Source organism: Lactuca virosa, chromosome 4, assembly GCF_052849685.1.
Source record: "Lactuca virosa cultivar CGN04683 chromosome 4, Lactuca_virosa_CGN04683_v6, whole genome shotgun sequence".
Taxonomy (NCBI): Eukaryota; Viridiplantae; Streptophyta; class Magnoliopsida; order Asterales; family Asteraceae; genus Lactuca; species Lactuca virosa.
In genome coordinates this window covers 45,243,602-45,315,690 of record NC_136429.1, presented here as the reverse complement: position 1 = coordinate 45,315,690, position 72,089 = coordinate 45,243,602, and the positions used below count along the sequence as shown (strand labels likewise).

The 72,089-nt window shown below is 33.1% G+C and overlaps 2 protein-coding genes and 1 long non-coding RNA gene across 4 annotated transcripts; 1 reads left to right on the top strand and 2 right to left on the bottom strand.

The window, feature by feature from the left end:
• Positions 1–8,013: 8,013 nt before the first annotated feature.
• Positions 8,014–9,579, bottom strand: LOC145109762 (ascorbate-specific transmembrane electron transporter 1-like). Its single transcript, XM_079046928.1, has 4 exons — positions 9,314–9,579; positions 8,939–8,987; positions 8,666–8,865; positions 8,014–8,298 (listed from the first exon to the last, which is right to left on the bottom strand). Exons 1-4 carry the CDS (start codon positions 9,458–9,460, stop codon positions 8,035–8,037), a joined length of 660 nt encoding a protein of 219 aa, XP_078903054.1. The 5' UTR covers positions 9,461–9,579; the 3' UTR covers positions 8,014–8,034.
• A 25,612-nt stretch (positions 9,580–35,191) lies between these two features.
• LOC145103964 (mediator of RNA polymerase II transcription subunit) lies at positions 35,192–37,817 on the bottom strand. Its single transcript, XM_079041245.1, has 7 exons — positions 37,480–37,817; positions 36,731–36,896; positions 36,148–36,601; positions 35,969–36,028; positions 35,830–35,898; positions 35,566–35,609; positions 35,192–35,456 (listed from the first exon to the last, which is right to left on the bottom strand). Exons 1-7 carry the CDS (start codon positions 37,775–37,777, stop codon positions 35,288–35,290), a joined length of 1,260 nt encoding a protein of 419 aa, XP_078897371.1. The 5' UTR covers positions 37,778–37,817; the 3' UTR covers positions 35,192–35,287.
• Positions 37,818–51,245: 13,428 nt separating this feature from the next.
• LOC145109719 (uncharacterized) lies at positions 51,246–65,483 on the top strand. 2 transcript variants are annotated; one of them, XR_013709170.1, is made up of 6 exons: positions 51,246–51,623; positions 51,761–51,949; positions 52,044–52,125; positions 52,252–52,303; positions 52,448–52,497; positions 65,305–65,483. It is a non-coding gene; the product is annotated as an uncharacterized LOC145109719 (long non-coding RNA). The 2 variants fall into 2 exon arrangements; XR_013709171.1 differs by having other exon boundaries at positions 52,027–52,125.
• Positions 65,484–72,089: the final 6,606 nt, after the last annotated feature.

Below are 72,089 nucleotides of genomic sequence, written 5' to 3'. Positions count from 1 at the left end.
CTTACCACATTTTCTCAATATATTCACTCCCTTTAAGGGCATCCACAATCAGACATTGGATTTACTATCCCTCTCTATAATTGTGGATGAAAAATTGAAAATCATCAAATTTTAGAAGTTTATCCAGTAACCCCAAATTATAAATTCATAAATCAGAAATTGACAATGAAATCGATTTCAAACTTTAGTCTTAGAGACCAAGACCTTTAAAATTAGAACTTCAAAATCAGAAATTAGAGGTTTCAAAACTGGAACTTGTTTTTTTTAAACGATTCAAATACTAGTTTCTATAGATTACCTTTTTTGAAGGTGTTTACTGAGAATTCTCTTCGTGAAAGGCAATTCAGTTATGGAGAAGTCGATTTGGTTTGGGAGAATCGAGAGACTAAGTTTTCCCTCTTCCATCACGAAACAAACATAATTTCTCGCCACTTCCATCACGAGACACAAAATCCATTACCAAGGAAAAGAAAATGTTATAAATGTTAAATAATGCACCCACCGGTATTCGAACACAGGTCTCGTTTGCATCAAAACATACTGCGACTCCACCAACCCATCTACAAGCGATATTTGATACACTTGCTGCATTTTATATTTTATATTCTAAAAATATCTATATATATAGTGATCATAACTTTTAGGGGCCCCGAGTTTTGGCGAGGCCCGGTGCGGTCGCCCAGCTTGCCCTCCCTCTAGGGCTGGCCTTGATGTCACTATATAAAGAATATTATGCCCTAGATATCAGCCTCCCTCTCATCTTTAGACAGCCACCACGAAACCCTATAAATACCTAATACCTATAAATACCTGTTTTCATTCATCTGTGAGGGGTTACAGAAATCTAAAATGCAGTTATTTTCGGTTTTGACAGTTTCCAACTGTCATAACTAATACCTATAAATACCTGTTTTCAATCATCTGTGAGGGGTTACATAAATCTTTTCTACACCACAAATTCTCTTGCAAATTCGTTCTTCCAGAAGATAAAGGGAACATAGAAATTTCGACAGATTCAAGATCACTTCTTGAATTGATTGTTGTATCCTCTTGACAGATCCCTGCCAAGGAAATTTCTGTCTTAGGACACTGCAAAGCAGGCCTCAATCTCTACAATTTTGTGATTGTATTTTCTGTGTAATCATCATACAAGTATGTTTTCTATAAATTGATTCTTGTATATTATATATATTTGAATTTCGTTTGTTTTATTTCAATTAGTTTTGTTGATTGTATACTTCTGTCATAACAATATGTGGCATAGTAGATTATACTTGTTGTATTTGTGATACATGTATGGGCCTGGTAGGGAGGTGAGTGTGGGCGAGGTCTCGTATCTCATAACTAGCCGAGTGTGGACGGGGTTCCATATCTCATCATTTAGCAGAGTAGGAACGAAGCCCATGATAGGAGGGAAGTGAGTGTGGGTTGGGTCCCGTATCTCACTATCAGCAGGAGTGTGGACGGGGTTCCACGACTCATCAGTAGCAGAACAGGGGCGAGGCCCAAGTTAGGCGAGGCCTTAGAACAAGAATACAGTAGAGTATGTTTGTTTTATGTGTTAGTATGCTTATGTGATTCTATATGTATAGCGGGCGGGGCCCGGAGACATGAGAGGCCTAAGAGAAATAGATCTGTATACTGAGTGGGGCTCAATGCCAGGCGAGGCCTGATGTCGGGTGGGGCCCGATGCCGGAGCGAGTCTGATGTCGGGCAAGTCCTGACGCAGCGGGCGGGGGCCCAATAGTAAAGGCCTATACTACTGAAAGCACAAGACTCACACTTGGATCAGGGAAAGTCACAAGGTTACCAAGAAGCTAGTAATTGACTTCGTTTTATTCAAGTGTGTCGTTACCATTGTTTCGGTAATGACTAAGAAGATGGTTGATATTCCGACCCTAGAGTTCATATCGAATCAAGTCCGACTAAGGTGAGTGTGTTATGTGGTTCGGGGAAAGTTGAGTCCAAGGTTTATTGGACCGTTTAAAGTTCTTCAGAGGATTGGGAACCAAGCTTACAAGCTAGAACTACCAGAAGAACTAGATGGTATTCATAACATTTTCCATGTGTATTATTTGAGAAAGTTCACGGGAGAAGTTCCCAACATAATTCCAATTTTTGAGTTAAGGATGGATGAAAGCAAGAGGTTAATTGAAGAACCGGAGGCAATTGTTGACCGTAAGACTAAGAAGTTGCGATGCAAGATGGTCGATTTAGTGCTTGTGCGATGGAAACATACGAATGGGCCAAATCTCACCTGAGAAAACGGAGAGTGACATGATGAGTCGCTATCCGCATTTGTTTGCTGATGTATGATTCCGAGGACGGAATCATTCTAAGGGGGAGAGAATTGTAACGCTCGTATTTTAGGCCTAAGCATTAAAGACGATGCAATAGTCTAGGTGAACTATTGTAACGTGTTTTTAAGTAATAAGGATGAATTATGTGAATTTATGTGCCTTATATTTAATTATGATGATATAATAAATTAAGGATAAAAATAAGCGTCGAAAGTAAAATGTTAGATATAGCCGATATCTATGAAGAAAGTTTAGTGGTTGAAACAAGGATTCCGGAGATATAAAGAATACCGAAATCCGAGTTATAACGAAGAAGTTATGACCTGTCGAAGTTTCGCGACAGACTCTGCACGACGTTGTGTGACGTAAAACGTGAATTTATGATAAAGTGTTTTTTAGCCTTAGCGATCTAAACGAAAGTCGTAGTGTTCGTTAAACCGAGAGTGTGCATAAAAAGAACGCCCAAATCTGACTTCGTATGAGGGAGTTATGATTTTTCTAAGTTTCGGCTTAGCAGTATGCAGCCCGAAACTCGAATTTTAGATCGAGTGATTTTTAGGCGAAACAACCTAAACGAGAATCGAAGATCTTGTTGATAGTAGTTCAACGGTAAAAAGACAGACGAAAACGGACGTTGGATGAAGAAGTTATGATTTTTTAACAGACTTTTCCTGTCCCGACCTGTTAAAAATATAACTTTAAAATAAAGTCAAAATTAGCCGACAGAGTCCAAACGAAAGTTGTAGAGTATAATCTCACCTACGCGTAGATATAAAGAACGTAAAAAATGGAGCTCATATGCGAAATATACGAATTTTTGAAGTTCTGGGCACAAACTTCGAGGCTGGTCCGAAGGAGTACGCCCAGCGTACATAAAGATTACACACAGCGTACTTCGTACGTATTCGATCTGGAGTCATCCACGTCGCATTTCCTTCGCATGTGACACGTAGCTCGCACAGTTGACATGTCCGGAGCCACGTATCATGGTACGCCCAGCGTACCGAAGTACGCCCAGCGTAGTGGCTCGCAAGGCAGTACGCCCCGTGTACCGAAGAATACGCCCAACGTAATGCCAGGCTTCGGTTACTATAAATAGAAAGCTAGGCTTCCCGATTTTTTTTACAAAATTTTACTCTCTAAACTCTCTCAAACTATCCTAACACCCCCCGAAGCCTCGTGAACACCCCTAACACCCGAAACATGCCCGGAGTCCCGAAGTCTCCAAGAAAAAGAGTTTTTCGAGTCGAGACTCTGCCCGCATAAAGCCCGGTTTTTTAGAAAACATCTCGGTTTCATCGGAAAAGATTATTTTAAGGGATGAAGTGTTGTCCAACCGTCGTCTTATCAAGTGAGTGTATAGTCATTTTCATCTTACACATAGATATGAAGTATTTTATATAAAATACGTGCTATGTGTATATATATTGTTTGTTTATTTGAGATGGATGTTGAATGAATGTTTTATATATGTTTAGAATGATTTAAACTGTATATGTATTTTTATCTACAAATATGTTGGGTATAACATTGGTAGATGAACTAGTTGATATGTGATGAAACAAAATGATGAGAGGTCTCGATGTTGACGATGTTCCAGTCATCTAGCGGAATATAGATGACGACTACAGACTTTTCTAGACAATCCAGTGGAACGTTAACAGGCTAGTAAATTGTAGATGTTTTTCGAAAGTACGGATTAGACTTAGTCAATTGTCCTTAGTCCGAGAGTATGGATAACATGGTTGTTTGTTATTAATCCGGAAGTATGGATAAGACATGGTTATTTGTTATTAATCTGGGTGTATGGATTAAGACATGGTTATTTGTTATTAATCCGGGTGTATAGATTAAGACATAGTTATTTGTTATTAATCCGGGAGTATGGATTAAGACATAGTTATTTGTTATTAATCCGGGAGTATGGATTAAGACAATAGTTATTTATTATTAATATGGGAGTATGGATTAAGACATAGTTAATTGTCCCTAGTCCGAGAGTATGGAATGGGCACAATTATTGATCTGGGAGTATGGATTAGGTAAAGAGGTAAATTTTAGATCCGGGAGTATGGATTAGGTAAAGAGGTTGATTTTAGATCTGAGAGTATAGATTGTGTCGTTGTGGGGATTCTTAGGGTGGAACCTTAAGAAACTGCATAAATATCCCTTAAGCAGTGTTGTTACCCTGATGATGATCCTTAGGCTATGTCCCTTATGATAGGTGTTTAGGGACATAAAGTGAGGATAATGGGAACGGGTAATCAGGGTTATTGTTGGTTGATGAAATTAATAAAGTTATTGTTGATTGATGAAAATTAATAAATTTATTTATTGTGGGTTGAAAACCCTATATGCTCACCAGGCTTCCAAGCCTGACCCACTCAGCTTTTTATATTACAGGTCGTGGAACAAGAGCATAGTTGGACGATGACGAGGGATTTTGGATTATAGGCCAGTATATATAAATAACTGTTGTAAGGCCTATATGGTATTGTTTATGCTTTTGGTCTATATCGGAACATGACATCCCGAGGTTTTATAATATAATGAAAATTCATTTCTTTAAGAAATGCTTGGATAAATTTTTATCATATTTTGTTTTGGGGACAAATTCTGCAACACCTTTTGAAAGATTACTCTGATTTTATTTTAAAAAGCATAAACGAAATCGGTCTTTTCTGGCCGATAAAATTAGGGATGTCACAATAATCCATTGCACTTTCCATAAAATCAACCATAGGAGCAAGTGAATCGCATCTAAAAGAAAGTCTCTTTAATATCTTGAATTAAAATATGTTTTCTTGTTTCTTCTTTAGTCTAAAGTATTTCTTTGCTAGTTGTTTTTAAGTTTCTAGACTTGCAAAACTAGAAAAAAAAACTCATTTATTTGCTTATTTTACTTAGATAACTTTAGTAGATAACTTTTAGTTGTTATTTCCGTTCCCTGTGTTCGATACCTAACTTACCTGAATTATCCTATTAATCGATTAGGTACACTGCCTATTTGTGTTGGTTAGTCTAGATTAGTTGGTTTAAAACTAGTACTTATATTACACATCACTTATTAAAATGCCTGTTTTTGTGTACAGTTTATGACTGTTGGAGACCGTTTTGGGACAAAAATTTGTTTTGTAACAGTTTTCAGACAAAAATAGTTTATAACCAATTTTGGTCATAATTTTGGTACTCAAGAAAATCCATACTTCTTATTCACTCAACTGTTTTCTCATTCTAAGTCTTATCATATTGAAGATCGGGAGTACCACCCAAAACTTCAATTTGAAAGTGAAAACATAATTCTCAAAATTCCAAGTGCTATTTCACCCCAAATTTCTAACATTAAATCTGGTGCACGACAATGGAGTCAAGATACATTAACAAAAGAACTCGATTGTGTAAAGAAAATCCTTAAAGGGAGTTTAGATTTCAAAGGGAAAGAGCTTCACTTAAAGGCTTGTGAGATGATATCAAAAGTTGATAACAAAATAATGTCTACTAAAGATTTGTGCACCTTCATCATTTAGTTTTTCGACTGTAAGTTTCTTTTTCACTTTGTTTTAAATTTTAGACAAATTATATATAGAAAATTGCAGAAAACAGCAACACAATTTACTCTTGCTATCAATATGGGTAGTTTACTTTATTTCTTACCCATAAATCCATAACTGCAAATTTGTGCTATTTCAAAATTCTCAAAAATTCCAAGTGCTATTTCACCCCAAATTTCTAACATTAAATCTGGTGCACGACAATGGAGTCAAGATACATTAACAAAAGAACTCGATTGTGTAAAGAAAATCCTTAAAGGGAGTTTAGATTTCAAAGGGAAAGAGCTTCACTTAAAGGCTTGTGAGATGATATCAAAAGTTGATAACAAAATAATGTCTACTAAAGATTTGTGCACCTTCATCATTTAGTTTTTCGACTGTAAGTTTCTTTTTCACTTTGTTTTAAATTTTAGACAAATTATATATAGAAAATTGCAGAAAACAGCAACACAATTTACTCTTGCTATCAATATGGGTAGTTTACTTTATTTCTTACCCATAAATCCATAACTGCAAATTTGTGCTATTTCAAAATTCTCAAAAATTCCAAGTGCTATTTCACCCCAAATTTCTAACATTAAATCTGGTGCACGACAATGGAGTCAAGATACATTAACAAAAGAACTCGATTGTGTAAAGAAAATCCTTAAAGGGAGTTTAGATTTCAAAGGGAAAGAGCTTCACTTAAAGGCTTGTGAGATGATATCAAAAGTTGATAACAAAATAATGTCTACTAAAGATTTGTGCACCTTCATCATTTAGTTTTTCGACTGTAAGTTTCTTTTTCACTTTGTTTTAAATTTTAGACAAATTATATATAGAAAATTGCAGAAAACAGCAACACAATTTACTCTTGCTATCAATATGGGTAGTTTACTTTATTTCTTACCCATAAATCCATAACTGCAAATTTGCAATGTATTTTTTTTATCGATAATATCAATGTACTTCATCATTTACCAATACGAGTGTTGTACATTAGAATGTAAATATATTTCTTTTATAGGTTAAAAGTCAAGTATATTGTCTACATTAGAAAGAGTAAAGTATGTTACAGTTATGAGTTACATATTGTTATTATCAACAAAAAATGTAAATACATTTCTATTAAGGATATAGAAATGTAAATATATTGTTGTTATGGGTAAAAACCAGGGGCGGAGCTAAGTGGTTCCCGAGGATCCCGGGTCACTACTCCGTTACAGCCCGCCAATATAAAAAAGTTGTTTTTCTATTAAGATTCAATGACTATACATATAAGTGCAACTACTATTTCATTATGATTATGTGTTACATATTACTATTATCACTAAAAACAGTGAGTTCGTTGCTAATATGGGTAAAAAGCTAAGTAATACATTGTATATGTTTACAATAGTAAAACAATTTATAATTATATGTTAAATATAGCTAATACAAGTACATTGATATTATGGGTAAATAAATGTAAATATATTGCTATCATGGGTAAAAAAACAAAGTATTTGTATTTGTAATAGCAATAACGTACATTGCTATTTCCTGCAATTTGCTAAATTATATATATATATATATATATATATATATATATATATATATATATATAACAAACTTTGAATTTTTGTTATGATGTATATATACAGATGATATATCCAAATTTCCCACATCAAATTTGCCTCAAAACATCAGTAAACCTTTGTTTCACATCAAGGATGAATGGGCTGTAAAATCAATGAAAAAAATCTGATTTTGATAGTGTGGAGAGTCTTATGAGGATAAAAGAAGTGGACGCAAGAATGTTCCAAAATAAGGTGGACGAAGCAAGAAAAGAAGTAGAAGGGTATAAACGGATGATTAGGGTAAAGATTGAGAAGTTGGATTAAGAGTATCGAGAGAAATTCGGGGAGTTATGTTTGAGTGAATTTGAGGAACTAAGGAAGAAGAAAGTTAAAGAGTTTAAGGTTTTGAAAAACATGCATTGTGAGTATTATAAAATGAAGATGAGAATGCAAACGGTATTTTGAGTATTATAAAATGAAAATGAGAATGCAAACGGAAATCACTGGTTTATTGCAGAGAATATAAAATACAAAGAAACTATGTTTGATGTGAAATGTGTTTATATTATTTTAAAGATACTAAAATTAGTTTTGCACTATTTTAAGTCTTTTTATTATGTGAAAACAGTATTACAACATCGATCGTTATTTCCTTCTTATTGGAAGGATAGCGGTTACAATTACAGAAATCCCAAAAAGTAATATCAGCAATCCAATGAAATTGACCAAAAGCGCTTCTTGACCACGTTTCAATTGTTGGAAAATAAACTTCTCTATTAATCCCGTCTCAGTAGTCACTATCGCCATGAAAAATATCACCACACCTGCAGAAACATGCCATGGAGAGAATCTTGCGCGTGTTGCTGACTCAGCGCCCGGGAATAAAAAAGTTACAAATCCCAATATCAACTAATAAAAGAAGTGTTTATGTTAGTAATATGAAAATTTCACTTAAATTTGAAGGTTTTTTCAGAGCATCCACAATATATTGGCCCTTGAACTATTCAATGAAAAAAAATAACTTTTTAATTTAATATATATATTTCAATAAAACATATATATATATATATATATATATATATATATATATATATATATATATATATATATATATATATATATATGTGTGTGTTTTATTGAAATTTGTTGAGTTGAATGCATTGTAGGAACTAAAAGGTAAAATTATAGGAAAAGTGGAATTCAGATGTGACAATCTACTAAACCTTTTAGAGTTGAGTGCATTGTGAATGCCCTTATGAAAGTAATTAAAGATCACCTGAAGACCAAATAAAGCGATGGCTGACATGCCGATCCATGAATGTAATGTGTACATATGTGGCGCTTTGACTTCATCATGAAATTTGAAGACCGCATAAACGCCAAATATTCCGGAGACAAGTGCGATAAAGTGCAATGTTAGGTGAATAATTTTAACTACCATTCTCGGTGCTGGGATCGCCTTGTATGCAATCATTGCTGATTCAAAACAACAGTATAGATTTTAGTTTATCATATAGATAATTCGTATATATTTTGTTACTTTTCTTACCTTCTCCTGAAAAAATAAGGAATCCGAGTACCATCAGAAGCGGGTGCAACTACAAAATAAGACAATGAAAACAACTTAAAATTATCAAAATCTACATTAAATGTATATTTGGCAACAACTTTGAGAGTTTTTAGTTTTTATGGAAAAAATATCAAATTAAAGAAAAATTTTAACTTAAAATATTTGTTTTAAACAAAATACTTTTGATCCAAAAGCCATTACAAGTAGTTTTTTTAGTGTTTTTAGTCTTTAGATTTTATATTATTTATACCTTTCAAAAACTTACATTTATTTTTGCCAAACACTTATATATAAACAAAAACTTTAAATTCCAGATAATTTTGTCAAAACATAAATAAAATTTTAGAAACTTACATTGAAAATCTTCATTTTTGTGGATGATGATAGAGCAAAGCCTTCCCTGAAGCCTATGAGCCAAAATAGAACAAGGGCAACGATTGATATTACCAACAAATGTACAGGAAATGCTAACATCGAATAACTCGAACGTTTATTTGCCATGACTGAAACAGAATTAAACAAAATGAAAGATTTGTTTAAGTGTAAATGGCCTAAGAAATTGCAACGAAATTCTTGCTTTCATCGATCTAAAGAGGACATTGGAAGAAGAGGTGAGCGGCATAAAGCATAAATGGGGTTTTTTAAGAAGTCCCATGAAAACAGCTAAGCTTTACAACACTCGGTGCAATCAATGACGTTGGAAATTTTGTTTTGAGAATTTTGTTATTTTTAGTAAAAGGTGACGATAGTTGGAAACAATATTCAAACATAAAGTTTTGATAAATTTGGAATAAAAGGTGTTCAAACTTTTTACTTAGTTCAGGAAATAGTGACATATCAAAGAGTTTGTTGCTACATTTTAAAATTTATCATAAAAAAACGTATTAAAATATAAGAAATTCATTAAATTGACTCTTCTAAATGACTTATTTGAGAAAATAACTATTGTTTTTTTCACTTTTTAAAATGACCAATTATTCAAGAATGTATCATTCTGGAGTGTTCTTCAAATCATAGAGACATTTTTTTTTTCTTTTTTGCAATTTTTTTTCAAAGACATCTTTGTGTTTATGTTCGGAATGTTCATTTCGTAGTGTGTAATATCATCATTTTCAAACAAATGTCTGATTTTATGCCATAATATCGTATATAAATTTCATGTTTGTTAGTTTTTTTTTTTAAGATTTTAGTAAAGATCAAATTTTTTTTCATGAAGTTCCAGATTATTCATCTAATTTAGGAACTGTTCTTAAAATTGTAGAGTTTTTTTTTCGAACTCTGAAAATTTTGTCTGAAATCCGGAAAGTCTATCCGTTTTTTTTTTTTTTGTCAAAAACAATGTTTTTATTCGGTCCGCAATGCCTATTCCATAATTAATGGTTATTTTTTCTATTTTTTTTATTATTTCCATTAAATAAATGTTACATTGTGGTTAGTTCAATGAATTTCCGTTAAATATTGTCTAATACATGAGCACTCAAACTATTTAAATTTTGTCATAGTGAAATCAACCACTGTTTTAATTTTTTTTTTCTTTGAAAACAATAGTAACATCTTAAAATATTATGACATAAAGCCACCCCTATTTTAATTATTTCGTTATCATAGAAGTAAAAGTAATCACATTCAAATAAATTACGTCACGAAATAAGTAATGTTATTAAAAGTTTTTTTGTCATTAAAGAACTCTTTAAATTATGAAGTTCCTTGCCGGGAGAAACAATCATTTTGTTAAAATTGTCACCTTTAAATACTTCCATTTTTTAAAAAGTCAATCATCATAATTTCAGTCATATGTAAGGTTTACCGGGGGGTAAAAAAGTAAAATTTGAACAAAATAAAAAAGTTAGTTTCGTTTATGAATGAATCCAGAAGGGGAGAACTAAGACATCCCTCTTGCCGATAAACAAGGCAATGTGGCCCCATGCTTTTATCCTTATCTCATCAATAGATTCGAGAATCATATCCTTCTCTCGAATACACGTGTTTTTACTCTGCAACGAGACATAGCGTGTGTTGTTTTTTTGGAACCGACCAATAGATTAATATTAGAGAAAAAGAAGTAACAGGGAAAGTAACAATACAAGCCACATAGAGCTAATGGCAAAACACAAAAGCACGAACAACACTAGAGAAAAAGAAGTAACAGGGAAAGTAACAATACAAGCCACATAGAGCTAGTGGCAAAACACAAAAGCACGAACAACACGAAATACAACAACAAACAACTGAAATTACAGGTTAAGAAAAGGGCATTGAGACCAATTTGCCCAGGCTAACTCCTTTCTTTTACCTCTGTTTTTCACCCAAAGAAAGCTCATAGATTTGACAATATCTATGACTTTGTCGGGTGGCAGCCGGTTTTTGTTGAAGACTCTATCGTTTCTTGTTTTCCATATAACTTCAAAAATAAAGAAAATGTTTCATCAAATCAACTTAAAAGTATATAGTTGTTATTTAAATAAATGTCTATCTATAATACTCTCAATAATTAGCAAATAAAATAAACATTATTAATCCTTCATATAGGTAACTTTAGCTTATTTTGCCACAAAGGTTGCCAATACGGATACGGAAGATCTTAACCATTCATTACAAACTATTAATTAAGGTAATATTGGTCCATTAGATGCCCTTGTTTTGTCATTATTAAAGAACATCATAAGTTAATAAACTAATATTCTAACCATGTGTGAATTCAAAACGTTTCAATTATTTGCAAACACGACATGGAAGAATATGTTTGAAAACATGAAAAATGGATTTTGATATTGCTAAACAAGATTCCCGGATGATACTTTCGATCAACGATTTAAAAGCAAGAAATATCAATGCACTTTCATTGGCTTGCTAGCTTATCACAGCATTCTACTTTTATTTTATCTTATTATAACATTATACTATGAAAAAAAGACCCGATAGATTATAACAATATCATCTAAATAGTAAATACTAAGCAATTTTCACCCGTATACAAATAAAGAAAGTTTAGATTTTCCAAAATACAATGTCTTAATAAGAAAAAATTGAAAATACAGTGTTGTAAGAAAGAAACGAAAATAGAATGACACTTAAATAAATCAAAGTACATTTTGCTAATTCGCTACTTCTTGCATATAACTCGTGATAAAATATTATTATGTGACACAATTTTATACTAATTGAAATGTTTGAGTAAGAATATGTACCATCGGTTCTACATTGAATCTTCTCAATGTCATCAATCAACATTTCGTGATTCATCACTCACAATATCCTACAAAAAAAATTATTTTAATAACAAAAAAAACTTTCAATGTTGTTTATAAAAACACTTAGATTCTAATGCTCACCTGACTAGAAAACAACAAGGAATTTAGAAACCTCTTGTCATGTTGATCAATAACGATACGAATAAGGACAAACATCCCAAGAGCCACAATCGAGTACCTAATTGGTTTCGCAACAACCCCATAGGCATCACATATAGCCCCATCACCAATGGCAAACAAATGAACATATAATATTTTGTCCACACTTAACAAATCATCCTGCATATCATCGTCAATAAACCTTAAAGAAGCAATACGTGTGATCACACTTGTTTTCCAATGATTCAAAAACAACACAAAAGAAAATACAAGAGCACTACTCCGAACAAGTAGAATCTCCTCTGGATATGATACAATCATTGATGGTGCTATCACCAAGCACCTATATTGTCACACCCCAAAACCGAAATGGCAGAACGTTCGGGGGTGGAGGACGTCATGTACAGTATCACAACAATGCATAATAGTAAACAAGCAACAATATCATCCATTGCATTAATAGTAATAGTTTATATACAAGCGTGTTCTGTAGTTTATAAGACACCAAAAATGAATAATCAAAATGAAAGATGAGTCTTGAATGTGCTCCATCTTCTCAAAAACCTGATCACCGGTACCTGTCTACTGGCGACCTGAGAATACAAGTTATTTTGAAAGCGTAGATCAGAATTAAAGCTGGTGAGTTCATAAGTATTTTAGTGTCGTTGTTGGTATAAGTTGAAGAAAGTAGTTGTAAATGTTTGATGTAAAAGTTTGTAAGTGTTTGTTGAAAATGTTTGTAAACTTCCTAGAAAATCCTATATTTTCTACTAAAGTGGTCTTCTACCAAGACCCAACTGTTTGTTTGTTTGCTCTTTTGTAAAAGTGTGAGTTTTCCCAAGTATGACTATCATTACCAAGAATATAGTTTTCCATTACCATTTATGTGAGAAGATCACAATATGAATGAAAATGGGAAATAAAGGTGTATTAGTAGTTTTATCTAGGTAACTACTAATTATACTAACTACCCTTAAACTGGTTAGTTTAATTAAGGTAAAATGTGATCTGATTGTATCCATGCTTGATCGGACTTAGTATGACACGACGTTCGAGACGTCGAAGCGATATGACATTTGTCACCCGTAGACCTGCAGGTCCCACTGTAGCTAGCAGCAAGGTGTGGGATGGTCAATCCCGTATAGATCTATACACAAACTCACGCTCTCCCTCCAGGAGACTCTGGGTACAAAACGTGTCACAACAGTATATGCCGCACCACGAAGTAGTATCTCACATTAATGTTATAGTATCCTTGTATTACAGTATGCCCTAGTGTTGTATTCTTTCCGTCTAGTATGTAGTATGTTCTCTAGTATGTAGTATGTTCTCTAGTATGTAGTATGTTAGGAATTGAGACAGGGTACACGCAGCGGAAACACTATCACACACACAAACGAAACGAGAAAATAAAGCAAGAAGGAACACAAGGATTTTACGTGGTTCGGATTCGGTGTAAATCCTACGTCCATGGGCGCAACTAGATTTTATATTAACTCACTATAAGATTACAAATGGTAATATCACTCGGCACAAATACAAAGAGTTACATCGCACATATATATACTGAGAGAGGAGCCGTTTTGTTTGACCAGCCACCATTTGAATTTTCTTCCATTCACATGTTACGGCCGAAACAAAATTGCACATGGATTCCATTAAACAATTAATATTTTTGCCGTCCACTCACCGTCCAATAAACAAATATTAAACAATTCAATTGTTTAATTTGTCAAGTTACATTTATGGCCCTTGAACTCTTAGGAACTTGTCAATTTGTTCATGACTCCATAAATCTTAACAATCTCCCACTTGGAGACTTGAACAAATTAGTCTTTCTTCGCCATCCAACTCTCAATTACTCCAGAAATCTTTAAAAAAAAAAACAACCAAGTCCTTCAAGCTTCCAGTTCCAAAGAACAAGCTAAAACTTAGTCTGATTTCTCTAGTTGCAGCCGCCCCTCATCATCAATTTCTAGAAGGGCCAGTTGAAGCTCCCACTAGCTCCAACTCAGCCGTGGCTAATCTCGCCACCAACTCATCCTCTGTCTCAACCGGTTTAGACACTCCACCAGATCCAGAGATACACCGAGGACCACTAACACTCTCCCAACTTTGCAAACATTCAACAGGAGAGAATTTTTCAGTCTTAGTCTTCAAAACCCAACGGCTCTTTGTAACTGTACCCGGAACACGCCCCGTGCTCCCACTGTCACAGAATCTCCTCACTGGTTTAGACTTTCCGACTCGTTCAGCTAACATCCCCTTGGCTCCAGAATTCATGTTTGCAAAATGAACTCTCTTAGCCGTAGATTTAGCGAACCAGATTTTGTCTTGCTTAACAGGGACGGTCATACTTCCCTCAGCAGGTACCTCAACCATATATAATGACCCACGCTTCAAACCTTGAGCAATCACCGAATTACCATTGACCACCATCCATTTACCACCACCAAACCTTACTTCCAGTCCTTGTTTATCCAGCTGACCAACAGAAATCAATTTTTTCTTCAGCTCCGGAATAACCCTGACATTCTTCAGGCTCCATGTAGTTCCCAATGAAGTAACTAGATCAATATCTCCCATGCCCGTTACTTGAAGCATCTCGTCATTTGCCAACCGTACCTTCCCAAAATCTCCTTCTTTTAGATTCACCATCATTTTCCCGTTGTCCATGGCGTGAAACGAAGCCCCTGAATCCATGACCCAAGAGTCTACAGAACTTTCCATACTGAGTATCAATGCATCATCCTCAGACACACTCTCAGCACCGGTAATGTTCAATTCTTTCTTTGGACATTGACTCTTAACATGTCCCACCTCCTGGCAGTTCCAGCACTTCACATTCTTCTTAGTTCTAGATGAACTTCTTCCCCGACTCCCACTGCTCCTGCTATTCCCTCTACCTCTTCCGACATTTAATAAATCAGAAGAAGAAGATCCACCTTGATTCTTGCGTCTGATATCTTCGCCAAGAACCAAATCTCTAACCCCTTCAAAAGTCATACCACTGGTCCCCACGGAACTTGTAACAGCAGTAACTGTTCCGGACCAGCTATCAGGTAGAGAAGCTAGTAGCAGTGATGCTTGAGTCTCGTTATCAAATTTAATTCCCACAGATGATAATCTGGACAGAATTGAATTTAGATTGTTAATGTGAACCGTAACTGAGCCTTCCTCATTCATCCTTGTAGTGAACAACTCCTTCATCAAGAACACCTTGTTAGCCGCCGATGGTTTCTCATACATATTTGACAGAGCCTCCATCATACCACGCGCCGTGGTTTCATTCATGATGTTGAAAGCAACGCTTTTCGTCAACGACAATGTAATAACCGCCTTGGCTTTCTTGTCCTTTGAGTTCCACGTATCTTCAGCAGCTTTTTCAAATTTTCTCCGGTTTGTCTCCGAGTACCATGTCCAAGTCTTTCTGACATAGCAATGCTTCTAATTGCATTTTCCACCAGCTAAAATCAGAACCATTGAACCTTTCGATTATAATCTTGTCTTCAGCCATTACGACAAACAAGATACAAATCAGGTACACTCGTGCGTGATAAAAAAACGATCGTACCCTCCAAAACCTCGCTAACCAAGCTCTGATACCAGTTGTTAGGAATTGAGACAGGGTACACGCAGCGGAAACACTATCACACACACAAACGAAACGAGAAAATAAAGCAAGAAGGAACACAAGGATTTTACGTGGTTCGGATTCGGTGTAAATCCTACGTCCACGGGCGCAACAAGATTTTATATTAACTCACTATAAGATTACAAATGGTAATATCACTCGGCACAAATACAAAGAGTTACATCGCACATATATATACTGAGAGAGGAGCCGTTTTGTTTGACCAGCCACCATTTGAATTTTCTTCCATTCACATGTTACGGCCGAAACAAAATTGCACATGGATTCCATTAAACAATTAATACTTTTGCCATCCACTCACCGTCCAATAAACAAATATTAAACAATTCAATTGTTTAATTTGTCAAGTTACATTTATGGCCCTTGAACTCTTAGGAACTTGTCAATTTGTTCATGACTCCATAAATCTTAACATAGTATGTATTGATTCTCGTTATAGTATTCTCTATCTGTTTCTCTTTATAGTAAGTGTTGTTTCTCGTTATAGTATGTACTGACTCTTAGTATGAACTGACTCTTAGTATGTTTCGTTGTTCTAGAACTAGTATTAGTGACTTCCTAAACTATACCTATTATAGTTTACTAGTAATGTTGTTGTCATGAATGAACATGATTGAACACCTTTGCTACCCAAAGGATCCGAACTGAATAAAGACTTTTATATCTATATACATATACATAATATATAACTAAGATTCAAACGACCTTCGGACAAACAACTGATGCCCTAAGTCCACAACCAAACAAGGAACAGGAAGTAAGGCGAGTTGTCAGTCCTAAGTCCTTTCAATCCTACTTACATAACTATATCCATATAGATATGTTTTTAGACAAAGTATAAGTTTAAAAAGAGTTTGATAAAGAGTTTTGCATATAAATAAGTTTGTAAAACGATTTGAAGTAATTTGTTTGATACCACAGTTTGGAATATAAGAAATCCATTGTTTGATAGTTATTAATCACATGCGAATGATATAATAACTATAATGTTTCTACTTGTATTCCCCCCATAAAAGCATTTAAAATCATTTAAAAGGTAAGTTAAAGGGGTATGAACTCACATGCAGTGAGTGGTACGAATGAAAGTTCGGTTTGTAGGATGCTAAGTGCCAAGTGAAGACTTGAGCACCACGGACCCTAATAAGCATATATTGGTACATATATGTATATAATTAGTCTTTATACAACTAATAATGAAAGGAAACACCCTATGACTTAGAAAACACTTAGATTTAAGTGTTAGAAGCATCAAAAATCGACTGTAATGGGTGTACGGTCGTACATGGGCGTGTGCGGCCACCTGGTGTGCTGCCCATTGGGTGTGCGGCCAGGTGTGTGCGGCCATGGAGTGTGCGGCCGCACACTCCTAGTAAAAATGGTCAAAAACGTATTTCTAAGGTCATATCTTGTGTCCCTTGAGTGTCTTTGTTCATGTGCTAGCATATAAGTTAAGTTTGAGGCCTTAAAACACTAAGATAAGGGGTGTACGGCCACATGAATGTGTGCGGCCGCATACTCCTTGCAGATCGAGTTCTGGACGTTTTCTAAGGCTCAAACATAGCTAATAACATGTAGGAGAAGGGTACTTACTATGTAGAAGCGTGTAGGGGTGTTTGGAGCCCAATAACTTAGTAGGTGTTCTTGGTGTTCTTGGTGAAACTGAAGAACACTTGAAGATTTACTATTTCATGGATGAAATCAGTGATCTAAGCTAGGTGGAGTAAGGAATCAACAAATCAAAGGATAGAAACACTTACCACTTGAAGATCTAGCTGACAAATCGGTAGCTAGTTGAGAGAAACGAGTTCTTGGCTAGGAGGGTGAAAAGGGTTGAATGAAGGTCAAGACTCCATCAAATAGGCATGAGTGTGCTGCAAGATGAGAGTGTGCTTCCGGAGGAGGGGTGTGCGGCCGTACACTCCTGAAGTTGGAGTGTTTGGCCAATTTTTGGGTCGGGTGAACTTGCGAGACTCAAATCCAAACTCCTAACTTGAAGCTACTAGTTTTAGAACACTCAAATGACTCAAAACAACGCTGAAAAGTGGCAGAAACGAGTCTGACTTTGATTGATTTTGAATAATAGTATAAGATAGAAATTTCGGGTTGTCACATCATCCCCCCGTCAGAGAGAATTTCGTCCCGAAATTAGAGTTTAAACAAGTAAGCTATTACAAATAACTAAGCGAAAAGATGAGGATATTTCAGTTTAGACTGATCCTCGCACTCCCAACTGAATTCAGGTCCTCGCTTGGCGTTCCAGCGAACCTTCACTATCGGGATACGTCTTTGTTTCGTTCGCTTGACCTCTCGGTCCATGATCTCTACTGGTTCTTCCACAAAGTTGAGGCTCTCGTTGATTTCGATCTCGTCGAGTGGGATTACAAGAGTCTCGTTGGACAGACACTTTTTCAAGTTCGAGACGTGGAAAGTAGGATGTACGTTAATGAGTTCGCCAGGTAGTTTGAGTTTTTAAGCTACAGGGACGATTCTGGCGAGAATCTCAAAAGGCCCTACGTATCTTGGATTTAGCTTTCCACGCTTTCCAAAGCGTATCAAGCCCTTCCAGGGTGAGACCTTCAATAGAACACGGTCGCCCACCTGGAATTCCAACGGTTTCCTTCGTTTGTCTGCGTAGCTTTTCTGTCGGTCTCTAGAGGCTTTCAATTGTTCACGAACCTGAACGATCTTCTCTGTCGTTTCCCGAATGATTTCCGGACCTGTGAGAGTGCTGTCGGGAACTCGTCCTTTAGCTAACTGCATGTCGCCCACTTCAGCCCAACACAGAGGGGATCTGCACTTACGGCCATAAAGAGCTTCAAATGGAGCAGCTTTTATGCTCGTGTGATAACTATTGTTGTAGGAAAATTCGACAAGGGGTAAATGAGTATCCCATTCTTTCCCAAAGTCTATCACGCAGGCTCGCAACATGTCTTCCAAAGTTTGAATAGTCCTCTCACTTTGTCCGTCGATCTGAGGATGGTAGGCTGTACTCAAGTCCAGTCTAGTTCCTAGGGAACTTTGTAGCGACTGCCAGAACCTCGAAGTGAATCTACTATCTCTATCGGAGATAATGGATATAGGAACACCATGCAATCGTACTATCTCCCTAATGTAAGTTCTCGTTAGCTTCTCCATCTTGTCAGTTTCTTTGATCGGCAGGAAGTGTGCGGACTTTGTTAACCTGTCTATGATCACCCAAATGGTATCGAGACCACCCGTTGTCTTGGGTAATTTGGTTATGAAGTCCATCGTGATCCGCTCCCACTTCCATTCAGGTATCTCCGGTTGCTGAAGTAAACCTGATGGTTTCTGGTATTCGACCATAACCTTGGCGCAAGTAAGGCATTTACTTACGAAGGTAGCAATATCTGCTTTCATGTTAGGCCACCAATATAACTTTTTAAGATCCAGATACATCTTATCTGAACCTGGGCGGACGGAATATCGAGTTTTGTGAGCTTCGGTCATGACCAAGTCTCTGAAACCTTCGTGTTTCAGTGTCCAGATCCGATCCATGAGATATAAAGCTCTGCCACCCTTGACTTCCAAGTGTTTATCCATCCCTCTCAGGGATTCACCCGCCACATTTTCAGGTTTCAAAGCTTCGAGCTGAGCCTCCTTAATTTGTGTGGACAAGTGTGAATGGATCGTCATAGTCAATGATTTGACTCTACGACCATAATATTCTTTCCGACTTAGGGCGTCAGCTACTACGTTGGCCTTGCCGGGATGATAACGAATTTCGCATTCGTAATCACTGAGTAGCTCGACCCACCGTCGTTGTCTCATATTGAGCTCCTTCTGGTCGAATATGTGTTGTAGGCTTTTGTGGTCTGTAAAGATAGTGCTTTTTGTACCATACAGGTAGTGTCTCCAGATCTTCAGAGCAAACACCACTACTCCTAACTTAAGATCGTGTGTGGTGTAGTTGACCTCGTGTGTCTTCAGCTGTCTTGAGGCGTAGGCGATGACCTTACCTCGTTGCATCAGAACACAGCCGAGCCCTTGGTTTGATGCATCGCAATAAACCACGAAGTCTTCTGTCCCTTCATGAAGGGACAGTATCGGTGCAGTGCATAAGGCTCGCTTTAGCGTTTGGAACGCTTTCTCTTGCTTCTCTTCCCAGACAAAGGCCACGTCCTTCTGGGTCAATGTTGTAAGCGGTTTCGCAATCCGCGAGAAGTTCTATATGAACCTGCGATAGTAGCCAGCGAGGCCTAGGAATTGACGAATTTCTGTGGCGTCTTCGGTGCTGACCAGTTCTCAATGGCTTTGATTTTGGAAGGGTCCACGTGTATTCCCTCTTCGCTAACCACGTGCCCTAAGAATTCGACTCTTCGGATCCAAAATTCACATTTTGAGAACTTCGCATAGAGCTTCTCTGATCGCAACGTTTCTAAAACCTGTCGAAGGTGTTGACTGTGCTCCTCCTTACTACGAGAGTAGATAAGTATGTCATCGATGAAGACAATGACGAACTGATCCAAATAAGGACGACATACCTTATTCATTAAATCCATGAATACTGCGGGCGCATTGGTCAATCCAAACGACATCACTACAAACTCGTAGTGTCCATAACGAGTTCGGAGGGCTGTCTTCGGAACATCCTCCCCTAGTACTCGTAACTGGTGATACCCGGATCTCAGGTCTATCTTTGAAAAGTAATTCTCCCCTTGAAGTTGGTCAAACAAGTCGTCTATGCGAGGCAGAGGGTAACGATTTTTGACGGTCAGTTTGTTCAGTTCTCTGTAGTCGATGCACATACGGAACGATCCATCTTTCTTCTTGACGAACAAGACCGGTGCTCCCCAGGGTGAGAAGCTTGGTCTGATGAAGCCCTTGCTGAGCAATTCGTTAAGTTGACCGGATAGCTCCTGCATCTCAGCTGGTGCTAGACGATAGGGCGATTTGGCTACTGGGGTAGCCCCGGGAACTAAGTCGATTCTGAACTCGACTTGACGTTGCGGGGGTAATCCTGGGAGTTATTCTGGAAAGATGTCGGGGAAATCGCGTACTACTGGAATATTCTTTAGATCCTTCGTCTCTTGGCTCACATCGACAACATGAGTAAGAAATGCGCGACATTCCTTTCGCAAGCATTTCTGGGCTTGAATGCTCGAGATAAGGCGAAGGTTCGTGTCGGGTTTGTCACCGTAGATTACTAAAGTTTCGCTAGATGGCAGATTAAGACGAACAGCCTTTTCGTAACACATGATGTCGGCACGATGAGAACTCAACCAATCCATGCCGATTATGATGTCGAAACTTTTGATTGAGACCGGCATGAGGTCGATTGGGAATGAATGGTTATCTAGTGTTAGTGTACATCCTATGTATATGCTGCTAGTGCTCTCTGTCTTTCCGTTAGCTATTTCTACAGTGAACGGTTCTTTAAGTGCATGCGATTTATTTTTAAGCAAGTGAGCAAATTTCTGGTTCATGAAACTCCTCTCCGCTCCACTATCAAACAGAATGCATGCATAAGAGTTATCGAGGAGAAACGTACCAGCGACCATTGTGGGGTTAGCAACTGCTTCCTCGTGGCCTATGGCCAAAACCCTTCCTACTCCGCCGGCGTTCCCTGCCTTCGGACAGTTCCTTTTGTAGTGGCCCACCTCGCCACAACCGTAGCAAGCCTGGCCCACACCAGCGTCGGGGACTTGAGTGATTGGCCTTGCCGGAGCCTTGCAGAAACGGGCAGTGTGCCCCTTCCTGTTGCAGTTAGTGCACTGCATTTCCCGGCAGGGTCCATTGTGATGGAAACTACATTTGTTGCACTTGGGCAAGTTGCCCGCGTACTGATTTACTGGCACAGCAGCGGCAGGTGCTACCGCAGCATGAACAGCTACGACCTGCTGCTTTTTGGCATCCTTCTTCTTCTTCTTGTCATCCCAGAACTTCCGCATTGTTGGTAGCAGTTTTGGAGGGTTCTGAGATGGCTAGGGTTGTTGTTGCTGACGAGGTACGGACCCCATGGTCAATGAGCCTTTGTGCCAAACGCTTGGCACTGTCGAATGTAGTGGGGTTGGAAGCTAGAACGTTCCCCTGGAATGGAGGCACCAGCCCCCAAATATACCTCTCCACCTTCTTCGCTTCGGTGGGGACCATTGATGGACATAACGACACCATATCGCTGAATCTGGCGGTGTAGGAGACTATGTCGGAGCCCTTCATGGTTAGGCTCCAGAGCTCTTGCTCTAACTTCTGAACTTCTCCCCTCGGGCAGTATTCCTCGATCATTAGCTCCTTGAGAGCTTCCCAGCCGATAGCATTAGCCACCACTAGAGATAGTGACTTGACATGGCTGTTCCACCAAGTCAGAGCTCGGTCCGCGAAGGTGCAAGCGGAAAATTTCACCTTGCTCCCCTCCGGACAGGAGCAGATCTCGAAGATCGACTCCGTCTTCTCGAACCATTGCGAGAGGGCAATGATTCCTCCAGTACCGTTGAATGCTCTGTGTTTGCAGCTGGTGAAGTCTTTGTACGTGCACTCCCTAGAGCGCGCTGGAGTCTCGGCAACAGTGGGAGGTACATTAATCCCACTCCCGTTGGTACCGACGGTGTTGAATTGAGCTAGGGCTGTCGTAACAGCCGCATTCACAGCAGCTTGAATAGCTGTTGGGTTGAATTGTGGAGGAGGAGGTGGAGTTTGATTCCGAGGGTTACGTCTCGTTACTCGGCGTGGAGGCATATTGTAGCTATAATTTTAACAGATGAAAACATTGATAAGAATTCAAAGAGAGAGAATGATGAAAGTGAAACATGGACTAACTCTCTATAGCCCAACAACATAAATGAAAGTACAGTTGAATAGAAATCTAGTACTAGAAAGAAAATGAAAGCATTTGGATAAAAGTTTCCATGAGATTAGATATCTGTCAATAAAGTTGGTATTACAGATGTAATAAGTTTGGGAAAAATGACCTAAGAGAAGGTCTTACATCACACCGATCTAAGAAAATTTTGACAGAATAAAGACCTATCGACCGAAAGTTCAAGGTCTTAACATAGATAGGAAATTAACACTAAAGCTTTTACATAGATCTAAGTTATATCCAAAAGAGAAAGTTGAGTGGACTCTATCTACGACGAGAACTACTAGAATGAGTCCTTGATTCTGACAGACGGCTCTCCATGTCCCTCATGCGCCTTTCAGACGCCGTCTGCCGAGCTCGAAGTTCCCTGACTTCGGCTTGAGTTGCAGTAAGTTCTCTCTGTAGGGCCGCATTCTGGTTCTGAGTTCTTGCATGAGCAGACTCCAGCTGGCAGATGTGTACGGTATTGACTCCCGTATCAGCATCAACCTCCATGATTCGGTTGATGGTCGCCCTACCCTGCTCATCATTACGAGCAACTCTTCGGACCAGGATAGGCAGAACTCTGTCCGCTGAGCCTCCCTCGCCCAGGTTATAGAAACTTCGGTCCCCATTGTATGGCATGGGTTGACCCTGTTCCTGACTCCATCGGTTCAAGTTTGTTACCCACAGAGGTGTGAGGCCCTGGAATGCTGGACGTGGGTTTGGATTTGGGTTTGGAGCTACTTGGGGTTGATCGTTGACTTCGGGCTCGGAGTCAGAATCCTCCAGGAAGTTCTCAGCAAAGTCATCGTCCAGTGGGATTGCAGGTTCCTCTTCTGGCTTTGCCTCGAGCCATCCTCCGTTTCCTTGGTTGGGAAAGTATGGGTCTCCGGGGATATGGAATCCAACCATGTTATCTAAGCGAGAAAGGGGGTAAGAGAAATAATTAATAGACGAACTAATTAAGATAATTATAAGATGATCCTTATTAGTTACTCCAACATTTGCGTAGTGCATACAGTCATATGTAACCAAAACAGGATAGACCTTCGAATGAGTGACCCTAACTCTAAGTCCACAACCAAACAAGGAACGGGAAGTAGAGCAAAGATCACAGATTCTAAGTCTATAACACCTTAGTCACATATAAACTTAGAGTATCCACCCAGCAACTATTGACATACTAATAAAGGTCTTTTTAGTTTGCACATAAGTAAATATAGTAACACACAATACTCCTATAGTATTTTAAGTTTATGTTCTGTTCTAATGTTCTCATTGTAGTAGTGTTGGTAAGTTTTTAGACTTGCTGCAACATCACAAACATTCCTGGACACATGCTAATCACTTCTCGGAAAGATATAGTTGATCAGGCTATATCACTCCCATATCTGATTATATGTCCCCAAGACTACTCGTGCTGTCCAACAATCGTAATACTTTTGTTCTGTCCTAGTGACACTGATTTTAGTATAAATGCATGTATGTATACTTTGGTTAAATATTTTATTATTTAAAAGTATAAACTCTTTGTCAGAGTATTTTAGTCATGTTGTGTTTATAATTGTATATCTTTTATGGGTTGATATACTCAACTCACTATAAACAATGCTCTAATACCAATCTGTCACACCCCAAAACCGAAATGGCGGAACGTTCGGGGGTGGAGGACGTCATGTACAGTATCACAACAATGCATAATAGTAAACAAGCGACAACATCATCCATTGCATTAATAGTAATACTTTATATACAAGCGTGTTCTGTAGTTTATAAGACACCAAAAATGAATAATCAAAATGAAAGATGAGTCTTGAATGTGCTTCATCTTCTCAAAAACCTGATCACCGGTACCTGTCTATTGGCGACCTGAGAATACAAGTTATTTTGAAAGCGTAGATCAGCATTAAAGCTGGTGAGTTCATAAGTATTTTAGTGTCGTTGTTGGCATAAGTTGAAGAAAGTAGTTGTAAATGTTTGATGTAAAAGTTTGTAAGTGTTTGTTGAAAATGTTTGTAAACTTCCTAGAAAATCCTATATTTTCTACTAAAGTGGTCTTCTACCAAGACCCAACTGTTTGTTTGTTTGCTCTTTTGTTAAAGTGTGAGTTTTCCCAAGTATGACTATCATTACCAAGAATATAGTTTTCCATTACCATTTATGTGAGAAGATCACAATATGAATGAAAATGGGAAATAAAGGTGTACTAGTAGTTTTATCTAGGTAACTACTAATTGTACTAACTACCCTTAAACTGGTTAGTTTAATTAAGGTAAAATGTGATCTGATTGTATCCATGCTTGATCAGACTTAGTATGACACGACGTTCGAGACGTCGAAGCGATATGACATTTGTCACCCGTAGACCTGCAGGTCCCACTGTAGCTAGCAGCAAGGTGTGGGATGGTCAATCCCGTATAGATCTATACACAAACTCACGCTCTCCCTCCAGGAGACTTTGGGTACAAAACGTGTCACAGCAGTATATGCCGCACCACGAAGTAGTATCTCACATTAATGTTATAGTATCCTTGTATTACAGTATGCCCTAGTGTTGTATTCTTTCCGTCTAGTATGTAGTATGTTCTCTAGTATGTAGTATGTTCTCTAGTATGTAGTATGTATTGATTCTCGTTATAGTATTCTCTATCTGTTTCTCTTTATAGTAAGTGTTGTTTCTCGTTATAGTATGTACTGACTCTTAGTATGAACTGACTCTTAGTATGTTTCGTTGTTCTAGAACTAGTATTAGTGACTTCCTAAACTATACCTATTATAGTTTACTAGTAATGTTGTTGTCATGAATGAACATGATTGAACACCTTTGCTACCCAAAGGATCCGAACTGAATAAAGACTTTTATATCTATATACATATACATAATATATAACTAAGATTCAAACGACCTTCGGACAAACAACTGATGCCCTAAGTCCACAACCAAACAAGGAACAGGAAGTAAGGCGAGTTGTCAGTCCTAAGTCCTTTCAATCCTACTTACATAACTATATCCATATAGATATGTTTTTAGACAAAGTATAAGTTTAAAAAGAGTTTGATAAAGAGTTTTGCATATAAATAAGTTTGTAAAACGATTTGAAGTAATTTGTTTGATACCACAGTTTGGAATATAAGAAATCCATTGTTTGATAGTTATTAATCACATGCGAATGATATAATAACTATAATGTTTCTACTTGTATTCCCCCCATAAAAGCATTTAAAATCATTTAAAAGGTAAGTTAAAGGGGTATGAACTCACCTGCAGTGAGTGGTACGAATGAAAGTTCGGTTTGTAGGATGCTAAGTGCCAAGTGAAGACTTGAGCACCACGGACCCTAATAAGCATATATTGGTACATATATGTATATAATTAGTCTTTATACAACTAATAATGAAAGGAAAACACCCTAGGACTTAGAAAACACTTAGATTTAAGTGTTAGAAGCATCAAAAGTCGACTGTAATGGGTGTACGGTCGTACATGGGCGTGTGCGGCCACCTGGTGTGCTGCCCATTGGGTGTGCGGCCAGGTGTGTGCGGCCATGGAGTGTGCGGTCGCACACTCCTAGTAAAAATGGTCAAAAACGTATTTCTAAGGTCATATCTTGTGTCCCTTGAGTGTCTTTGTTCATGTGCTAGCATATAAGTTAAGTTTGAGGCCTTAAAACACTAAGATAAGGGGTGTACGGCCACATGAATGTGTGCGGCCACACACTCCTTGCAGATCGAGTTCTGGACGTTTTCTAAGGCTCAAACATAGCTAATAACATGTAGGAGAAGGGTACTTACTATGTAGAAGCGTGTAGGGGTGTTTGGAGCCCAAGAACTTAGTAGGTGTTCTTGGTGAAACTGAAGAACACTTGAAGATTTACTAAAATAGAGTGATTTCATGGATGAAATCAGTGATCTAAGCTAGGTGGAGTAAGGAATCAACAAATCAAAGGATAGAAACACTTCCCACTTGAAGATCTAGCTGACAAATCGGTAGCTAGTTGAGAGAAACGAGTTCTTGGCTAGGAGGGTGAAAAGGGTTGAATGAAGGTCAAGACTCCACCATATAGGCATGAGTGTGCTGCAAGACGAGAGTGTGCTGCCGGAGGAGGGGTGTGCGGCCGCACACCCATGTGTGCGGCCGTACACTCCTGAAGTTGGAGTGTTTGGCCAATTTTTGGGTCGGGTGAACTTGCGGGACTCAAATCCAAACTCCTAACTTGAAGCTACTAGTTTTAGAACACTCAAATGACTCAAAACAACGCTGAAAAGTGGCAGAAACGAGTCTGAATTTGATTGATTTTGAATAATAGTATAAGATAGAAATTTCGGGTTGTCACATATACAACACAAATAAAAATTAATAATGAATTTATATATAAGTAAGCAAATGAAAGAAGCAAGTTAAATACTAACATGTGTAGAAATGCCATGAAGGTTACGTGAAATTTCAGTGAAACATCTAACGCACCCCATATACTTTTCTCAAAAGGTATCGCACCTAATCCAAATGGCAAGATTGATCCTATAAACTTATGGAATCTTCTTAATACACTTGGAAATATGACCCATGCTGTAATGATTTCTGCTATGGATCCACTTACAAGAACAATAACATGACGAAGGAAATCATTTCCATCAAATCCACCGATATAAGCAAATTTAGTTCCACTAGTCGACACTTGATTACCGGTGAACAAAGATGAAGATAATCGATGTTTCAAGAAACTTGTAGTTGCTAGAAGAGGAGAAGTTCTATCAGCATGCACCTTTGATAATGTAGGTAGGATTATGTTGACCTTGTTTCTTGTAGTTTTTCGAGTTTGCTTCACGATTTTGTTAGGTCTCAGACGAGTATTGCATTTGTACGTCGGAAAGGAGGGTTTTAGAAAGCTAATTCCGGACATTGTTATGTATCCAGTTGAAACACTAAGGCGTATGAAGAATATTATACCTAAAAATTTGAAAACGAGAAATGTGTATGAGACTTTATACGAGTATCAAACAAAAACCCTAGAAATCACAAACCAGTTAATCGACCAAATAACCAAAGATAATCGCAGATTTTTAGAAACTCGTAAGAGGCGAAGGTCGTGTACCTTAATCATAGACGGAGGAAGTCCGGTGTATGGAGGAGGTCTAGTGACCGGAATTGTGCAGGTTCCACTGATGAAAAAGACAAAGCGAGGATGGTTTATGAACGGATAAAGATGAAAGCGACCAAAAAAACACGACAAAGAGTGGATAATATGGTAAAAGGGCAATCTTGTCCGTTATGATCCATGCGCAGATCCGAAATAAGCCAAAATCCTATGAAACCAACAATTTCACACTCCAAGTATTTAGCCCAAAATTTGCGGGAGCTAATGAAATAAGAAAGAAAATTGTGAGTTTAGTATATGTTATCAAAATAATTATCAAGAGCCCTATACTATAATAATAAAATGAGGGTGATTTATTTTCACTAATATTATTTAAGTGTAATAAGATTAATTTGTAAACCAAAAGCAATATTAATAAACATTAAACAAGTAATGATGATGCAAAGTGCACATTTGTTTGAGTTTGTTAAAGGTTGAAAGTACATTGCAATTTAGGGGCGAAGCCCCTGAACCGACATGGGTCGGGGGCAGCGCCTCTGGAAGCGGGGTCCAAGGGATAGCAGCCCCCGACCGATTTTGTGACTCTTTTAACTGTTGGAAAACTGTCTTGTGACAGTTTGGACACTTTGAAGACATAAAAAATTGTTTTGTGACTGTTTTCAGACAAAGGAGGTTTATAACCATTTTAATCATCATTTTTCTGGTACAACATACGGAAATATAACTCCAACATTCTCTCTTCTTGAATCTCATCTTCTGAGTCTTGTCCAATTGATGATTTCAGGAGTACCACCGAAATACTTCAATTTGAAAGTGTTTTTCATAATTTTCAAAATTCCAAGCATACTCTCATACCCCAAAATCTAACATAAAATCACTTCAAACATTGTCAACATATATTCTTTCAAGTATTTAGGTACAATGTACAAGTGACTTGTTACATAAAATCATAAGCATAACGCATTATGTTATTTTTTATGAAAATGGTTCCAAGTAATTTAATGGAGATGAGAAATCTAGGTTACAACTACAATTTCATAAGCGGAAAGCAATCAAAACAATTCAATTGATTATGGCACATGCAACCTAGTTTGATCTATGTCTTTCACATATAGCAACATACTAAGAATCTCTAGCATACAAAACTTTCCTATAAATAAACTATTTCATAAGATAAGAAAACTAACCTTTAGATTGTTATTGTAAACAATCTTGAATCCTTCTTCTTCAAAACTTTGGTATCTAGCACCATAAACGTCATGCCTCTGATGGTTCACACCCAAGGCTAGCAACTAAGGATTATGGACAGGGAGGAGTAGAATTTTGGCCAGAAGTCTCTTAGGGTTAGGACTACCGAAATTGTGAAGGCCAAGGCTCCTTATATATGTGAGGTAGCTTAGAGCCAAAGTTGGTTTTAAGGGTGGAAACCCTAATCCATTTGCTTGGTGACCAAGCAGCCCACAGGCCTCCATCCAAGAGCCTTTAGACGAAATTTCTAGGCCCTTCCTGGAAGATTTTGTCCAACCTCTTCACAAGGAGGTTCTAGGGTTTTTTTCCTCAACTATCAATAAATTGTCAAACAATCCATGCACTATAGATTAATCCAATTAATTTCTGATTAATTATTAATCAAATATCATAATTTCTAATTAATATATTATTCTCATAATATATTAACAAATTATATATTTTAGTTTATTAATCAAATAATAAATCATTCTCTCTCTATCTCTCTCTCTCTCTCTCTCTCCAAAATAATCATGTCCAATTACCAGCTTTGAGGACAACCCAAACGGATCGTGCTACTATCAATTCAAGTTTATACCAATTATAGTTAAGGGCTTAGACACCTAATCCAACAGTCTCCCACTTGGATAAGTCTAATAACTATAATTGTCTGTATAATCTTCCAAAATGATCAGCAAATTGTAGCTACCAAAAGTCGTTGTCGAACTCTAACCCAGTCAACTACGTGTCCTAAGATAAGTGATCATATAATCCTCCGTTCTGCAAGATATCATTTAGACATGAGACATGGAACATAATCAATCTCATTGTCCAATACTTTGTTTCCCGGATTCTGATTTATAATGACAAAGAACTTTAAATCGAACACATCAATCAAGTCCTGGTCGGGCACGACACTATAAGTCAACTCCAAATCACCGAGGGGCCCAAAGATATCGTTTTTCTCGTTAAGGCAAAAGGAACAGATAAACTTTGACTTATATACTTGCATCATTTACTCATCAAATCATGTACAACAATATGTTTTATAACATTAAGTTACTGATGCGTTTTCATATCATCAATGCACAACCAACTTGTAAACTACAACTCATATATCTCTGTTTAAAGATTATAAGATATTATCGTTTCAGAATTGATAAATTCATGAAGTGATTCTCTAAGCGTGGGTTAATCCAATACTTAAATCTCTATTTCAAAGTACTCATGAATATTGAAACAATACCATTTCCATGTCTAAAACTCTTTAGACAATCTACAATTCAATTCATGACGGTCTTGATTCATTACTTACTTCTAAAAGTATGATCGACTGTGGATGTTTGAATAATCCAATTATTCGGGAAGTAAAACATGCAAAAATGAAACACAAAATAAACAATAGACAGAAGGTAGTAATGTAACTTATAAATAATTCTCAATTATTCAATCACCAAAAGTCAATTACATTTATTTTGTTACAAGTTTCAAAATAACTAACTACTAAAACTAATATCATCTTTCAGACGAATGCTCCTAGCATGTTGAACGTGCTTGACCCTACTCAGACCCTTTATGAGGGGATCTGCAGGATTCTCTTCCGATGATACCCTTTTCACGATGATGTGACCTTCTTCTACTCTATATATGAAGAAATGGTATTTTCTTTTGATATGTCTTGATCTGCCATGATCTCTTGGTTCCTTTGTTAAGGAAACCACCACTTCATTATCACAGAAAATTTCCATTGGTTCCTTGATGGCTGGAATAACTCCAAGGTATATGATGAATTTCTTCAACCAAATAGCCTCCTTTGATGCTTCACTCGCCGCTATGTACTCTGATTCACAGGTAGAATCAACCACCATCTCATGTTTGGAACTTTTCCAGGTTACCGCTCCTCCATTTAGGGTAAACACCCAACCAGATTGAGAACGACAGTTGTCTCTGTCTGTTTGAAAGTTGGCGTCACTATACCCAGTTACTCTCAACGTATCACTCCCACCAAGCACAAGGACCCAGTCCTTAGTCCTTCGCAGATACTTGATAATATTCTTAACTGCTATCCAGTGAGCTCTACCAAGATTTCCCTGATAACAACTGACCATGCTTAAAGAAAAAGCCACATCAGAGTGAGTACATGTTATAGCATACATTATAGATCCAACTACAGAAGCATATGGAACTCTATTCATTTCTGCTATCTCAGCATCAGTACTCAGACTCTGAGTCTTACTCAGTTTGGTATTACTCTGTATAGGCAGTTCTCCTTTCTTGGAATTCTCCATACTAAAACGCTTTATCATCTTTTCCAAATATGTACTTTGACTAAGTCCAATTAGTCTCTTACTCTTGTTTCTCAAAATCCTTATCCCCAGAATACAAGTAGCCTCTCCCAGATCCTTCATAGCAAAATACTTTCCAAGCCAAGACTTAACATCTTGTAAGATTGGAATGTCGTTTCCTATAAGAAGTATGTCATCAACATACAATACAGGAAGGTTACTATACTCCCACTAGATTTGACATATACACAAGATTCATCTTCACTTCCAGAAAAACCAAACTCTTTGACCTTCTCCTCAAAGCAAAGATTCCATCTGCGAGAAGCTTGTTTCAACCCATAGATTGATTTCTCAAGCTTACACACTCTATCTGGATACTTTGCATCCACAAAACCCTCTGGCTGACTCATGTAAACATCCTCAGCCAACTTCACATTAAGGAAAGCGGTTTTGACATCCATCTTCCAAATTTCATAGTCATGAAATGCATCTATGGCTAACATTACCCTAATTGACTTTATCTTAGCTACTGGTTAAAAGGTCTTATCATAGTCGAACCCTGGGGTTTGAGTAAAGCCTTTGCAACCAGTCGATCCTTGAAAGTGTGTACTTTTCCATCTATTTCAGTCTTCTTCTTGAAGATCCATTTGCACCTAACTGTCTTACGACCTGATACATTATCAACTAAACTCCAACTTGGTTGTCATGCATGGACTTGATCTCGCTGTCCATTGTCTCTTGCCATTTGGCAGCCTCAGACCCTACCATTGCTTCTTTGTAGTTAGAATGTTCATCCAAATTTACCAGTGTACTATCACTGATAAACGTATCACCATTTGTAGTAATATGGAAGCCATAGAACTGAGGCACCCTGAGTATGCTGGGCGTACCAGGAGTACGTTGGGAGTACGAGATCAGTTCCCAAACCTTATTTTTGTGGTTTAAGCCCTATTTAATCTACTTAACTCCCCCAAACCCACTCCATTCTCAGCCTCCACCCCCAACACCCCTTCCATGAAACCCTAACCCTAGTTGAGCCTTATATGCTAAAAGAAGGTGTTTTTGAGTGACTTGGAGTATACATGGTGCACCTTGGAGAAGAAGGAACTTCTTGGAGAAGTGTTGGTTGTATTGGAGCTTATAGATCTGGACTTTGTTCACTTTGATCTATCTTCTAGAGGTATAAAGTTTGAATCTTGATGATGCATTTGTTAGATCTATCTAGTTTTGGATGTTATGAGCTTTTGGTCATGTTAGTGCCTAAAGTTTAGATCTTGAAAGTTTGTGACCTTTTTATGGATAAAGTTGGAAACTTTATCCATCTAAACATCATTTTGATTCAGATCTGAAAGTTGGAGACTTCTACTTAATGGATTAAGTTGAAAAAGATGAACTTTATTAAAGACTAGATCTTGTTTGTTGGGACCATTCTAATGGATAAAGTTGGAAACTTTATCCATTATAAAGCTATTATGAACTATAAAAATGTGATATTGGCCCTTCTATCTCTTCCATGAAAGAGTTGTGATGTCTTATTAGGTTAAGAACTTAGGCTTTTCTTGGAAGTAGGTCCATGTTGGTTTTGGGGCCCAATCGGGTTATTGGGCCATAATGGGCTTTTGTTGTTTTTGATTTGGGCTTTGGATTGCCATTTTGGGTTTTGGGCTTTTTATGCATTTTGGAGTGGGCCTCATATTTTTGGATTATCGGGTTAATTATTGATTAAGATTGTATTTCTTTTGTTAGTTAGCGCGAGGTTATCCGGTTCAGTGGTCCGAGCAGTTATTTGGTTATCAGCAAACTGAGGTGAGTTTCCTCACTGTATTTAGTGGGTCGAAGGCACCAATGTCAGCCCATGGTTTGGTATGCTTAGTATGCTTGTTGTCTATGTGACTCTTGTATGTGTTATATGTTTTATGTTTACCGAGCGAGGCTCGATGCCCGGCGGGGCCCGATGCCAGGCGGGGCCTGATGAGTATATTGTATGCTAGTTATCTGTATATGTTTTTATGATTACCGGGTACGAACCGATGCCAGGCGGGGCCCGAAGGCTAGTTTGTATGCTATTTATCTCTGTGATTATGGTATGTGTTGTGTGTTTATATGTTTATATGTTTATATGTATATATGTTTATACCGGGCGGGGCCTGATGCTAGGCGGTGCCTAATGACTGATAGATCTGTATACCGAGCGAGGCTCGATGTCGGGCGAGGCCCGATACCGGACAAGGTCCGATGTCGGCGGGGCTCGATGACGGGCGGGGCCCAATAGTTGTTGATATGTATGGTATGTGGTATTTTGGGGAACTCACTAAGTTTTGTGCTTACGGTTTTCAATTTATGTTTCAAGTACTTTTGTTTTCAAAAGGAATGGCTCAGCTTGATCGCATCTCATCCACCCATGTTTCCGCATTATGATGATTTTGGGATTGTGCTCTAATAACTGGTTTCTTACAAAGTACTTTTGAATTTTAGCAAAAGAGTATTGAATGTTGACTTAAAGATAATTAATGTTTTGGTTGAAATAAAATCGAAATTTTTACCTCATTATTTAGGGATGTTACAAACTCAGCCTCTCCTTCACCACCCTTAATGGAGTTAACCATAAAGAAAAGTAAAATTAACATCTCATGTTAATTATCTTTTTTGTTTATCCACATATGACACACGAGAGATTCACTTCATTTGAGATCTCTCTTACTGCATGTAATCTCTATCCCCTCTCACTCTGGCGATATTTTATAATAAACAACCCTAATCTTATACGGTAATCATATATGGATCCAAAAGGGCCTCAAATGCATGTATGCTTGGTAAAAAACGAAGGCCACAAATTGTTTAGGGTCAGATCATGTATGTGATTGTTTAATGCAAACGTTACACTTTTAGTTTCTATGGTTTGCTCAATGTTGTATATTGCACCCAACCGCATTTTCTCTTACAATTATTACTCCCATAATTGCCACTACAACCCCTCACTTTTCTATGTTACATTTGTTTTATTTTAATTAGTGTATTTTATATTAAGTTATTCATTTATGAATATAATTAGTTATTTTTATTATTGTATAATGTTCTTATTTAATAAGATTCTAACATAAATTTATATTTATATTGTTAAATTTTAAAAAAGTAATATTAAACAATTAGTCAAATCGTGTTAATTAAAAGATTTAGTTGCTAATTAAAAAGTTAATATATTTATAATATATAGAATTTCGTTTAAATAAATATTTTATTAGATTTAATTTTCATATATAAGTTCAAAGAAGTTTATGTCTATCTTTAAAATATTATTTATATCATATTTATTTGAAACTCTCATAATTTTTGTAATGTTTTTTATTATTGATTCTAAAATGATTCATTAATATAATATAATTGCAAAAAAAAAAAACAATATACCTAAACTTTAGTATCTAAATCATATTAATAATAATATGTGGTTTTTAAAAGTCTTTTTTTATTATTATTATTATTATTATTATTATTATTATAATAGTTAAACGCATACGGCCACAAATGAGAACCCATATTTAATCATTTTTCAAATAATTACATTAGATACTAATGTGTACATAGACGTTGCATTTAAGTATTTTTCTCATTCTCGCTTAGCTTAATCCGCATTTGTATTTGATTTATAATAAAAATATACACATATCATTTAAAAATTAATGATTTTTTTTTTTTTTCAATTCTTACTTTGCCTAACCTTTGAAATTCCACTACAAATGATTAAATATTGTAATTTCAATATAGCTTCTAGTCTAGCGATTATGTTTAAAAAAGTTGACATCCTTGTTTACTCTCACCACCATTTGTTGTTTAAAAATTTTAAGTCAGAAATTAATTATCTACAAATATAAATTAAGTTAAAAATAAAAATGAAAGTTAAAAAGTGTTATAAGCTCTATTATGCTTCTTGAGGGAAACAACCAATGTGATATGCTGATATATCATTCACCTTCTCATTCTTACTTGACAATTTCTCTTTACTCGCACTAAAATTCCGATAAGGCCTTTGAACAGGAGGTAATAACAAAGCCGATTCTTTATCCATCGACAGTAATTTCCCACATTTACTGCACATTTATATTTACAATATTATTACTTCACAATAATAATAATAATGATAATAATAATAATAATAATAATAATAAATATTATTTCACTATTCAAACTATTATATACCTGCATACTTTCGTGAATAGACTTTCATAGCTGCATATCCAATGCTGCAAAAACAAATATTTCAAAAAACAAGTACTCTATTATTTTCTCTTTTTCTAACTTATCTACAATATTTTCAAAAATACCCCTTCTACTATCTTTTTGTTATAATAACCAAACTAATCATTTGTATATAATTATAAACTCAACCATGAACTGGATTTGTATAAAAACTCAAACTTGAAGGACCACAAATGACACATGAAAAGTTTGGGGATGACATACCAGTAGAGAATAGAGTGCCATGTCAGCATTCACACCAATAAAATGCTGTGGAGCCATGGCAGCATGTTCCTGTAATTCAGATTTAATAAAACATTAATTAAATTAAAATTTGAAATTATTATAAAAAAAATCATTTTACCGTGATGTTCCTGAAGATGTGAAAACCTGAAACCCCACGTGCATGTACATAGCTCCCACCCTTTTGGATAAAGTTTTAAAAACACAAATTAATTATTAATTATATATATATATATATATATATATATATATATATATATATATATATATATAATTCATCAGGATTGAATTTACAGATACCTCATCAGGTGAAAAGAAGGCTACTGCATCAGGATTAAGGGAGCCAATTGGATGCAAAGAAATTACTGCTCTAAAAACCGAAGGGAGTAAAACCTCAATTACAGCAATCTGGTCAGCATCCGGTGCACCACCTGCACCTGATCCTGGCCTAATGTGAAAGCTGTGAGTGTTTTGTGATTCGTCTGAAGTGTCATTAGGGAGTAATGAAGCTCTTTTTGACCAATCTAATCTTTGGTAAGTTGAAGTTTTGACTTCTGGGATTTGTTTTTCAAGTTGTGTTAGAACATCTGACACACTTCTCATTCTCAACTCACTCAACTCTTCTTCTTCTTGCTGACTCATCGTTGTGGAGTGGGACCCACGGGGCTTTTTAGCAACTGACTCGTCTACTGAATCATCATCCAGGTGAGGGAAAAAACGTCGCTTTTGATCAGTAAATGCCTTGAGAGCCAACCTACGATATTATAACATACTGTTGTTTTAAAGATGACTGAAATAGGAAGGTTGCTAAGGAACAGAAAGAAACTAGAAATCAAGAAGAAGAAGAAGAAGAATTAGAGATATCCAAGAAGTGAAAGCATACCTGGTTCTATCAACAGCAGATGCTCCAGCCTGACCAGCAAGTTGTCGCTTCCATGCATATGCAACAACAGCACCATCAGGACAAACTAAAGGCATGTGAAGACCCCAAGAATTACTTCTTGACTTAAGTGATTCATTCAGAACTCCAGAATCTTCCAATTGTCTTCCTAACAGATTCAGAAATCACACATTCAATATTACAGCTTAGTAATTTAGATTTGACACAAGATAGATGTACATGATTCCTGAAATAAAGTTATGCTCCATGATTCTTGAGATGAAACCTAGTCATTTTGAGATTCCAAACCAGTTGTAGAGTTTGATGTGGATATAATACTAATGTTACCTTATTACATCATTATAAAGCTTTATTGCAACTTCCAAAATTTTCTGCAAAAACTAAAGAATTCAATCCGTTTTCATGTTGAGACTTGACAGCAGGTCTAATCAGTACAAAGAGTCTGATGAAATACTTGATGCCAAAGATGTATTGCAACAACCTTTCATAGGATCTGATCTATTGGTTTTAACATCTTTGCTTCGCGCTTAGACTATGTATGTGCGAGAGGCGGACCCATGGATCGTCACACCATCGCGTGATCGTTGTTTTGCAGGGAATTGGAGCATCAGCATAAATGAATTCAATCGATTTAGAATCGAAGGATCTAAAACTTAAGTTACCAAACTATTTTGTACGCTATCCCTTGTAACATAAACCCTAAAACAACGAAACGTAAAATTAGTAGTTACCAATAGTTCGAAGATCTTGAAGGTACTGACGCATAGAAGCTCCTTCTTGAAGAATCAAATGCACGGGTTTACCGGTGCTTGACTGTTGAGGATGCTGTCCGGCAATAAATAGGGCTTCCAGAAGGCGATCGGCACCGAGTCTAATGTCGGCAATGAGTCGAGCAGCATGGGCCAAACGATCCATAGCTAAGGCTACTTGTTTCGGAGGAGCGTCCGTCGTAGAATCTTGCGAATCCGGCGGAGAAGAGATGGGGTTTCCGGCGGAATACAGTGGTGGTTGTGAGTGTTGGTGCTGCATCTCGATGTGTGTGTTGTAAAATGCCTCTTGTGCAAAATTTTAGCTGCCACGTGCACTAGTAGCTGAAAAATTAAAGAAATAAGACTTGCCTCGTGCCTAGTTCTGTTTTACGTTTTAGCCCCTATTCTTTTAGTTCTTTGCCAGATATTTCCTAACTATCACTTTTTTTTCTTACTCACTCCAAATACATATTAACTTTTTATGACTATGTCGATTACATATATTAAAAGTTTGTGTGGCGTGACTTAATGAAATCGTAATTTAATTAAATGAAATTCAAAACATATAATGAAATGAATAAGTTAATAGTGTGAACCAAAGTTTTAAAAATTTCGTCATGACGGGTCATGACTCGAAGAATTGTATTCGAAGCTACATTTAAACAAAATGTAGCCTTAAATCATATATATGTATATAAAAATGAATAATATTAGAAAGTACATAAATAATTATTAATTATATATAAAGTTATCGCTTTAAGTCACACCTTACAGACGATTTGGTTCGTTATGACTCGTAAAAGCTTGAAACTTAACATTATTGTCAAATCACGTCTAACATTATTTAGAATCTTGGACCGTGAACCGTTACATTGTTTGGTTGACTTAAATGATTGAAATAAACTATTTAAATATGTTGTTGGTCGGATAAAATTAAAAAACAAAACTCAATAGATAAAACTAAAATTATTTTTTAAAAATCTAACTTTAATCACATAAAAGTATTTTTTTTAATCATATTTTATGTGTTTGAAGTATATAATGTATGCAAATTATCATTCTAAAAAAATGTTATATATATATATATATATATATATATATATATATATATATAGAGAGAGAGAGAGAGAGAGAGAGAGAGAGATAGATAGATGAGGAAGAATCATTTGAGAACTTATAGTTTCCCGAAAACTAAAAGTGGAACGTAAGATCAAAAATTTTAATGGTCTAGACCAAAGATGACGTATGTGTAATTATCAACAATTTCAATGGTAGTTTTGACTTTTTACAGTAGATTATGAGGGTAGTTACGGAATAAAAAATTAAAATACCTATTAATTAATCAAAATTAATTTTTGAAACACAACTTTCTTTCTCTCTCTTCATCACACATACGTACCCACTCTCTAAATCTCTATTTCTCTCATCTTCATCTTCATCAAGATCTATAGATGCAATAATCAAATCTCACCTCTTTATCACGTCCTAACCTCGTCAACGAAGATGCAATGGTTCTATTATCGTCGTCAATCGATTGTATCAAACCTCTTTTTGACCAAATACATGGCCGACGATTACTGATATGATCATCAATAGATCCACCTTTCATCGCCGCTATGATCATCAATGTGAAATATGATATTGTCCAACGATCCATGTTTCTTTTTCACCGATCATCAACGACATACAGGTCACTAGAATCCGCATCCATCAAATTTGACATGTCGGTTACCAGGCTTTTTCAAGTGCTACAAACACGATGAGAATGTGACGGTTAACGAACATAATGTCTTCGCTATATGCACCGAGATTCAAAATGCCATCTTTGCAAGTTAGATTTGTCTGTCACCTAATGTTGTGTATGATTTTAATCTTTCGTTCTTATTAGGATCTACATATAATTGTAGTTTTCAATTTCGTTAAGTGTGAATTTCATTTTGTGAAATCAATCAAGCTCAAATCAATGTAAATTCGTAACATTGGTTTCTACTTTATATTGGTTGATCTAGAATTAGGATACATCTAAAAAGGTAATTTATAATAGAATAGGACATTGAACGATTATCACTTAACTTGTGAAACCTATTTTGATCATTAAATTCAACAAACCAAGTGATGATAATGAATCATCAACTTTGTATGAATATTAAATAAATAAAGTACCTTTATAAGAGATGATTAAGTTTGTGTTTGTGGTGGATAGCCATAACGAAATATTATTCGGTTTGCTTTTTTTATATTATTTATATATTATATGTATAAATTATGAGTTTTGAGCTGGTCCTGTATACAAATCTCAACTTACTGATGGTTTAATATTAGCAGTGAAACGTATGGATAAAGTTTCAGAACAAGCTATTGAAGAATTATGTAAAAAAATTGAGCTTCTTGCTATACTTCATCATCGTCATCTTGTTTCATTAAAAAAAATTGCATTGAAAAACATGAAATGTCAGTTGTTTATAAAACTAAATTACTTATTTTTTTTATAGATGTTGTAAGTGAATAGTTTTGTAAATATTGTTTTTTGTTTTCGTAGGTTTCTTATGTATGAATATATGGCAAATGGAAGCTTAAAGAATCATCTTCATAGTATGCATCTTTAAATATATTTGGTGTGCTAATTACAAAAATACCATTATATTTAACCACTTGTACTTTATTTTTCCAATAAAACCATAAAAGTTATAAAAAATTTTACTATTTAACTATTTTGACCAAATATTACAAGTCAAAATGGTTGATTTGGAATATTAAAGCATCTAACTTTTAGACATGAAATATATTTTTGTCATTAAGAAACGAAAAAAAAAAAAGGATAAAACTGTTGTTGTACAAATTCATTTTTTTAAAAATATTTTCAAGTAATTCACAAGTGAATCACATGTAAATTACATGTGATTCACATTTAAATCACATATGAATAACATGTAATTTACACATGAATCATATGTGATTTATGTGAATTCGCATAATATTTTAGTAATTAATTTGAAGCAAAACTATAAGTGTGTAGAGATTCACCTATAAATCACAAGTGATTCGCATGTAAATCACATGTGATTCGCATGTAAATCACAAGTGAATCACATGTAAATCACAAGTGAATCACATATGAATTACATGTGATTCACATGTAATTTACATATGAATCATATGCAAATCATAAGTGAATCACATATGAATCATATGCAAATCACAAGTGAATCACATGTAAATCACAAGTGAATCACATATGAATTACATGTAATTCACATGTAATTTACATATGAATCATATGCAAATCATAAGTGAATCACATATGAATCATATGCAAATCATAAGTGAATCACATATGAATTACATATGATTCACATGTAAATCACATATAAATTACATGTAAATCACATGTAATTCACAAGTGAATCACATATGAATTACATGTGATTCACATGTAATTTACATCTGAATCATATGCAAATCACAAGTGAATCGTATATGAATTACATGTGATTCACATGTAAATCACATATAAATTACATGTGATTCGCATCGCATGTGATTCACATGTAATTCACATGTAAACCACAAGTGAATCGCATATGAATTACATGTGATTCACATGTAATTTACATATGAATCATATGCAAATCACAATTGAATCACATATGAATTACATGTGATTCACATATAAATCACAAGTGAATCACATATGAATTACGCCCATATACACGCATGCATTTTGTGTGAGTGCTCTTCGTTAATTATTTTTTATAAATTTTCTTATGAATTTCACATTTGAATATTAAAAGATACAGTCACATGTGAATCTTGCAAGATATAATCACATGTGAATCTTACATGATATATACATATGCATTTTTGTGAGTATTATTGCATTAATCATTTTTTTTAATTTTCTTGTAGATTGGGATGAATTTGTGGAAAATATTGAAGATGTGAAAAATAATAAATTGAAGAAAATATGAAAATCTTGACACGAATATATGAAAGCTTTTTGAAATTTTGTAGCATTTTTTTATATTTTATTCTGTATCAAATAAAATACTTGTACTATCGTGTTTATAGATTGGTAAATAAAACTGAGTTTTTTCTTATAATTACTTATAAATATTATAGTATAAGAAATATACATATATACATTTGAAAAAATATACATATATGCACCTAAAACATTGATTTTTTTCGTTAAAAATATAGTTTTTTTTTTAATATTCCAGTTTTTTTTTTTTTTTAGTTTACTGTTTTTAAAAAATTGCAGTTTTAGAAAAAAAATCAATTTTTTTTAAAAATTCATGTTTTCCAAAAAAATTAAAAAATCTGCATTTTTTTACAAAATAAAAAATTATTATTTTTATAAAAAAATCAGAAAAATTGATTTGTTATGTTAAATTTTAGACCATTTTTTATTAATATTTCCAATAACACAAAAAAATAAAAATAAACATTAAATGAGATTGGTAAGATGGCGATCATGTTATTAACGGGTTAACTTTGATTTAACGCTCCACCTTTAGTTATCAGGTTCTCAGGAAACTATGAGTTTTCAGCGGATATCACCTATATATATATATATATATATATATATATATATATATATATATATATATATATATATATATATATATATATATATATATATATATATATTATTAAATCTTAGATATAATATAGTAAAAAGTAGTTACTTTTGAGGAATCAATATTATAATCTAACTAAAACTTTCAAGTAATATAGAATTATTAGTGTCGTTGAAATAAAATTTAAATAAAAATAATTTATAGTTATGATATAGAGAAAAAACAAAAATATAAGTAAAAACATTAAGTATTTTCCAAAACTAAGGCAAAAATTAGAGGTTTTTCTAAACTAACCAATGATTAGTGATCCTAAGTTGAACTTTTTTATAATGACAATCCTTATTATGGTTTGTTTATACCGTTTCGGCTGCTGAGTTTATTCCTATCTTCAAAATTATATGGTTCATAAACTCTAACCACGAAGTAAACCATGCATTTTCCTTGGTTACAATGTCAACTTCAAAGGATACCGATGTCTTGGACAAACTAGTGGTCACATTTATATCATACGTCATGCCCAACTCAATGAACTGGATTTTCCAATTGATTGCGTATCTAAAATAATCAGGAACTTAGAATTTTTCAAGTTACACTAATTAAACACCACATTGCCCCGACAGACCATCATTTTTTTACGTTCTTCTATTAACGCATGTGCTCGAAACCATCATTATGTTGTGTCCTCTTTTCCTAATCGCTTCTACGTGGGTGTTTGGTTTAGCTTCTCAAAATAGTTTATCAGCTTATAAGCTTTTTAAACAACTAATAAGCTAAAAATATGTTTGTGTGTTTGAAAGTAGTTTTTTAATCAGCTTTTTGAATAGACAAAAGAGAAGGGTTTCTAAAAGCTAGAAAATCCTAGCTTTTTGGTCATTTTACCCTTAAAAAGCTGATTTTTTAACCCAAATACTTTTTAAAAATTGTTTTACCAAAAACTCATAAGCTAATAAGCATTTTTCCTAAAATCACTTTTGTGATAAAAAAAAGCGAACCCAAACAAACTCTACATCTTTTGACCTTGTTGGGCATGGCATACCAACTTTTGTCTAAACATAACATTTTTTACACCAAAGCTAGTAACTCTTGTTCTTAAAGTTTTCTTTCATTCTTATAATATCTTCCTCTTCCTCTTTAGTCTTATTGAAAATCACTTTAACAATCATTTTTATGACTATTGTGGAGAATATGCGTTAGAAATAATAATGCGTTAACGGCTGAAAAGCAAAATTATGATACGATTTTTCCATAGTGTCATTTTAAAAGAAATTATGATACGATTTTTCCATAGTGCCTTTTATATATCAATCATATGTAAGGGTCATTTCTATTGATGAAATATATGCATGACTTATGTTAATCATGATTATATGCATGTATTTTAATATCATAAATCAATCGTGTTATATGTAAGTTCCAGGAGAATTACTTGGTAGTAGGTGGATGGATATTTTTATCCATGTGGACCAATATACCCCTATATTTTTTAAGTGTATGCTACTGGTGATCTTTATAGGTAGCGTCCCACTAAATGGGAACTATTTATGCTCAATGTTCATATCGGTTTGATATAGAAGAAAACCATGACCCCCTACTCATAGCGTTTGGTTTGGGAATGTCAGGTAGTGTCAAAGCTTGTTATTGGTTCCTAAGGAGGCCGAATGAATGCCTTACGGACGTTAGGAAAGTCACATTCATCAACAATATGTCCAATTCAATAGACTTTTCCTGTAGCCATGTCTTCTCAGATTCATATCATGTGTATTTGTTGTAGGAATATGGCTAAGATTTTACTTGTTAGGATTTGACGTAACAGAGTATTAGAATAATTGTTCCGACATACATGTAAAACATATAAAATGTGCGAGTTTGACTTGTATTTGGGTAAAATTTAATATGCAATCGACAATCAAGTTAATGTGAATGAACTTGTATGGCTTGGCAATATTGCTCATGCAAAATGGGGAAAGGCCTTTTTCCTTAACGTCCATTTTAATGTAATGTTAATTGATATTCCCGTTTTCGTGAAAATGTTATCGGTTTGTAGACATTATTTACCGATAACGACAATCGTTGTGACATCCCCTAATTTATCGGCCAGAAAAGACCGATTTAATTTATGCTTTTTAAAATAAAATCAGAGAAATCTTTTTAAAAGATGTTGCAGAATTGGTCCCCAAAACAAAACATGATAAAAGTTTATCAAAACCTTCTTTAAGAAATGTATAGTTTCATTTCATATCAAAACCTCGGGATGTCATGTTCCGATACAGATCAAAAGCATAAACAAGACATTATAAGCCTTTCAACAGTTATTTACAACTACTGGCCTATAATCCAAAAATCTCTCATCGTCCTCCGACTATGCTCGGGGTCCACTACCTGTGACATAAAAAGCTGAGGGGGTCAGGCTTGGGAGCCTGGTGAGCATATAGGGTTTCAACCCACAGTAATAATAAACTTATTAAGTTCACCAATCAACAATAACCCTGATTACTCGTTCCCGTTATCCTCACTTTACGTCCTTAAACACTTATCACAAGGGACCTAGCCTAAAGAATATCATCGGGAAGGACACTACTGCTAAGAGGTTTCCTCAGCCATACATGTCCTAAAGGCAACCATGAGGGGGATGTAGTACAACGAATGAACACTCTAGTTCATTACACCTACAGGTTGCGGGCCTGCCAGTGTTCCACTGGACTGTCTAGAAAGTCTGTGGTCGTCATCCAAACTCCGCTAGATGACTGGATCTCAAATCACATCGAGGCCTCTCATCACTTTTATTTTATCACACATCACTATCTACCCATGTTTTACCCAACATATTTGTAGATAAAAATACACATACAGTTTAAAACTTGTATAAAACATCAATTCAACAGTCACCTCAGTTAAACAATTAATATAATTACACGTAGCACGTATTTCATATAAAATACTTCATATCTAGGTGTAAGATGAAGGTGACTATACACTCACTTGATTTGATGAAAATCGGGCAGCAATTCGTTTCCTAAAACGTTCGTTTCTAATAAAACCGGGAGTTTTATTCAGAAACCGGGCTCTGCAAAGGTCGGGCTTCGAAACCGAAAAGATAAATTTTCCGGGCTTCTCGGGCACTTCGTGGCGTATTCCGGGGCTTATAATTGATACCGGGGCTTTGGGGGATGTTAATATGAAAGAAATATGGGTTTAGGGGCTAAAAGTGACACTTTTCCAAAATATACCCGGGAGGTCTCGCACCCTCCTATTTATAGGAGCGAGCCTCCTGATCCGACGGTTGAGAAGCCTCCAGGTGGCGCAGATCCGGAGCGAGGGGCAGCTGCTCACACGTGGGCTCGCACGTGTCTGCGCATGCGAAGTGGCTGCTGGCAGCCTCTGATTGGACTGAGGTCTAGGGTCCGAAGTAGGGGGTCCGTGGCTTCCTGCGAGGGTTCGGACACGAGGAAAGGGGCACGCGTCGCCTTCTCACTGGACCGCTTCGGATCAGCTCTCCGGTTCTGATGACTCAGCAGCATTTCGGACACATGGCTCGCATGACTCACCAATTTCGGACACGTGGCACGTTCTAAGCGAAGGTGACGTGGCCGAAGCCACCTATGCGAAATTTCTCGGTTTTCGCACCAAAACTTCTAAAATCCATAACTTTCGCATACGAGCTCCGTTTTTTACGTTATTTATATGCACGCGTAGGTAAAATTACGCTCTACAACTTTCGTTTAGACTTCGTCGGCTAATTTTGACTTTAATTTTTATATTATTATTTTTAACAGAACGGGACAGGAAATTCGTTAAAAATTCATAACTTCTTCATCCGACGTCCGTTTTCGTCTGTCTTTTTACCGTTGTGCTACAATTGACGAGACCTTCGATTCTCGTTTAGGTCGTGTTGGCTAAAAATCACTCGATCTAAAATTCGAGTTTTTAGTTGTCTACTGAAAAATCATAACTTCCTCATACGAAGTCAGATTTGGGCGTTCTTTTTATACCTACTCTCGGTTTAACGAACACTACGACTTTCGTTTAGATTACTAAGGCCAAAAAGTAGTTTATCAAAAACTCACTTTTTACGACATTCGGCCCCGTGCCGGTTTTGTCGCGAAACTTCGACAGGTCATAACTTCTTCGTTATAACTCGGATTTCAACGTTCTTTATATATCCGTAATCACTGTCACGCCCACTACAAGTTTCTTAATAGATATCGGTTTTATCTAATATTTATTTTTGACGCTCATTTTTATTCTTAATTAATTAAACCCTAATAATTAAGCATAAAACACATAATTCACATAATATTCACATAATTCCTTTTCATTTCTTCAAAATGAGTTACAAAGGTTAACCTAGACTATAATGTCAATATTAATGCCTAGCCTAGAAATACGGGCATTACAGTCGTTGGGGTTGTATATGAAGCGATTCAACATGTGTATGATAATAATCATAATATATTTTCATATATGGTGCTCTTTGATGATCTCACCCTTATAATGAGACAATTCTTCAAATGAGGATGCACAATTCTAAAAACATGGAATGTAAAACAATTCTTTAGCTTCAACTTTGAAGTAATGGATTTTTTTCCCACCAGATTTACACATCTTGATCACAAGACTCGTGTATGTGAGAAATGGCTAAAATATGGTATCCCTTGTAGACTCACACTAGCTGTACTACGATTATTTAACATGTCATACATTCACCAAATGGTTAATTTTAGTTCGAATTTCGTAGTGTATTGAGTTGTATACCCGAACTAAGATGGTGAATGTTATGCTGCCTCCTCAATGAACCATTGGCCATGTTACCCATTTGTAACTTGATAATTTGTCCCACCCCCAAACCAGGACGGCGGAAACGTCCGGGGGAGGATGACATCATTGTATAGTATCATAACAATTGAATATAAATGAAACATAGCAACCCAAACATCATACATTAAGAATACAAGTTTAATATTGTTTACAACCATTGTTTGTTCAAAAGCAAACTATGAATAATTGATAGATGGTAAACATGTTGCAACATGTCATGCTCTCAAAATGAATCGGGTACCTGTTTACTGGTTCCCTGAGAATACAAGTGATTTTGAAAACGTCAACAATGAATGTTGGTGAGTTCATAAGCATTTTTGTATGAAAAAAGTTTATAACTGCTTTGTTTAAAAATGTTTTTGTATGTTTCCAGAAAATCCGATATTTTCTATATGTGAATAGCCTGAGGGTGAGGTTCCATCGACGAGTGAGAAAAAGGAACGAGAGACCTACTATGGTCTTAAACCCTAAGACCAGAAATGTAAGAAATAACATACTGAAAAGTAATATGTAGTTTTATATTTTTATAAAACCGGTGAAGTGTAAGCTTCCCGTAAACCAAGATAGTATCGTTAATCCCTATGTGAGTTATTATAACCATGCTTGATGTGACTGTTATGCCCGTACGACGTTCTTCAGGCGTCAGAATTGGTAGATATTTGTCACCCTAGACTGGCCTGTCTAGCTGTAGCAAACAGCTCAGGTGTGGGGTTGTCACTCCCCGTATAGATCTATACACAACTATCTCGCTCTCCCTACAGGAGACTCTGGTTATAATGCATGACTTAAAGTGTACGCTAGGTAGGTATGGTGAAGAGAGAGAGTGTCTCACTAGAGCATTAACAGATTTATGCGAACTACGACTCCCTTTTCTTGTATCATGAAATAATTACACTATTTGAAATTTATGACATGAGTTTTATGACACACAAACTATACCATTAATAGTTTGCCTTGTATGTTTTGTATAAACTATTTATATAAATTTTATATAAATATCTATTTGTAAGGTTGTTAAAACATAATATTCTTGGGTAAACCATCAAAACAGTGACGACAAAAAAAATATGCGACCATTTTTACTAGAGGAGTTATTTTTAGTAAAAATCTTCAAGAATTTGTAGCTTTGTACATCTCATATTTTACCGGTTGAAATTTTGTATTACAAAATAGTTTGTGTTTGTCAATCTTACCATTTATCCCCATAAGTCTCGATTTTCTAACATCAAATGTTGACTATAACCCTTTTTATACAAAATATTTTATACCAATTTCAAATAGTAAAGATGAGACATGAATGTATCCAAAAGACGACCATGCTTTTGACTTATATGTATGTATGTTTGGTTATCTTTGTGTATATCAACTCATACACATGATTTTTGAGTAATCAAAATGGTGACAATCACATGATTCACGATTTTTATGTAGGAGGCAAATGATATTTACTTTTTATACAAGCATTGTTTCATATTCAAACAAATAGACATAGTGCATGCAAATGTCCAAAGGACAAACACATTTTGACTTATAAAACCTTATGAGTCACGATTTTTATGTATATATGTAAGATGATTTCAACATTTTATGCACATATTATTTGATAAACAAGTTGATGCATGCAAATATCCATTGGGTAAATGTAATTTGACTTGTATTCCCCTCCTAAAAGCATGTAAAACTCAAAAAATTGGGGGTATGAAGCTCACCTTGGTTATTTTCGTGTGTGGTTGGAAGGATGATGAAGAAGATTTCGAGCCTAGGATGGTGGTGATGAACTGGAAGAGCTTCTTGGAAAGGTTGGTGTTCTAGGGATCTAACACACGAAAAATGTGTGTAAACATGAAGAAATTTACACCAAAATGTGGCAAACTACTAGGAAAAAGGTCGAGTGTGCTTACCAAGAGTCCTAGAATTCGGCTTGATGGTGTCTAACTTGGAGAACTTGAATGGATTTTGAGAGAGCACAAGAATTAGTGTGGAGAAAGAAGTGGCAAGAGTGGAGGAACTCCACTCTCGGCCGAGTTTAAGAAGTGAGGATGGGAAAAAGGTGCATTGTTGTATGATGGTTATTCAAGTGTTGCTCTTGGAAACTTGATGGTTAATTAAATGTGTAGTATGGATGTTTGAAGTGTAAAGGCATGCATGGTATAGAAATATGAAGGGTATAGAGATGTAAAGGCATGAGGTGTCACTTGTAAGCTCAAACCTTTTTCTCTTATGCCTAGACCGAATGCCTATGGGGTTTTAGGCCTTGAGGTGGCCGAAAGCACCAAGCCAAAGGTTTTCGATTTTAAATGTGGCCCATCTAGAGGGTTTTCGGTCATGGGGTTATTTGGGCCGAGAATTTTAAGGTCAAGGTCCATTTTCGATTCATGTATGATGCATTTGATCTATTTTGGCCTTTTAAAGGTTTATTACAACTATGTATATATACATGTATTCATATAACAATGTCATTTTGATTTATAAGAATCACTCACAATAAGGTTACATAGAGAGATCGTTTGTACATGAGTATAATCTCGACCCTAAATTTGCTAATCGTGACATAATTTAAATATGCATTTGTAATCGAGTTTAATGTTTCATGACTTCTACATTTGGAACAAAATTTAATGTTTTTTTTACTTGGAAAATGCCACCACTAAATTTGATTGTCTTAGCCCAAATACAACAATAACATTTATTTATGATAACAAACAACCTCAAACCTTTCTATGTTCGATCTGCTTATTATGTATTGAAAACCTTTCTCAATATATTTTCTCTAACTGCCAGTTGAAAAGCTTCTTTATTTGAGAAGGTTTGTAAGACTTTGGTCTTTTGAATTAGGGTATTGTTCGTGTGATGAAGTCTTTTTGAAACATCACAAAAATCACATCCAATTTAGACTTTGGAACACACAAAAACACACTAAAAGGTCTCAAAATGCAATAAAGGGGGCTAGGGTTTGCAAGAAAACGTCTCAAATGATGGAGGTTGGAAATGGGACTTAATGATCATATAGGGTCCAAACCTTCAAGATTAAGGTTTACGTCCAAACGGAGTACGCCCAACATACGCATGGTACGCCCAACGTACTCCCAAAACGACGTCGCTCCCTTTAATGCACCTTACGCACAGCGTACCATGCAGTACGCCCAACGTGCACATGTCCGCCCCAAAATTACAACAATGCCACTATGAGCCATTTTGTACTCTTTCTTTTACTCAGGGACCAAAATGCAATATTTAATCATACAAAGGGTTGAAATTGAAAATACCTTAACTCGGGATGTTACACTTTTCTTGAACAATGTTTGGACACCACATTATAGGGGCATTCCATACAATAGGGTATTTGGAAACATTTTTGTGTATTATCGTCCGACTATTCTAGATCATAATTACTTTCTAGATCGGATAAATAAAAAAAAAACATCTACCGGATCCCGGTAACATGGTATACTATACTGACATCGTTTTAGAAGAGGATATTTTTGTAGGTATTCAGTATCATCATGTTTAAAGACGAAAATCTCACTCCATAATTCTTAATGAAAGTCCTAATATATCTTCATTGATAATCAACAAATTCTTGCTCCCACCACGAGTTAAAACGAAATGCTCACAAGATTCCATACCTTTTAGTTCAAAGTTAATTAGAAAAACACCAAAATTTTGTTAAATAATAGAACTCATACTCTAAACTTTATATTAATTGTAGTTAAAATGACAAGAAATAAGAATAAAAGCGTTAGAAATTGTAGTCAAAATGTCATGTTTTTCTAATAAAAGAAAAAAAAAGTGGAAAAACATATAAAATTACAGCCCAACTAGGAAAAATCTTTGGTGGCTTTGTGTCATGCGATTTTAACTTTTCACCATTTGAATATTTTGGGTTTTTATATCTAAGTGGACTTGAAAAATACTATTTGATATTTTGGTTTTTTATATCCAAGTGGACTTCAAAATGAAGAATATGCATTGAGATTATAGCCTACGCCCTATGTCGCATCTAACATGAGTGAAATTGTAGGTAACCGTCTACTATTTTGATGATGGCTATTTTTTATAGTTAGTTAATTTTTGACTAAAGACTCAAAAAATCATTAAGAAAAATAGATAAACTTATAATTTTCTCATAATTTAAACCAATAAAAAGATATTACTTTCCAATAATTATTTTTATTAATATATATTAATATGAAAGATAATTATTAATTTAAAATAACGTCACAAAAATAATAAAAATGGTCCATCAAAAAAAAAAAAACTATATTAATTAGGTCGGTTAATAATGCACAATTAATGAGTAAGATTCTTAATTAAAATCATGATCTTTCAACCTGTTCGTTTGAGCACAAACGATTCGTTTGACTACAAAGACAGAGAGAGGGCCATGCCGCTTCAACTCTTCATATTTCTTTTTCCTCTTCGCATCCACTTTTCACAGAACTGTTAATCGTTTTCCTCTTGGGTTCCTTCTCCTTCATCCCTTTCCTCCTCTAGATCCAAAATACTTATATGCGATTCTATGGGTTTTTTCTTTATGTGTTTCAAGAAACAATCTCACTTCTAAAATAAATTGATTTCAAGAAATTGGTGACAGTGGAGAAAGACGGCGATTGGAAAGAAACGAACAAATGTCTAGAAATTGGCGACAGCCGAAGAAGACGATGATTTTGGAGAGCAAACGTTCTTGGCTGTTCTCCTTTTCTTTTCATGCTTTCCATTTTTTTTCTTCAGGTACTATTATCCATTCTATAAACCCACATTCTCTCTACTTACAATTTCTATCGGATGAATAGCACATTCACTATTCATCTCACGCCACCTTTCCCTCTTCTTTTTCCCTTCTTGATCGAACGCTTCGCTTGCCTCAGTAACTTCCCATCTGAAGCGAACATTTGATAAATTCTTTCGTTTGATCTCAACAAATCAAAACTTCGGCGTGGCTTTCACCCAAATCGACACCTTTCACTGGCTCCTGCGCCGGCGATGGCCACAGTGGACAGATAGTTTCTTTTGCCAGTCTGATTCCACCATTCGTTGCCCACTTTCACAATCTCGAGGTATTTTCGAATCCTATTTGTTTTAATTTAACCTTTACATGAGGTGTGAAGTTCGTATGTTGGTTGATGGGAGTAAGTTACTGGTGCTATTCAGTCGGTGGTTTAAGCAGTTTCAATAACCAGCAAGGCGGAGATCCTGAGTTACTTGAAGGGATTTGCTTTGTAGAGTGGATAAGGTACATCTGTTTGCACTTAACGTGTTCGATAAAATGTCTGTGAGATAAAAGCTTGAGTTTACCCATTATAACGAACGATTGCATTGATTATGCATGGCTCGTATGTTTTGTGCTATGTGTTTCTAGGACCTGTCACATGTTATGGGAAAGACAGTGAAGAACCCCTTGCTACAAAAAGGTTATTATAATGATATAAGTGATTTTCCTTTTCCTTTTTTTTCCCTTTAGATCAATGCATATATCTATTTAAAACTTCGTTGATATAAAATAAAGATACAATTGAGTGATACTAAACATGTGTATATTTTCATTTTTTTGTCAGTTACAGTGGGGATATCAAGAAATTGAAAATACTTTCATTTCTTAATCCAGGTGTGTTCCACTAAACTTCTATATATTTTGTTGTCTCCTAATTTTCCTTTTGTATGTAGTACTATTTTAAAAGTTTTTGCATCTTTACTTTTTCTTTATATTAGCACATTGCATTTTCAAAAATCAACCTTATTTAGCATTGTACTTATTATAGTTTTCAATGACTATTATTAAATTTTCAAAAGCTAAACCATTTAAGGCGTTGTATTTTTAGTTTCTAATTCTTTTAAAGCCTTGTAATCTTTAAAGTTTTTTTCAATGTATTTTATTTCAAAAAATCCTCCAGTTTAGCATTTAAAGTTAAGTTTTCTTATTAATAGCATATTGCATTTTCAAAAACCAAACCATTTTTTGCATTGTACTTTTACTTTTTGTTTTCATTCGTTATTTCATTTTCAAAAATCAAACATTTGTATGCTTAGTTCTGAATTCTTTTGAAACTTTGTTTAATTTTTTTATAATGCATTTTCTTTGAAAATCTTCTAATTTAGCATTCTACTTTCAATTTACTTATTATCTGCAAATTACATTTTTTTTAAAATCAACCCATTTTAGCATTGTGATTTCAGTTTTAATTTGGCTATTGCATTTACAAATCAAAACATTTATAACATTCTACTTTTAGTTCTAAATTCTTTTACAACCTTGTATCTTTTAAAAGTATTTTATCAATACAGTATATTAAATTTTTTTTTTTTCAATTTAACATCCAACTCTAAGTTTTCTTAATTCTTATTGTCTTATAGCATTTTAGTTTTAGTTTTAATTATGTCATTGTAGCATTTTACTTTTAGTTTTCAATTCTTTTAAAACATTCTCATTTTTAAAAGTTACATTCTGTTGTTGAAAAATCCAAATCTACTAAATCTAGCATTATGCATTTTAAAAAATAAAAAAATTTATAGCTCTTAATTTTTTTGAAGCTTTGTAGTTTAAAAAAAAAACCACATTCAATGCATTTTCTTTGAAAAATCTTTCAATTTAACAATCTACTTTTAGTTTTCTTATTATTTGCACATTGTATTTTAAAAAATCACCCAATTTTAGCATTGTTCCTTTTAGTTTTTTGTTAGGTTACATTTTAAAAATTCAAACTATTTAGTTCTTAAATTTCATAGCTTTGTAAATTTTAATGTCTTTTTTTTATTAATGTAGTTTACTTTGAAAAATCTACCCATTTAACTTCAGTGTTCTTTATATTACCATGTTGCATTTTTAAAAATCAACCCATTTTTAACATTGTACTTTTAGTTTTTTTTTTTAACTCATACATTGCATTTTCTGAAATTAAACCATTCATAACATTTTACTTTTAGCACATATATTGCATTTTCAAAAATCAAACTTTTTTAGTTTTCAATAATTATTCAATTTTCAAAAATTAAACCATTTAAGGCATTGTATTTTTAGTTTCTAATTCTTTTAAAGCCTTGTAATTTTTATAAGTATTTTTCTTCAATGCATTTTAGTTTGAAAAATCTTCGAATTTAGCATTCTACTTTCAGTTTTTTAATTGTTAGCACATTGCTTTTTTTAAAAATAACACATTTTAATATCATACTTTAGTTTTCATTTTGTTGTTGAAACATCAAACATCTAATTTTTCTTTCACATCAAAGCATTTTATTTTGAAATATCTACTAATTAAAACATTTTACTTTCATTTTTTCTAAACTAGCATATTGCATTTTTAAAATCAAAAAGTTTATAGCAATTTACCTGTAGTTCTTTATTCGTTTGAAGCCTTGTAATTAAAAAAAAAAACAAGTTCAATGCATTTTCTTTGGAAAATCTTCCAATTTAACATTAGTTTTCTTATTATTTACACATTGTATTTTTAAATATCACAGATTTTTAGCTTTGTACCTTTAGTTTTTTTAGGTTGCATTTTAAAAATTCAAACTATTTATAGCATTGTAACTTTAGTTCTTAATTTTTTAAAACTTTGTAATTTTAAATGTTTTTTTTTTCTATTAATGCAATTTACTTTGAAAAATCTACCCATTTAACTTCAGGTTTCTTTTTATTAGCACACTGCTTTTTTAAAAATCAACCCATTTATAGCATTCTACTTTTAGTTTTAAATCATTATCACATTTCTAAAAATTAAATCTATTATGGCATTGTATTTTTAGTTTTTAATTCAATGCAATTTAATTTTTAAAATCTTCCAATCTAGCATTTCGGCTTTCAGTTTTCATATTATTAATGAATTGCATTTTCAAAAATGAATCCATTTTAACATTGTACTTTCTACTTTTCATTATGTTATTAAAACATCCAACTTTTCTTTCATATCAAGGCATTTTACTTTAAAAAATTTACTAATTATTGGATTGGATTTTCAGTTTTTTTAAACTTGCATATTGCATTTTCAGAAATCAAACCCTATATATCATTTGACTTTTAGTACTTAACTCTTTTAAGGCATTTTTATTTTTAAAAGTTTTTTTTTAAATGCATTTTCTTTGAAAAATCTTCCAATTTAGTGTTCTACTTTAGTTTTCTTATTGTTAGACATTGCAATTTCAAAAATCAACACATTTTAGCATTGTACTTTTTAGTTTTCATTATGTTATTCAAAAATTCAACTTTTCTTTCATATCAAAGAATTTTACATTGAAAAATCTACCCTCTTATAGCATTGGACTTTCATATTTTTTCATAATTAGCATATTGCATTTTTAGAAATCAAACCATTTATAGCATTTTACTCTTAGTTCTTAAGTTTTTTAAATCCTTATCCTTTTTAAAAGTCTTTTTTATCAATGGATTTTCTTCGAAAATTCTTTCAATTTAGTATTTCACTTTAGTTCTTAAGTCTTTTATATCATTTTCATTTTTAGAAGTTTTTTATCAATGGCATTTTATTTATAGTTCCTAATTATTTTAAATCCTTGAAACTTCTAAAAATATTTGTTTTGAAAATTTTTCCAATATAGCATTCTAAATTCAGTTTTCTTATTATTAACACTTTGTGTTTTCAAAAATCAAACCATTTATAGCATTTTTTTAGTACTTAAGTCTTTTAAGGCATTGTCATTTTTAATTTTTTTTACAAATGCATTTTCTCTGAAAAAACTTCCATTTCATTTTATTTAAAAAAATCTTTTAATTTAGCATTCCAGTTTCTGTTTTATTTTTATAACACTTTGCATTTTCTAAAATCAACCAATTTTTAGCATTCTACTTTTACTTTTTCAGTCATTGTACTTTTAGTTAATTTTTTTAAAGCTTTGTAATTTTGAAAGTTCTTTTTATAGTTTTAATTTGGTTATTGCATTTTCACAAATCAAAACATTTATAGCATTCTACTGTTAATTTTCAAAAAATCAACCTATTTTAGCATTGTACTTATACTTTTCAATCATTACTGCATTTTCGAAAATTTAATCATTTTTGGCATTGTACTTTTAGTTCTTTAATTATTTTAAAGTTTTGAAAGTTTAAATGTATTTTTTTTCAATGCATTTTAATATTAAAAATCTTCAAGTTTCGTGTTCTAATTTACAAAATCAACACATTTTTAGCATTGTACTTTTAGTTTCAATATATTATTCAAAAATTCAACTTTTCTTTCATATCAAGGATTTTTACTTTTAAAAATCTACCAATTATCGCATTGGACTTTAAGTTTTTTCATAACTAGCATATTGCATTTTAGTATTCTACTTTAATTTACTTATTATTAGCACATTGCATTTAAAAAATCAACCCATTATATTATAGCATTGTACATGTAATTTTTAAAACTGTGTTTTTTTTCAACGTTTTTATTCGAAAAATCTTCCAATTTATCATTCCACTTTTCGTATTATTAAGATATTGAGTTATCAAAAATGAATCCATTTTAACATTGTACTTCTACTTTTCATTATATTATTAAAACATCCAACTTTTCTTTCATATCAAGGCATTTTACTTTAAAAAATTTACCAATTATAGGATTGGATTTTGAGTTTTTTTAAAAAAAAAAAATTGCATATTGCATTTTCAGAAATCAAACCCTATATATCATTTTATTTTTAGTACTTAACTCTTTTAAGGCATTTTCATTTTTAAAAGTTTTTTTTATTTATTTATATTTATTTATTTTTTTTTTATTTTTATAAATGCATTTTCTTTGAAAAATCTTCCAGTTTTGTATTCTACTTTAGTTTTCTTATTGTTAGACATTGCACTTTCAAAAATCAACCCATTTTAGCATTGCACTTTTCAATAATTTTTAAATTTTCAAAATTTTAACCATTTATGGCACTGTATGTTTAATTCTTAATTCTTTTAGAGCCATGTAATTTTTTTTTCAATGCTTTTTATTTTGAAAAATTTTCTATTTTAACATTCTACTTTCTGTTTTTCATTATTAGCACATTTGCATTTTCAAATATAAAACATTTTTAGCATTGTATTTTCAAAAATCAAAAATTTATAGCATTGTACTTTTGAAAGTTCATTTACCAAATGCTATTTACTTTGAAAAATCTTCCAATTTAGCATTCTAATTTTTTTTTTCTTATCATTAGCACAATGCATTTTAAAAAGTCAGCTCATTTTTGCATTCCACTTTTAGTTTTTATTTGGTTATTGCATTTTTACAAATCAAAACATTTATAACATTCTACTATACTTCTTTATTAAAGTAAAGTATTGTAACTTCTAAAAAAACTTTTTTATCAATGCATTTCTTTTGAAAAACCTTCCAAATTAGCATTTAACTTAAACTGTTTTTTATTATTAGCACATTGCATTTTCAAAATCCAAACCAATTTAGCATTGTACTTTTAGTTTTCATTCTGTTATTAAAAAAATCAACTTTTCTCTCATATCAAGAAATTTTGCTTTGAAAAATCTACCAATTATCGCATTGGACTTTCAGTTTTTATTTATTTATTTATTTTTTTTATAATTTATAACTAGCATATTGCATTTTTAGAAATCAAACCATTTATAGCAATTTACGCTTAGTTCTTAAGTTTTTAAAATCATTGTCATTTTAAAAGTTTTTTTTTATCAATGCATTTTTTCCAAAATTCTTTCAATATAGTATTTTACTTTTAGTTTTCTACTTAAAGTTTTCAATCATTATTGCATTTTCAAAAACTTAACCATTTATGGCATTATGTTTTTAGTTTTTAGTTCTTTTAAAGCCTTGAAATTTTAAAAATATATTTGTTTCATTGCATTATAATTTGAAAAATCTTCCAATTTAGCATTCTACTTTTTCGTTTTCTTATTATTAACACATTGCATTTTCAAAAATCAATCCATTTTTACAATGTACTTTTTGTTTTCATTCTGTTATTGAAAAATCTTACTTCTCTTTCATATCAAGGAATTTTACTTTGAAAAATCTACCAATTATAGCATCATACTTTCTGTTTTTTATAACTAGCATATTGCATTCTTAAAAATCAAACCATTTATAGCATTTTACTCTTAGTTCTTAAGTTTTTTAAATCGTTATCCTTTTTAAAAGTTTTTTTTTTATCAATGTATTTTCTTCGAAAATTCTTTCAATTTAGTATTTCACTTTAGTTCTTAAGCCTTTTATATCATTTTCATTTTTAGAAGTATTTTTATCAATGCATTTGCTTTAAAAACTCTATCAATTTAACTACTTCAGTTTTTTTATTATCAAATTGCATTTTAAAAAATCAACCAATTTTCGCATTGTACTTAATAGTTTTTTAAGAATTATTGGATTATAAACTAAAAAATCAATGCCATTGTATTTTTAGATCGTAATTCTTTTAAATCTTTGAATAACCTTCCAACTTAGCGTTTAACTTAAAGTGTTTTAATACTATTATCACATTGCATTTTAAAAATCAACCGATTTTAGCCTTTTTACTTTTAGTTTTCGTTATGTTATTAAAAAACTTTGCTATTCTTTCATATCAGAAATTTTACTTTGAAAAATCTACCAATTATAGCATTGGACTTTAAGTTTTTTTTTTTTTTTTTTTTCAGTGCATTTTATTTTAAAAATTTTCTATTTTAGCATTTTATTTTCTTGCACATTGTATTTGTAAAAAATCAACACATTTTTAGCATTTTTTTTTTCGGTTATTGCTTTTTCAAAAATTAAAGCAGTTATAGCATTGTACTTTTATTTCTTAATTTTTTAAAGCTTTGTATTTTTGAAAGTTCTGTTACCAATAGATTTTACTTTGAAAAATCTTTTAGTATAACATTGAGCTTCAGTTTTCTTATTGTTACAACATTACATTTTTAAAAATCAACCCATTGTACTTTTCAAAGCCTTGCATTTAAAAAATCATAATAATTTCAATGCATTTTCTTTGAAAAATCTTCCATATTAGATTCTACTTTTTTTTTTCTTATCCTAGTACATTGCATTTTAAAAAATAACACCTTTTTGCATTCCACTCTTAGTTTTAATTCTGTTATTGCATTTTCACAAATCAAAACATTATAACGATTGCATTGATTATGTATGACTCGTATGTTTTTATAAGTATTTTTTTAAAGCATTTTAGTTTGAAAAATCTTCCAATTTAGCATTCTACTTTCAATTTTTTAATTGTTAGCACATTGCTTTTTTAAAAATAAACCATTTTAATATCATACTTTAGTTTTCATTTTGTTGTTGAAACATCTAATTTTCCTTTCACATCAAAGCATTTTATTTTGAAATATCTACTAATTAAAACATTTTACTTTCATTTTTTCTAAACTAGCATATTGCATTTTTAAGATCAAAAAGTTTATAGCAATTTACCTGTAGTTCTTTATTCGTTTGAAGCATTCTACTTTTAGTTTTAAATCATTATCACTTTTTTTTAAATCAATGCAATTTAATTTTTAAAATCTTCCAATCTAGCATTTGGCTTTCAGTTTTCTTATTATTAATGAATTGCATTTTCAAAAATGAATCCATTTTAACATTGTACTTCTACTTTTCATTATGTTATTAAAACATCCAACTTTTCTTTCATATCAAGACATTTTACTTTAAAACATTTACCAATTATTGGATTGGATCTTCAGTTTTTTTAAACTTGCATATTGCATTTTCAGAAATCAAACCCTGTATATCATTTTACTTTTAGTACTTAACTCTTTTAAGGCATTTTATATATTAAAAGTTTTTTTTTTTAAATGCATTTTCTTTGAAAAATCTTCCAATTTAGCATTCTACTTTTTTTTTTCTTATCATTAGCACACTGCATTTTAAAAAAGTCTAAACCCATTTTCGCATTCCACTTTTAGTTTTTATTTGGTTATTGCATTTTCACAAATCAAAACATTTATTACATTCTACTATTACTTCTTTATTAAATTAAAGCATTGTAAAAACTTTTTTATCAAGGCATTTCTTTTGAAAAACCTTCCAAATTAGCATTTAACTTAAACTGTTTCTTTATTATTAGCACATTGCATTTTCAAAATCCAAACCATTTTAGCATTGTACTTTTAGTTTTCATTTTGTTATTAAAAAAATTAACTTTTCTCTCATATCAAGGAATTTTGCTTTGAAAAATCTACCAATTATTGCATTTGTATTTTCAGTTTTTTTATAACTAGCATATTGCATTTTTAGAAATCAAACCATTTATAGCAATTTACTCTTAGTTCTTAAGTTTTTTAAATCATTGTCATTTTAAAAGTTTTTTTTATCAATGCATTTTTTCCAAAATTCTTTCAATATAGTATTCTACTTTTAGTTTTCTTATTATTAGCAAATTGCATGTTCAAAAATTAACCCATTTTAGCATTCTACTTGTTAGTTTTTAATTCTTAATCCTTTTAAAGCCAAGTAATATTTAAAAAAAAATTTCCAGTGCATTTTATTTTAAAAAATCTTCTACTTTAGCATTTTAATTTCCATTTTTAATTATTTGCACATTGTATTTTTTAAAATTCAACATATTTTTAGCAATTTTTTTTCCTGTCAGTTATTGCCTTTTCAAAATTCAAAACAGTTATAGCATTGTACTTTTAGTTAAATTTTTTTAAGCTTTGTAATTTTGAAAGTTCTTTTACAAATGCAATTTACTTTGATAAATCTTCCAATTTAGCATTGATCTTCAGTTCTGTTGTTACAATATTGCACTTTTAGTTTTAATTTCGGTCATTGCATTTTCACAAATCAAAACATTTACAGCATTCTACTATTTGTTCTTAATTTGTTTGAAGTCTTGAACTTTTAAAAAGTTTTTTATCAATGAAATTTATTTTGAAAAACCTTCCAATTTAGCATTTAACTTAAAAGTGTTTTTTTTTTATTCGCACATTGCATTTTCAAAAAGCAACCCGTTTTATATCAATTTTTATTATTGTGTTAAAAAAAAATCGACTTTTATATTATAACTAGCATATTGCATTTTTAGAAGTTTTTTTTATCAACGCATTTTCTTTGAGAAATCATTGGCATTGTTATTTTAGTTCTTAATTCTTTTAAATCTTTGGAACTTCTAAAAATATTTAATTTGAAAAATCTTCCAATATAGCATTCTACATTCAGTTTTCTTATTATAAACACACTGCATTTTCAAAAATAAACCATTTATAGCATTTTTTAAAGTTAAATGCTTTTAAGTTAAATGCTAAAGTGGAAGGTTTTTCAAAATAAATTTCATTGATAAAAAACTTTTTAAAAGCTACAAGACTTCAAACAAATTAAGAACAAATAGTAGAATGCTGTAAATGTTTTGATTTGTCTTATAAAGCATTTTCATTTTTTTTTTTTTATAATTGTGTTTTCTTTGAAAAAACTTCCAATTCAGTAATCTACTCTAGTTTCTTATTATTTTGCATTGGAATAGTTTTTAATAATTATTAAATTTTAAAAAATGTAACCATTTACGACATTGCATTTTAAAAAATCAACCTATTTTAGCATTGTACTTATAGTTTTCAATCATTATTGCATTTTTGAAAAATGAATCAATTATGGCGTTGTACTTTTAGTTTTTAATTATTTGAAAGTTTTGAAAATTTGAATGTATTTTTCTCAATATTTTTTAATTTAAAAAATCTCCAAGTTTAGCTTTCTACTTTTAGTTTTTTTTTTTTTTTTTATTTTTTTATTTTTTTTTATTTTTAATAATAGCACTTTGTATTTTTAAATATCAACACATTTTTAGCATTGTACTTTTAGTTTCAATATGTTATTCTAAACTTCAACTTTTCTTTATATCATGAATTTTTACTTTTAAAAATCTACCAGTTATCATTGCACTTTCAGTTTTTTTATAACTAGCATATTGCATTTTTATAGCATTTTACTCTTAGTTCTTAAGTCTTTTTATAAATCATTGTCGTTTTTAGAAGTTATTAAAATTGCATTTTCAAAATTCAAGCCAATTTTGTAATGTACTATCATTTATCATGCATTATTCCATTTTTAAATTTAAACCATTTATGGCATTGTAATTAGAGCTGGCAAAAACTGACCCAACCCACTAACCCAACCCAAACCCAACCCAAAATTAGCAGGTTGGGTTGAGATTTTCAACCCATTTATGTTAAATGGGTCAACCCGTCTAACCCATTTAATTAAATAGGTTGGGTCGGGTAAAAACTATCAACCCGTTTTCAACCCACCAACCCATTTAACTTTAATTTATATTAAATTTAATAATTATTAAAATATTATCATGTATTAATCTACGTATTAGTTTATAAATTACAATGTTTGTATTATTATTTATGTTTTAAAAAAATAGAATCCTAATTTCTACCTTTTTGCTTGGCGCCAACAACACTAATCACTCTAAAAAATCTCTTAGAAATTACATATCTTTGATGTTATTTGAATAATTTCTTTGTATATGTGAATTGTGATTGTGCTTTTGTCATACATTGAAATTTTATTTAAGTCTATAACTAATTTAAGTGGTGTGTAATCTTTAGTTATTTTATTTATTCTTTTTATTTTAAATGGGTCAACCCAAACTTAACCAATTTATTTAATCGGTTGGTTTGGGAATTACATAAACGGGTCAACCCGGTGACAACCCATTTATCTGAAAGGTTGGGTTGGGTTGGAAATATCAACCCATTTAAATAAACAGGTTGGGTTGGGTTGAAATTTTCAACCCAATTAATAAATGGGTTGGGTTCGGGTCGACCCATTGCCACCTCTAATTGTAATAAGTTCTTAACTCTTTTAAATCCTTGTAATTTTTAAAAGTATTTTTTCAGTGCCTTTTAATTCGAAAAATCTTCCAAGTTAACATTCTATTTTTAGTTTTCTTATTATTAACACATTGCATTTTCAAAAATCAATCCATTTTAATGTTGTACTTTTCATTTTCATTCTGTTATTAAAACATCAAACTTATCTTTCGTATCAACACATTTTACATTGAAAAATCTACCAATTATAGCAATTTACTCTTAATGCTTTGAAATTTTAAAAATATTTTTTTCAATGCATTTTAATCTGAAAATCTTCCAATTTAGCATTCTCTTTTTAGTAGTTTTTTTAATCAATGCATTGTACTTTATTTTTAGTCAGTTATTATTGCATTTTTAAAAATATAAGTAGTTGTAGCACTGTACCTTTAGTTCTTAATTATTTAAAGCTTTGTAATTTTGAAAGTTATTTTCTCAATGCCTTTTACTTGAAAAATCTTCCAATTTAGCATTGAACATCAGTTTCATTGTTACCATATTGTACTTTTAGATAACTTTTTAAAGCTTTGTAATTTTGAAAGTTTTTTATAAATCTTTGAAAAATCTTCCATATTAGTATTATACTTTAGTTTTCTTATTATTACTCATTGCATTTTAAAAAATCAACCCATTTTAGCAGTGTACTTTTCCATCTTTTTTAGATTTCAAAAAGCTTAACAAATACTGCACTGTATTTTTAATTCTTAATTCTTTTAAAGCTGTGTAGTTTTTAAGAGTTTTTTTTCAATGTATTTTATTTAGAAAAATCTTACACATTTTTAGCATTTTGCTTATTGCATTTTCAAAAATCAAAACAGTTATAGCATTTTTACCTTTAGTTCTTAATTTTTTTAAAGCTTTGTAATTATGAAAGTTCTTTTACCAATGCAATTTACTTTGAAAAAGCTTTGTAATTTTTTTAATTCTTAATGCAATTTTCATATTGTTACTACAGTGTATTTTCAAAATCAACATTTTTTAGCACTTTACTTTTAGTTTTCGTTATGTTATTCGAAAATTCGACATTTCTTTCATATCATGAAATTTTACTTTGAAAAATCTACAATTTATAGCAATGGGACTTTTAGTTTTTTTATAACTGGCATATTGCATTTTTAGAAATCAAATAACTAGCATATAGCATTTTTAAAAGTTTTTTATTATTTTTTTTTTATCAAGGCATTTTTCCCAAAAATTATTCACTATAGTATTCTACTTTTAGCACAATGATGCTCAAAAATTAACCCTTTTTAGCATTGGTACTTTTAGTTTTCAATCATTTTTGCATTTTCAAAAACTTAACCATTTATGGCATTATATTTTTAATTTTTAGTTCTTTGAAAGCCATGTAATTTTAATTTTTTTTTTCAATGCATTTTATATTGAAAAATCTTTCTATTTAGCATTCTATTTCCCATTTTCTTATTATTAACACATTCCACTTTTAGTTTTAATTCGGTTATTGAAATCGTGTAACCCTTAAAAAGTTTTTTTTATCAATGAAATTTATTTTCAAAAAGCATTTAACTTAAAGTGTTTTTATTATTTGCACATTGCATTTTAAAAAATCAACCCATTTTATCATTGTACTTATAGTTTTCATTATCGTATTAAAAAAACCGACTTTTATTTTATAACTAGCATATTGCATTTTTAGACGTTTTTTTATCAATGCATTTTCTTTGAAAAATCCTTCAATTTAGTATTCTACTTTAAATTTCTAATTATTAGCATGTTCCTTTTTAAAAAATTAATCCATTTTAACATAATACTTTTAGTTTTCATTCTGTTATTGAAAGCTCTCATATCAAGGAATTTAACTTCGAAAAATATACCAATTATAGTATTGGACTTTCAATTTTTTTTTATAACTAGCATATTTTGCATTTTTAGAAATCAAACCATTTATCGCATTTTAATTTTAGCTCTTATGTTATTTTAAATCATTGTCATTTATAGAAGTTTTTTCTCAATGCATTTTCTTTGAAAAATCTTTCACATTAATATTCTACTTCAGCTTTCAAGCATTTGTTTGTTTTTAAAAATTAAGCCATTTATGGTATTTTAATTTTTATAAGTATTTTTTCAATGGCACTATACTTTTATTTTATTATTTTTATTATATATATTTTTATTATTAACACATTGCATTTTCGAGAATCAATCCATTTTGACATTATTCTACGTTCAGTTTTCTTATTACTAACAAACACATTGCATTTTAAAATCTTTCAAAAGTTAAACCATTTATAGCATTGTTATTTTATTTTTTAATTCTTTAAAAGCCTTAAAAGATACTTTTCATTTAGTTTTCTTATTACCCTATCAAAAGCATTTACGGTTGCAAACCTCTCAAATGGGTATTTAATCTTTTGAATTTGATCATCATAATTGAGTTTTAGTGTATTAATTTTGGTTTAAATCACAATAATTAGTTTTGGGTAAATCCACTATATATGATTGTGATAGTGATTATGTTCCCTATTTTAATATTTTTCACTTATTATCCCAAATGATGTTTTTAGCTAAATTGGGTGTGCATAACTTTTATGATATCTGATTGCATGTAAGTAAACTAGTTTCCTATGTTTTGTATTGGATTTAAGCAACTTTTATGATAGAAACGCTTTTCTATTTGCTACTCACTTGCTATATTTATTGCAGGATAATCTCATATTCAAGATCGTAGTCTAATGTCTTAATACATTAATGCCTTAATATATTAAAATAATATATTATATCACAAAAGTTATTCCCTATTTCTTAATTTTTTTTTCTTTGAACCTAGGTGAATATCCACACAGTTAAACTATGTACTAAAAATTATGACAAATATATGCTGTTGAAAATGATTATGTCTGTGATATGGACATTGAAGTAATAATTGTTACACTAAATTGTTAACAAAACTGTATATATATACACACACACACACATACATACATACATACATTAAAATTTGAAGATTTGTAGATTTTCAAATGAAATTATTATCAGATTTATAATTAAAATATTTTTTAGCTATTTTAAAAAATAAGCTTTTAAAATAAGTTTTTTGCTATCAATGCGTATTACTTTGAAAAATCTTCCATTTCGGCATTTTATTTCACCTTTTAAAAAAATATCACATTGCATTTTTAAAAATCAACTTATTTTAGCGTTGTTTTCATTATGTTATCAAAAACATCCAACTTTTCTTTCATATCAAAATATTTTACTACAAAAAATCTGCCTATAGCATTGTATTTTTAAAGCTTTGTAATTTTTAAAGCAATTTATTTTGAAAAATCTACTCATTTTGCATTCAACTTCAGTAATCTTATTCTTATTATCACATTGCATTTAAAAAAAGGAAACTACATAAATGGTCCCTGTGTTTTTAGAAATATAACATTAGCCATTAAGTTCAAAAAACCTCATAGATGGTCCCTATGGTTTTAAAACGTTTGTGAAGACATAATAACTGTGGGCTCACCCCATGGGGAAAACGAAGACCTGGAATTAGGTCATACTTGCAGGTGACTTTGTAGATAGAATGGGATCTATCTACGTGAAACTTCCAATTTAACATTTTTTTATATTCCGTTTTCTTATTATTAATATAATGATAAGAACTCAGACTTAATTTCCAAAAACGAACTTAATCAATCATGAGGCCAAAATCCAAAATGAGGTTTTCCGGTGAAAATTTCTTATAATATCCAAAAAGTTAGTTTATAATAAATACATTGGTTTTTGTATATATCTTAAGAACACAAATTTACAACCATATATGTAACAATATAATTAATCATGAGTGATTGAAAGGATTGATTAAAAATACCTAACCAAACTAATTATATCTAGATGCCCTAACGTATACTTCCTGAGTTCTAGCAAAGAAATGAAACGAAGTGGAAAGAAAGTAAGTAGATAAATTGTTTTCCAGAAAATAGAGTTGAGTTTGGATGTAGAAAACTGTTTTCATTTTACAAGAAATTGTTTTCAGAAAAAATAGAATTAAGAGTTTTTATTTTCAGATTTTAAAGAAAATTTTATAAAACGAGTTTCGTTAGAAAGTTTTCATTTTGCATCTTAGAAAATTTTGTTATACTTCCTATTTTTTTCGCTAGTAATTAAAGTAAATAAAGTGTTCAAGAACAATCTTGTGTATTTCTTTGTCGCACCTATTGAGCTTATATATGGGCACCCATATGGAATTGATCCTCCTCTACACAAGATCCGAATAACATGGCCCATGATGAGTTTCTTTGATGAAACAAATGATCACGTCTAATCTCTAATGGGACCTTATTGATGTACGTATTTGCTAATTAAGTGGAAAATCATATTCAAAGACATCCAAAATAACCAAACCAATAGGGATGGATCACCCCTCCACCAATAGGAATCCCTAATTAGTAACTAGGTAGACCGAAATTCCTCGTGAAAAGACTTATTAAGCAAACTTTTATGGTTTGTCGCAATCATAAAAGTTCAATGATTATTTTATCTGTTGTGTGTTGTATATGTCTTTGTTACTATTGTGGTATTTTTTTTGTATATAATAAAAGTATAAAAGAACATACCACATGGGGTTAATTACATGTGCATAAACTAACAATTTCAACACAAATTATTTTGACGATCACGAAATTAAGTATTTTGCATGTCAAATAATTCAGTAACTTAGAACCAATATAGCCATCATTGAAAAGTAATACACTTATTAAACGTCATGTGTGTATGGTTCTACTAGCTTCTCATTATTATTTTTATATATTAAAGGTCTGTTTTCATAATATTGCAATAAAGAGAGGTAAGCGGGTGATAGGAAAGGAATCAGCTTCCGAAAATACCCCCTGTTAGAAAAGGAAAGTTTAAAAATAACAATTTTTATAAGCCTCCACAATCTTCTATTTGATTTTTATTTTTCTTGTTACCTTGTTTTAAATTTTACACCTATGGAATATAAAACAAAGTGCTCCATTTTTTAGGTAAAAGATTGAAATTCTCACACTTTATTAAATTTCTACAAACATGGTTTCCAAAGGTGAAAACGAGAAGAAGAAACTAATGTAGATTGTAGTTTGTAGCTTGTTTGTTAGCGATAGCATACCTTGATGGCTTGATCCAAACTAGATACATTTAAATTTATCTTGAACAGGCTAAATTAGACCACATTGCAGATTCCGTACATGATATTATCTTCCTAATATTGCAAGTTGCTATGCATAATAAATTAGTCAAAAAAAGACAAAAAGAAAAGGCCAAAACATGGATAAAGTGACCTTTCATATATGGTTAAATTTTATAATGCTAACTGCTAAGCTTCCATCATTAAATTCAAGCAATGTTTGGAAACAGTAGACATGTGAAGTTGATGACAACCAATATGACGTTTTTTATGACCTTGAAGATATGGATTGGCGACTTTCCCTCCAAATCTATGTCCCTTTTCACAACATCTAATGAATAATTGACTTTATATGTTAAATCAAATGAGTTTATTTTTATTTGAAACATAATCGAGTTTAAGAAATTGTTACTTCATTGAAAAGGACAAAAAAGATCGCAAGTCTATGGTTTCTTGCGATTTTGCCCAAAGATGTGAACATTGCTTTTTTATTTGTGGCTAACCGGGATATTAAGTTTTTTTGGTGCGAGCCATTAACATAAGATATATTGTAAGAACCCAAAATTTAGATAGATTTGACTTTGGGTGAAAAATGGACCAACAGGGCAACTTGGTCATTTAAGAGAATTTCATGAATTGAGAAAGTATAACGAGACCTTATGAAATTTGGTCAAAATAAGTCTAAGTCATTTTTATAAAATGAGATATTCAAGAGAAGAAATGTAAAAGGATTGTACATTTAGGCCATTAAGGGTAAAATAAGAATTTTATGCTTTTTGACCAAATGAAGGAGTTATAAGTGTTAGAAGTTTGGAAGAAAACTATGCCAAAGATGGAATGAAATCAGCTGATGAAGTTGCTGAAGTGCAGACATCGTGATGCGGTAATACTCTTGCCACGACGCAGTTTACGAAGTGGTAAAATGGATGAGCGTTTCGTCGTAAGTAGAAGGCAATGCATTTTGCACCGCGGTGTTGTATATTGGTACCCATGATGCGGCGGCGAAAATAATATGCAGTGAAAATAATGTTATTTGAGAAACGCAGCGCGACTCGGTCAGATGGAGACCATAGCCTAATAGAGTGCACCACAACATGGTTTTTTAATAGACGCACATGTAGTGGATTAAAACAAAACTCATTTTTTTAGGCCATGTTTTTTATCGAAAAAAAAAACTGAAATATACCATTTTTTTGAAAAGTTAAGTTCTGTTTTTTATCAAAAAAATATAATAAATATATCAAAATTCATAGTTTTTTGGTACTCTATAATCATAGATTCATCTTGATGTAAAAATCAAAATTTCAGTTCAGATTCAGATTATGAATCAGTTTAGATTCACAATATGAATAAATCAAGTTATTATTTTTATAAAACTAATTTATGTGTATTCAAAACGTTAAAATATTATAAAATTACATGGAAATATATTTCAATTCATATGTAAATTTTACTAAATTAATTTGTGAATGATCAGAGAGTTGAAATAGCAAGTCAGATTTACATTGTGATATTTAAAATTGAAATATTTATAATTCAAATTCAGATGCTGTTTGGTAGCCTCTTAATTGAAAAATTAAGAAACAACCTCTTAAAAATTTCAGATTTAAAGTGTTTGGATGCATCTTATTTTTTTGCCTCTTAATCTTATTTGCCTCTTAATTTTTCAGACATCAGATTATATCTGAAAAGAAAAATTATACGCGCGTTCTTATTTTACCCAAAACATGTTTCTCCTCTCTTTTCTATTTCACGATACGACTTCCCCCCAAGCCATCTCTCACGACCTGAACCTTATTACTCTAGCCACCGGTCGATCATCGCCTCCGCCTCCCTCCCGCCCCGTCAAACTTGTCGACAACATCAGGTAATGGCTTTCTGAAATTGATTTTCTTCATCGACATTCCACAGACAACAACCCATCAAACTCCGCCAACGACATCGCCGCCGTCGGCCCGCCAACGACACCGCCTCCACCATCCCTGCCAACTTCGCCTGTCTCTCAAAATGATGCTTCAATACCTTCTGTTATACATTCATTTGCTCCGTGTGTGTGTTAATTTTGGTATTAATTTTAATTCTTGAATATCAATCATGGTTTACTTTTAAATGCCAAAATATATGGAGCACATCTTGGTGTTTGTTTTTTGTGCGGGAAAGAGTTGGTTGCTATTATGTGGATAATCGATCACAAAACATAGTGGATTCCTGTTATTCACTCTTGGATCTAGATCTCATGGTATTTCCTGTATAATGTTTTGAATATTTTTTTGAGAGCCATTATTAAGTTGGATGCTGTTCTGATTTTTTACACATAGTGGTTGCTATTTTGCATAATCATATCTTTGTCGTTTAAAAAAAACATAGATTCAATTGTTTATGATTTATAATTTAATATTTCATTTGTTTATTGATTATTGATTCAGTTTGTATAGTTTCTTGTTTATTATTTATGGTTCGATTGTTTGATTTGGTTTTATGTTTAATTTGTATTTTTTATGATGTTTATATTTTTTTTATAATTATTCAAGAAGTTGGTTTAGTTATTTTATAAAACAGAAATGTTGAATGTAATTAATAAGGGTAAAATGGTCATTTTTATCATTCAGTGCAGTAATTCAGATGTTCCAACCAAACAACATGTTAAAATTTCAGATCTTAAAAATTCAGACCCTTTTAGAAATCCAGACCTCTTAAAAATTCAGATCTTAATGATCCAGATCCTGCCAAACAGAATATGAACATATCAGGTTTTTTAAACGATATTGATGTTTATTAAAAGAGGACAAAAATTGAGATTTTTGGTATAAGTAGTTTCTTTTGAATAAAAATATACTTACATATTGAAAAAAAAAACCAAAAAACAAAGTGACTTTTTTTTTCGGAAAAAAAAGTTACTCCCTCCGTCCCAAAATTATAGTCCATTTTCCTTTTTGGTTTGTCCTAAAATAATAGTCCACTTCTAAAAATAAATAACATTTTTACCAAAATACCCCCTCATTATTACTTAACCAACTAGCCTACCCTTTCGGTCCTCTCGACCGGTCTATCACATACTATCACATAATCATAATCTAGCATAGTCGGGTACTAATCTACCCCTTCGGCCCTGTCGACCGGTAACTTGGGGACTATCTCCCCCTACTACTACCATTATCACATAACATCATATCATGCTAGCACATAGAACATAACAGGTAGCAGCAAACCTAGATGAATATCACAAAGACCATCATCTAACATACATCTCCTACCAGTGGGCCGACATTGTGGCCGTAGACCCACCACTACTGGAAGGTAACTCACCTCAATATCGCGTAGTGTCTACACTGATCTCGCTATGGAAGTCGACTCTCCCCGACTCCTCAATCCCTACACGACAAATCTACAAGGTTATCAACTCATAATTGTAACCCCTACAAGGGTCACTCAATCCCAGTCAACGTCCCAGTCCAATCCATCGTCAAAGTCAACTTTTGGTCAAAGTCAACATCTGGTTGACTCGACTCGTCGAGTCCCCATATCCACTAAAATGCCATAATCCCGTCCTTACCCGTCTAGTCTAGCAAGAGCTCGGCGAGTTCGCCTTCAACAACACATCGGCCAATCTTCAACCGACTCGCCGAGTTCGTTCTTGAACTCGCCGAGTTCATCGTCATCCATAAGAAGATGTTCAGTCTATGACTCGCCGAGTTCCTCTTGAACTCGCCGAGTCCGTCTTCATAAGTTGGGAGATTGTCTTGGACTCGCTGAGTCTGTTCTTACACTCGTCGAGTCCCTTGATTTCCAGGTTCAAAACAAACCCCTAGCAGGCTGAGTGTTCCTTCCACTCAACCAAAACCATTTCCAGAAGACATTTTGGGGTAAAAAGCGTCCCGACTTGCCGAGTCACCCAAGTGACTCGCCGAGTCCCTCTTTGTCCAATACTATACAGTCGATTTCAGTGGGACTTAATGCATCCTAATCATAGATCTGACCTCATAAGGTCCCTTTTATACGTAAAGCTACGAACTTGGGGTACATGCATGGGGCCTTTGGCTCAAAAAGCCATAAAAAGGGGTTTATATGATGCATGGGCCTCCCATGGCCATAAAGTTGGCACCTTTATGCCATGGGAACCCTTAATGGTTCCATATCTGAAACATAAACCCGTTTCTACACCCAATCCCGAATATAACCTCACTAATATCTAGAGAAATATAGAAAATAGCCCCAAATCAAGATCTAAGCAATGGGTAGCCAAGGTTTCATCTTTATACCTCTAGTAAGCTGGAAATGATCCCAAAACTCTGGATCTTCTTGCTTTCCCTTGATCTCCCAAGCTCCTTTCTTC

Coding starts and splice junctions, on each gene's coding strand:
- LOC145109762 (XM_079046928.1), bottom strand. CDS start 9,460: ATGGCAAATAAACGTTCGAGTTATTCGATGTTAGCATTTCCTGTACAT. Junction 8,988..9,313: donor CAAAAATGAAGATTTTCAAT/GTAAGTTTCTAA, acceptor CTTATTTTGTAG/TTGCACCCGCTTCTGATGGT. Junction 8,866..8,938: donor CCTTATTTTTTCAGGAGAAG/GTAAGAAAAGTA, acceptor GTTTTGAATCAG/CAATGATTGCATACAAGGCG.
- LOC145103964 (XM_079041245.1), bottom strand. CDS start 37,777: ATGCAGCACCAACACTCACAACCACCACTGTATTCCGCCGGAAACCCC. Junction 36,897..37,479: donor TCAAGATCTTCGAACTATTG/GTAACTACTAAT, acceptor TGAATCTGTTAG/GAAGACAATTGGAAGATTCT. Junction 36,029..36,147: donor CCTTCTTTTCACCTGATGAG/GTATCTGTAAAT, acceptor TTTATCCAAAAG/GGTGGGAGCTATGTACATGC.